Source organism: Spermophilus citellus (assembly GCF_964194105.1).
Source record: "Spermophilus citellus genome assembly, chromosome: 1".
In the NCBI taxonomy this organism is placed as follows: Eukaryota; Metazoa; Chordata; class Mammalia; order Rodentia; family Sciuridae; genus Spermophilus; species Spermophilus citellus.
In genome coordinates, this window is record NC_138182.1 from 116,396,401 (window position 1) to 116,468,489 (window position 72,089).

At 38.9% G+C, this 72,089-nt stretch overlaps 2 protein-coding genes and 1 pseudogene across 3 annotated transcripts; all 3 read left to right on the plus strand.

Annotated features, from left to right (window-relative positions):
• The first annotated feature begins 5,578 nt into the window (after nt 1-5,578).
• LOC308655878 (olfactory receptor 2L13-like) lies at nt 5,579-8,040 on the plus strand (annotated as a pseudogene). Its single transcript has 2 exons — nt 5,579-6,246; nt 7,771-8,040. The product of its transcript is annotated as an olfactory receptor 2L13-like (transcript).
• An 11,494-nt stretch (nt 8,041-19,534) lies between these two features.
• On the plus strand, nt 19,535-20,473 carry LOC308655770 (olfactory receptor 2L13-like; the record flags this gene model as incomplete). The annotated part of the gene is made up of 1 exon (XM_081306033.1): nt 19,535-20,473. One exon carries the CDS (start codon nt 19,535-19,537, stop codon nt 20,471-20,473), a length of 939 nt encoding a protein of 312 aa, XP_081162159.1.
• Nucleotides 20,474-36,036: 15,563 nt separating this feature from the next.
• LOC308655737 (olfactory receptor 2L13-like) lies at nt 36,037-36,975 on the plus strand (the record flags this gene model as incomplete). The annotated part of the gene is made up of 1 exon (XM_081305947.1): nt 36,037-36,975. One exon carries the CDS (start codon nt 36,037-36,039, stop codon nt 36,973-36,975), a length of 939 nt encoding a protein of 312 aa, XP_081162073.1.
• Nucleotides 36,976-72,089: the final 35,114 nt, after the last annotated feature.

The window sequence follows — 72,089 nt, forward strand, 5'->3', positions numbered from 1 at the left end:
CATTACTGATGTGGCCTCTGTTGTCCACATCTCAGGGACACCCTCATCAAGAGAAGCAAATCATTACCCTCAACACACAGGAGGCTGACCCCTGGCTGCTCCTTAGTCTCCACAGAGATCTCCATGGTGTGAAGAGGAGAGGAGTGATAAAAATATTCATTTCAAAAATATTCAAAGAATTCCCTCAGAAAAATGACTTTGTTGGTGGATGACTTCAGGACACACTGCTCAGCAAGGCAGTGAGTGAGTAAGTGTGCTGAGGCCATAAAAGGTATGAGACTATTTATTTGTTATTTTTATGTATTACCTGGGAGAACTTTGCTTCAGAAATGGACTTGAAGTTGACTTTGAGGTCAAGAGCTCTACTTTTAATAGTTCTGTGTAGTGGAAATCCTGGGCATTAAACGCAGAAAACAGTAAGTGATTTTGAGCTAATTGATAAATCCATTGTCAGGAAGGGAAGGGAGGTGAGGTAATGGAAGGGGCAGCCCATGACACCTGGGAGGAAGCTTCTGATAGCAAGTGAAGCTGGAGACTGACTAGGCCCCCAGAGCCCAAGTTCACAGTAAGGAGGTGATGTTCCATTTCTCACTTGGATTTTCCTTTACTTGGTTTTTGCTTTAAGTTTGTTTGCTTTAGCCATAGCTAAAGTTGATTACATAACACCATTTGTAATCTTTTTTAAAATATATATTAGTTGTAGTTGGACACAATACCTTTATTTATTCATTTTTTTATTGTTCCTGAGGATGGAACCCAGCTCCTAGCACATGCTAGGCGAGTTCTCTACTGTTGAGCCACAACTCAACAGTAATCTTAATGCTGTTTTCCTCTTGCTAAATTTCCTTCTATGGCTTCATGGTATTCCAATTAACTACCTTGAAACTACTATTGTTGATTTTATGTGAAAGGAGAAGAAAAGGGAGTGAGACTTACTCTGTGCTAAATTGCTCAAGACAGTATTCAGTTAATTGCGTCATCACAGATCTCAGGTGTGGTTGTTGGGAGTGAGTTAGCTGAGGCTCAGACAAACAATTGGCTTATTGGTCATGGGCTGATTTTCTGTAACTCTTTTTCAAGGACATTAAGTCTCATTGTATTAATTATTATTGCTTTCTTGTAACTTTTGCAAAATGAACTCAGCCACCTACACTACCTACACTTGCTGCAGTGATATTGTTGGATTCTGTCAAGTGAAGGATATTTCTTTCCACTCTAAGTATTTGAGCAGTATGCCCTGTAAAATGACAAAGGGAGACCATAATCCTGACACCCTTGTAGTCACAGAAGCAGTACTTCCCAGGTTTTAGTGTAACCAAGAGAGTGGGGTTTCAATAAATTCTGGCACATGAAATAAGGTCCAATACCCAATAAAGAAAGTTGCTGGTCATTCATAGAAATAGACCCTCATGTCTAACTCCCAGATCCTGGCACTTCAATTACCGATGAATGGGAAGTAAATAATCTCATCCATTATCTGAAGTATGAAAGTTTTTATTTAGTAAAAAATATCACTAATATATCTTTTCGATGGTACTCTGAACTCTCTTCTGATGAGAATCTAAGTGTGAATGTATGGCTCCTTATTAAATAACTGGACCACGGAAGACGTAAACTTACAGCCCGCTGTGTGATCAGGGCTTGGTACTGCCAGAGATGCTGGCACCTTTCTTCATCCGAAATGAAACCTGGACTAAACAAAGGAGTGGAGAAAGTACCACAGAAGGCCCTCGTGCCCTAATATTCAGTGTACATATACTATACAATGATGTAAAATAATATAAACTTACATATCATTAGTTTGAACATTCATACTAATTTATTTCAGAAAGTCATATTTAGTTCAGTTAATCAGTGGATCTGCTGAGAGCCTACTATGCAATAGCCCCTGAGCTAGGGGCCAGAGACAGATGATTCAATGGGTCCCACCCTGTCCCTTAGCAGCACCCAGCTGTGCTGATGTGCCCAGGCTTCAGGGGTCCTTGGCATGTTTGGGTTCCTTTGATAAACCCAGGGTAGCACCAGCTGTCCTCATTGCCCACTTCCCAATCTCTCCTATGGATTCCTCCTCTTAGGTTTCTGCTCAACCAGATCCTCCTGTGTGAGCTCCAGAAGGAGATCTGACCGACCCCATGTCACACCCACTAGCCTCTCATCTGGTCCAGAGCAGAGTCTGAGTCCTCATGCCTCCCTTCACAATTTTCCCGAAGTCTGAAACTTCCAGAGCCCTCTTGTCCCTGCTGCTGCCCTGATGACCCAGGCAGGCTCCCCCCAGGACTGGTCCTGCTCCTCAGTCTGTGCAGAGTGGTCCAGAGCCTGAGGACCCCATCAGCACCTCCTTGGAGTGGTGCTCAGTGCTGCTTCCCAGCTGTCTCTCTGTCCTTCCTTCCTGCTCTATGGTTCTTGCTGTCACTAATGTCCACACACCTCACACCATGTGTCTGAACTGCTGCTCTGTTGTCTATGACACTCACTAAATATGAGCTCCAGACTGTGGAATCTTGTGTATTTTAACCACTAGAGCCAGGAGCACTGCCAACAATCATTACATAATTCGAAGGACCATGTGTCACCTTGATGGGGATATTGTGTTCATCTTTTCTGTGAGGTCATGAAATTTTTTCCTAGTGTAGTTAGAAGCAGAGAAGCCCATAATCCTACCTCCCCAGTTGTCTTGTGATTCTGTGCTCCTTTTGGGTTCCTGACCATGCATTTTTAATTCTCAGTGTGTCTCAATTAGATAGGCATCAAAAAGCTCTTCCATTTTTATGATAAACTCTCTTCCACATTTTTATTCATTTTTACCAGAGTTATATGTTGTGACAATTGATTTAAAGTTACTAAATATAAATAATGACAACAAACTCTTAATAGCTTTTCTTTCCTTTGGAAAATTAATAATGCAAATTGATTATACAATTAATAGCTGGGACATAATGTGGCATTAGTATTTCTGTAAGATGGAAAGACACAAAGATATGAAGTCGATAATCTCATACAAAGTCTAGATAAATAAAGTAGTAAAAACATATAGAGTGTAAATATAAATCATAATTTCTCCATATTTTGGAGAATGAATGATAGAAAAACTAATTTCCTAGACTGGGATGACTCAAGATAAAAGAGAGGTTATTTAGAGTGAAATTACAGTTATAAATTCCCAAGTAAAGGCATGGGGAAAAAAATGAAGACAATATTATTTAGGAAGGGAATTTTTCTCATTTTTATCTAACTTTGATTTTCACTCTAAATGATTAACACCTTTTACTTTAATGATTAACTCTGAAGATGAGAATTACAAACACATTAGCTATAATTCCTAAGGAACCACTGCTCACATGCTTCCTACTTACACAGCTCAGCATAAGATCCACCCTCCTGCCTGTACTGGGTAAGAAATAACTATAGTACAGGGAGATAAAACCAACAGCCCAAGATCCATGTGCTCTTACCTCATCTCAAACATGTAATTAGGCATGATCTCTAAAGGAGATCAAGACTAATACAAATTGAATTGAACAAATTGTTCTGTACAGAGTAAGACATTTTCCAATGGATGACTAAATGCTTAAAAATACAATGTAGGCACACTGGCTTACTTAATTTGAAAATGTTATCATTCACATCAATGAAGTCTATTGTATATATGTGTCAAATGAAGACACTAATGCCTGAAATTATAGAATTTGAACTATGGATACATTATAATAAATTATGTAATATAAAGAATAATTAACAAAATTGGGGCATTTAAAGATTCCTATAAAAATAAGAATATCTGCAAGTGTGTTTCTCCTTTATCTATACCCATTCTACATGTCTATTACCATGATATTTTTAAATGCTGCTCTGAAAAACAGGGTGAGTTTTGACAGTAAATGGATGGAACTGGAGACTATCATGCTAAGTGAAATAAGGGCAATCCCCCAAAACCAAAAGTCGAATGTTGTCTCTGATACACTGGTGCTAACACACAACAAGGGTACAGAGGAAGGATAAAAGACCAGTGGTTACACAATGGTGAGCCAAGAGAAGGGAGGGTGTGAACGTCTAGAGCATTTGGGTCCCTGGGTAAGGGTCGCAAAATAACCAGGACACAGGGGATGCAGAGCAAAGGCAGCAGTTGCGACCGCATGCTGAGATTTATTTGCAAGTTCCTTTTATATTCTTCTTCTAACAAAGCAAGCAATTCTTCAAATAACACTTTACCCACATTGCCCAAATATCATGCCTCAGCGGGTACACAGAGCTAAATTCAGATCGTTCCTGTTTATTTGATAAGTACCCTCCCAAAATTCTTTGTAGACATTATCTAATCCTCTGAGGATGCATTTGTTTCTTTAGAATGTACTGTTCCCAGGACAAGTATGCAGGAAGCTTCTTCCTCCTGGCCAAACCATGCAGAACTTGTGACTTGCGATAAGGGGAAGAGAACTTTTCCTCCTCCTAACTTAGGTTTGCCTCAGCTGGCCTAAATCACAACCACAACTCTTGCAAAATATCAGGCCTGAGGGAGCTAAACTCTGCACACTCAAACCCCAACAGGAGGGGAAGGGAATGGGAAAGACGTGGAATGAATCTGACCTAAGGCTGCTATGTTCACATCAGAATACACCACAGTGAGACTTCACCTCATGTACAACCACAAGACTGTGATCCTGGATAGAAGAAGATACACTCCATGTTTGTATAAATGAGTCAAATTAAACTCTGCATGTATAACTAAAAGAGGAAATAAAAAAATCAGGGTGAAAACTACTTTGCACGTTATTTGATTTGTCACTATTGTCATTTGTTATTTGCTGATATGAAGAATAAAAACATGCATGATTTACTTTGTTTGTTTTAGAGTTTGTAGGGCTTCAACAAGTAGAATGTCCTCAGGGAAGAGCCATTATCCAGAACACATTTAAATTAGAGTGAATCTTACAGGACACACAACAAGTTTACCTTCAAGAACTTTTGGATGGTGGCCCACTTTGAGGGCCAGCAGAGCAGCTTCTGTTTAGGAGGTGAGAAGCACAGCTCTGGGAGAAGACCCTGGCTTACTCAGCTGCAGCAGTGCCAGTGGGGAGGGGAGAGCAGGCACTAAAGGTGTGGAGGAGGCGAGGTCACTGAGGATGCAGACTCAAGCACACAGGGCACTTCTGTGCCCCACAGGCCATGTCTGTGGTGAACCTGAGTGCTGAGTTGGGGAGCTGGGAAAGCATGATCCTGGCTTCCTCTGGGGCTGAGCCTGGTGCATAGTCCTAGGAATGCTCCTGCCAGGAGTCAGCAGGCAGGAAGGCTCCAGCTACCTCATTGGGTTTGACACAAGTGGTACTCGAGTTTATATCTTAAGACCTTACATTTGTCTATGACCTGCTGAGATGGTTACCAGAGAGAACTGGGTAGGAACATTGAGTATAGGTCTTAAATTCAACAAAAGCTACTGTTGGAGAAATACAATTCTTTCTAAAAAAAAAAAAAAGACTAACAAAGATGATTCTTTTTATTTTCCTCTTCTATTTTTTTTTTTCAGGTTAGTTCTTAGTTTTTATTTTGTTTACATCTCAAAGAATTAAAGAAGTGTGTGTTCATGGAGAAATGGAACCAAACTTCAAAGGATTTTATTTTGTTGGGGCTATTACCCCCAAACCAAACTGGCCTACTTCTCTTGCTCCTTATCATATTTGCATTTGTTCTTGCCTTGGTGGGGAACTCTGGAATAACTGTCCTCATCTTCTTGGACCCCCGGCTCCACACCCCCATATACTTTCTCCTCAGCCAGCTCTCCCTCATAGACCTGATGTACATCTCCACCACTGTCCCTAAGATGGCCATCACTTCCTATCTGGCCTCAATAGCATCTCCTTCCTGGGCTGTGGTGTGCAAATGTTCTTCTTTATAACCATTGCATGTTCTGAAGGCTTAATCCTGGCCTCCATGGCCTATGACTGCTTTGTGGCCATCTGCCACCCCCTCCACTATCCTGTCCACATGAGTAAAATAATGTGTTTGAAGATGATCATAGGAACCTGGATACTGGGCTCCATTCACTCTCTGGCATATACAACCTACGCCCTTCATCTTCCTTATTGCAAGTCTAGGGCCATCAATCATTTCTTATGTGAGTTCCCATCCATGATGCCTCTGGTCTGTATGGACACCTGGGACTATGAGTACATGCTCTTTGTGAGTGCAGTCCTGTTTCTCCTCCTTCCTTTTCTTGGCATCATGGCCTCCTATGGACGGGTCCTTTTTGCTGTCTTCCACATGCGCTCAAAAGAGGGAAGAAAAAAGGCCTTCACCACGTGCTCCACACATTTAACCGTGGTGATATTTTACTACACACCTTTTGTCTACACTTATCTCCAGCCCAAGAGTGTCCACTCACCCACAGAAGATAAGAACCTGGCTGTCTTCTACACCATCCTCACACCCATGCTCAATCCCATTGTCTACAGCCTGAGGAACAAGGAAGTCCTGGGGGCCATGGGAAGAGTGTGGGGGATGCTCTCCTCCAGGAGAAAATGATCATGGCTGTCCATGCTTCTCTGGATTGCCTCTTTTGACACAGACTGTAACTCTCTCAAGCACTGCTGACTTTATAGATGTATAATATGATCCACACATATAAGTAGATTTCTACTGAGATATTCATCAGTTAAAATTAATTAGATGATATATTGTTTATAATGTATAAATATAATAATTATTACATGTGTTAGAGAGAAAATGTTATTGTTAATGCTATGGCTAACAAATCAATCTTATATTGTACTATACAGTACACATTTCTTTTTTTCATATACTAATATTAATAAAATATTTGTTCTCATGTTGACAAGTATAATTTTTATATATTTGACATGAATTATTACTGTGCTTGAATACCTTATTTTCATTCTAAATTTGCACAGCCTTGTGGGAGTTTTAGAACCCATACCAACTTGCACTTAACGTATTTCAAATGTCCCAAGGTCATATTTCCCAGTGTCTACAGACAATAGGACCTCTGGTGACTTGCACTCTTCTTCTTTAGGAACTGATGTGCCTTATTGTTCTATGTTCCTTTATTTGGGATAAAGAATTGTACTCTGAACTCTTTTTAAAAAGCCACTTGTTTTCTTTTAATTTTAATTTAAATGCTTGTAGAAATAATGAACTTCAAGTGGCCCCTATGGTCCAACATTATTACATCTGTAATTATTCTCATTGCACATAATATGGAATAAACATTCTTTCTTTGATACTATACTTTTCTTTCATTGTCTTTTTAATTTTTTTTTTGATGCATTACTGGCATTGGTCCTTAACTTAAGTAGGAGATGTATCTTGGCTCTTATCACCAGTGGCTCCTCTGAGCAGCTCTTTGGGGTCTTCTTTCCTACCATCTGGGGAGTCAACACAGTGCACCTCTCTCAGGTGCATTGCTGTCCCCCCCCAGCCTCACAGGCAGCCTGTGTCTGCAGGTATCACTGTATCCCATCCTTTCTTATCTGTCTGCCTGTCAATTCCATAAGCCATCAGCCACATGCCCAGCTCTTTCCTAAAGGTAACTCTCCATCCCATGTCCTGTCCAATTTCCCCAAACCCGGGCTTATGAGCTGTCTTGAGGTCCCTTGACCTGGCAGTCCTAGAGTGAATCAGCACATCTAGCTGAGGTGTGACCAGGTGATAACTTTACTGACACCTGGTCTATGAGTATGTGATTTTTTTAGTGCAGTCCTGATTCTCCTCCTTCCTTTCCTTGGCTTCACTTTTTCCTATGGATGACTCATTTTTTCTGTCTTCCACATGCGCTCAAAAGAGGGGAGAAGAAAGGCCTTCACCACATGCTCCACACATTTAACTGTGGTGACATTTTACTATGCTCCTTTTGTCTACACTTATCTCCGTCCCAAGAAGGTCAGCTCACCAGAAGAAGATAAGAACCTGGCTGTCTTCTACACCATTCTCACGCCCATGATCAATCCCATCATCTATAGCCTGAGGAACGAGGAGGTGCTGGGGGCCATGAGGAGAGTGTGTGGGATGTTCTCCCCATGGAAGAAGTGAGCATGGCTGACCCTCTCCTAGGTATCGCTTATCTCCATGCCGACTGAGGCACCCGGGTGCAGCACTCACCAATAGAAATATAATGTGACTCTACATATGTAATTAGATTTCTAGTGACATGTTTAAAATCAAATTAAATATTGATTATTACATAGATTTATCTACATTAATAATTAATATTTATTTAGTTGAAAACAAAAATGTTAACATTAACAGGTTGATATTATATTATTTATATTATATAGAATACTCAATGTAATGTTAGTTCACATAATATTTTAATGTAGTAATATACTGATACTTAATATTATCATTAGTATGTTTGATATTATACTCTTGCTTTCCTTATATCGCTTGTTTTCATTCTACATTTTCCAACATTGTGTGACTTTTATGTTATATCCCATTAGAAGCTTGCACTGTGTACACTTCAAGTTTCCCAGAACCACACGGGGCCAGAGTCTCCTGATATCCAGCACTTCTGGGTACCTAGTAGTCCTCTCCTTCGTGATCACATGTGGGTTGTTATTCTCACTGTGATTCTTGGTCTTGGAACAAAGAATTATACTCTGAACACTTTAAAATAAATATTTCACTCAGTATGTTAGGGAGACCTTGTTAAGGACATTATGTAGTATTGGACAACCTAAGGCAGTCAAGGTCCCTAAGCCACATGCTTGTTGTTTAAACAGAGAGGGGGAGATGTTGAGAGCCACAGCCAAAGGGGCCCCAGCAAACTTCCAGCTGCCAGGAAACTTCCAGCTGCTGGCTGATGATTGGCTCACAGCGGCCCCAGCAACATCTAGCTGATTGGCTCCTCTGCGGTGATGTTCATTGGGCTGTTTCCCTACCTTTCAGACTGCCAGCTGATGATTGGCTCACAGCAGCCCCAGCAACATCTAGCTGATTGGCTCCTCAGTCATTCAGAAGGGTATATGAAGTTGAAGAATCATATTTTACAAAGGGCATAAAACTCCAGGACACCAGTGAATGTTTGTGTGTTCCAAAGTTACATAGCCCCATGATTTTCCAGAATGTTGAAGAACCATAAATAGATGAATAGTAAATATGTAGACAAGTATTTTCCTGGATAGATAAAAACTAATTTTGAGAACATATCCTTTGAATTTTCTTTTGGAATGAAGTTGGGCTTATTCTGCTTTATTTAACAACTTCACTAGAGAATGTGTTTAGCTTTAATTTAATCTAGTTCTAGCCCTTCATTTAAAAGGAATGTCCACATGTTTGGTGAATGTAATACTGGAGTGTGTACCTTGGAAGTGGAACACAGAGGAGCTGGATGACTTATACACTCTGTGTCTGTGAAAATATTTATGAATATCTTGCACATGTAGCTGTAACACTTAGAATTCCCATGACTGACTAGATCAGAGCATTGATGTAATTATCATCATGTATATCCCTATGCTGTCAACCACACAGCTTGTACAATAACATAGTTGCCAAATTGTTTCTGAAAAGTGTACCAATTTAATTCTGAAAAAGAAATTGTAATGATTTCTAGTATACATATTACTATTACTTCTTAATATATTCTGGTGTTGTACCAAAGGATAAAACAAGCAAGGTGCAAAAGTTGAAAGCACAAAGCATCACAATTGACACATATTGGCTTTACAGACCAAACCTTGATAACACTTAACCCAAGTGCAAATCACAAATTTACCTGTATCATTTTCATGTGCCCTTTACCTTAAAAAAGCTGGTCAATGTTCCATACATTGGTAATTCTAACTATTGTCAATTACCTCATACAACCGAGAACATATTAAATTTCACATAAAATCAACAATAGTAGTTTCAAGGTAGTTAATTGGAATACCATGAAGCCATAGAAGGAAATTTAGCAAGAGGAAAACATCATTAAGATTACTGTTGAGTTGTGGCTCAACAGTAGAGAACTCGCCTAGCATGTGCTAGGAGCTAGGTTCCATCCTCAGGAACAATAAAAAATAAATAAATAAAGGTATTGTGTCCAACTACAACTAATATATATTTTAAAAAAGATTACAAATGGTGTTATGTAATCAACTTTAGCTATGGCTAAAGCAAACAAACTTAAAGCAAAAACCAAGTAAAGGAAAATCCAAGTGAGAAATGGAACATCACCTCCTTACTGTGAACTTGGGCTCTGGGGGCCTAGTCAGTCTCCAGCTTCACTTGCTATCAGAAGCTTCCTCCCAGGTGTCATGGGCTGCCCCTTCCATTACCTCACCTCCCTTCCCTTCCTGACAATGGATTTATCAATTAGCTCAAAATCACTTACTGTTTTCTGCGTTTAATGCCCAGGATTTCCACTACACAGAACTATTAAAAGTAGAGCTCTTGACCTCAAAGTCAACTTCAAGTCCATTTCTGAAGCAAAGTTCTCCCAGGTAATACATAAAAATAACAAATAAATAGTCTCATACCTTTTATGGCCTCAGCACACTTACTCACTCACTGCCTTGCTGAGCAGTGTGTCCTGAAGTCATCCACCAACAAAGTCATTTTTCTGAGGGAATTCTTTGAATATTTTTGAAATGAATATTTTTATCACTCCTCTCCTCTTCACACCATGGAGATCTCTGTGGAGACTAAGGAGCAGCCAGGGGTCAGCCTCCTGTGTGTTGAGGGTAATGATTTGCTTCTCTTGATGAGGGTGTCCCTGAGATGTGGACAACAGAGGCCACATCAGTAATGACACAAGAGGGCCTCAGTCAAGGGCTGCTGAGGTGTGGCAAGGAAGAAAGGTCTTCATTCAGATCGCCACAATGTTGCTCAATGCCTGGTAGTTTCTGAAATCTGTATTTCATGTGTTGTTATTCAATATATGCACAGTAATGGCACATAGTAATGTCTCTGAATATAATTATTTCTTTTCCATTTGCTTTATAATAGCAAAATTACAATAAAATGAGCCTAATAAAACCATGAGTAAAAATTTGAGTATCTCATATGTTGTATTTATTACCTAATTTTAGGTATTATGTATGGTCAAATTGTTTCTTTATTGTGAACATTACCATTAAATACTGAAGTTTTTTCCACTATGTAGGAATTGAAAGCTTTTTTTATTACAGCTTTTTGTAAAATATTCTGTAATTAAGGTTATATTGCATATCAGGTTTTATATGCCCACAATTTTTTTAGTTGTTGTTTATTTCTTTTTTCACTGACACATTTTAATTATATGTAATACTGTATTTTCATTCATATAATATAACAACATATTTTGGTCAGTGTTGTTCCCAGGTACCTCCCCTTTGTCTCCCATCCTCTGTCCCCTGAACCCCTCATGAGATAATTTTAATCTTCTGAAAAACACTTCTATTCATTCTTACACCTGAAAAATCTGTTGTTGGAGAATGATATTCTAATAAATAATGACTATAATTGACATTAAATACAATTCAAGCTATTATGTAAGGATTCCAAGAGAAATGCTGAAGCTTATTAGTCAGAAAATCTCAGGTGGCAGGATACAGTGTGCAGGCATACATGTCCTCACTGCTGTGGCCAGCTCTTGGGTAGAATGACCCAGTTATGCAGTGATCCATGCTAGCAATTCCCCTTTTATACAGACAACAACACACATGGGTTATTCTTCAACTTGACCTTTTTTGTCTTCACAGTTAAGGCTTTTTAAAATTTTGTGGTTGTTTTTTGGTTGTTGTTTGTTTGTTTGTAAAACCACTATGCCAATCTAAGTCTTTGACTGGAATGTTTAGACCATTTACATTCAGTATTATTATAGAGAGATGATTTGTGGGTTTTGCCATTTTCATTTATTTCTAACAATTAATTCAGATTTGTTTCTTCTTACAATTGCTATTCTTCTATTAGGATTGGACCCTAGGATGGCTCTGATGTCTCTATTTCATTTATTTGGAATCAAATATTTCAATATATAATTTTTTAATGCAGCCTTAATCACTGTGAATTGTTTTTGTTTCTTCTTGTCATGGAAAAGATTGATTTCTCCTCCAAGACTGATGGGTAGTTTTCCTGGGCATGAAATTCTTGTTGGGTACCTCTTTTCGTTCAGAATTTCTCCAATTCCCCTTGGTTTTTATTGCCTGGCCTGGAAAATCAGTTGATTAGCTTGCCTGTAAATGTGACATGTGCTTTTCTTTTTTGGATTTTAAAAGTATATCTTTATACTATTGGTTAGGCATTTTTATTTTAAAGAGGATTTTTTTAATCTTTCCTATTCAGGGTTCTAAATATATCTTGTATTCGAATTTCAATTTCATTCCAAAAGTTTGGAATTTATTTTTTGCTATTATTTTATTGAAAAGTTTGTGCACTCCTGTAGTTGTCTTGTTTTTCATAAGGATTCTCAAAAATTTTGTTTGTGTGCATTCCTTTTAGTTATGCATGATGGTAGAGTTTATTTTGACATAATTATAAAAGAACAAAATATAATTTCTTCTAATTCAGTCACCAGTACTTCCCTTACTTGTCCCCCTGTCCCATCCACTTATCTTTCTGCTACATAATTAAGGTCTTTAAAAATTGATGTCTTGTGGATGTACATGGTGTTAAGATTCACTGTGGTATATTTATACATGCATATTTTAATGTAATAAAATTAAAATCAATGATAGATTAAAAATCAGAAACTATGCTAGGACTTGGAGATTAAATAATATGCTTTTGAATGATAAATGGCTTGCAGAAAAAATCAGGGGAGAAATTAGAAAATACTGAAAAGTAAATGAGAATGGTGATACAATTTATTAAAATTTCTGAGAAAGTAAAAATACAGTTCTAAGAGGAAAATTCATGGCATTGAGTGCATACCTTAAAAGAATAGAAAGACACCAAATAAATAATCTAACTTTACATCTCTGGGACATAAAAAAAAGACCAAACCAACACCAAAAATCAGTAGAAAACAGGAAATAATTGAAAGGATAGACAAAAATCTATGAAATTAAGATAAATAACAACAACAACACAAAAGGTTGATGAAAGAGTTGATTTTTGATAGGAGAAATAAAATTGTTAAACTTTTAGTCAACCTAACTAACAATAAGAAGGAATGGCGCAATTGCAAAATCTAACATAAAAAGGAAATATCACCACAGACACTACTGAAATCTAGAGGATCATCAGAAACGATTTTGAAAACTTAAACTCTAAGAATTTGGAAAAACGAAGACATGGAAACATTCCTAGACACATATGACCTTCTTAAATTGAGCCAGAAAGAAACAGAAAACCTAAATAGACTAATATCAAACAATGAGATTGAAGCAGAGAACAAAAGCCTTTTAAAACGCAAACTGCTGGACTGCATGGGTTCCCACAGTAGTTCTACCAGACCTTAAAGTTAAAATGATCTAATCCTCCTCAAACTATTCCATAAATAGAAGGAGAGTAAACACTACCAGTTCATTCTATGGAGCCAGTATCACCCTGGCACCAAAACCAGACAAAGACACATCAAGAAAAGAAAACTTCAGAAGAATGTACTTAGTAGAGATACATGCAAAATCCCCCAATAAAATAAAATATGACCAAATCACATGTAAAAACACATTAAGTCCACCATGAACAAGTTTTACCCCAGTTATGCAGGTTTGGTTCTACACACCAATCAATAAGTGTAATCCACCACAGAAGTGGAATTAAAGAAAATTATTACATAATCACCTCAATAAATGCAGAAAAAGCATTCAACAAATCCAGTATTCATTAATGTTGAATATGTGGAAAAAACTTACCACAACAGTGAAAGGAATACATGATACTTACTTACCTCCACAGTTTAAAGGAAATGAATGAAAAACCCAATGCAAACATTGTACTGAATGGAAAAAAATAAGGATTTTCTCTAAAATCAGGAACATGGCAAGAATGGACTCTCTTACATCTACTATTCCACATGTGTCTTGAATCTATTTCAGGGGACATGCCATAAGACACGGCAACTGAGACTATACAAATAGGTAAGAAATAATTCATATTATCTATTTGCTGATGACATGATCTAGAAGACCCTTCAAACTCCACCAGAAGACTTCTAACACTGATAAATACATTTAGCAGAGTTGTCAGACACAAGAACAAAACGCATAAAAAATTGCTTTCCTATAGTGTGATAACAAATCTGGTGAGAAAGAAATCAGGAACACTTTCCTATACACAATAACTTCAAAAACAAATATTTTAGAATGAATTCAATGAGGAGGCTGAAGGATCTCTGCAATGAAAACTACAAACCCTAAAGAAAGAAATTCAAGAAGACATTGACAATGGAAAGACTGCCCTTGTCGGATCGGTAGAATTAATATGGTCAAAATGGCCATACTTCCAAACGCAATATACAGATTCAATGGAACCCAAAACAAAATAACAATGACATTTTCAAAGAAGAAGAGAAAATAGCCCTAAAACTCTTTTAGAAGAATATAAATCTCAGAGTACACAAAGCCATCCTTCACAAAAGGAGTGGTGCAGGAAGTGTCACAATATCAAATCTTCAATTATACTACAGAACTATACAAAAAACACATAATATTGGTCTCAAAACAGACATGAAGAACAGTTGAATAAAATAGAAGACACAGAGACAACTGACATACACAAAGTCATCAGATACTTGACAAAGTTCCCAAAAGCATTGGAGAAAGGCAGACTGTTTAACAAAAAGGGGCTGGGAAACCTGGATGTCCATTTGCAGAAGAATGGAACTATATCCCTACTCTGTACAAAAACCAAGTCAAAGTGCAATAAATATCAAAGAAATACACCAGAAACTTTGCAAAGATAGAATAAAACATTGGGTGAACACTCCAAAGCATCAGCACAGGTATTAACTTTCTTAACAAGAATGTTAAAGCTCAAGTAATAAAAGCAACAGTCAATCAGTGGGACAGCATCAAGATAAAAAGTTCTACACCATCAAAAAAAGAAAAAAATTATAAAGAGACAGCCTGCAAAAAGAGAGAAAATATTCACCAGCCCTTCTTCTAAAATCCAAAATATTTACCACAAAAAGCAAATAACCAAATGGATTAATGGGTAAAGAACCAAACAGACATTTCTCAAAAGTAGATATAGAATGGCCAACAAATACATGAAAAAGAAAGTTTCACATCCATAAGAATCTAGGAAATTGAAATTAAAACCACATTGAAAATTCATGTCACTCCAGTCAGAAAGGACATTATCAAGAATATAAGTAATAATAAATGCTGGTGAAGATATGGGGAAAATACACTCATGCATTGTTAATGGGACTGCAAATTAATGAAACTACTTTAAAAGCTGTGTGGAAGATCACCAAAAGTCTATAGGGACATCAATGATTATAGCAGGAAAATTTATGATGCCCATATTGTGAGAAAGGTGCCTCTCAAGAGATGAATAAATTGGGCTGGGGATGTGGCTCAAGCGGTAGCGCGCTCGCCTGGCATGCGTGTGGCCCGGGTTCGACCCTCAGCACCACATACAAACAAAGATGTTGTGTCCACCGAAAACTAAAAAATAAATATTAAAATATTCTCTCTCTCTCTCTCTTTAAAAAAGAGATGAATATATAAAGGAAATGTGCTATACATATACAATGGAGTTTTATTCAGCCATAAAGAAAAATGAAGTTATGGCATTTGACAGTAAACTGATGGAACAAGAAAACATATACTCTGTGGAAAAGACCCACTCAGAAAGTCAAAGGGTGAATATTTTCTTCATATATGATGAGAGCCAGGTCACAGTTAAGACCCACAGATGACATGAAATATACCCTTCCCTGGTGTACCAATCTGTAGTTTGCCAGGAAAGGAAGAGATCCTCACATCTGTCACTGCTACCCGTGCAACAGAGAGCAAACATCTGCATGCATACTTCCATGCTGTTCCCAGAATGTCCCTCCAATCAGTCTTGTTTAAAGAGTTGACAACTGTCAGGGTTGGTGGCACATGCCTGTCATTCCAGCAGCTTAGGAGGCTGAGGGATCAGGATCACAAGTTTAAAGCCAGCCTCAGCAATTTAGCAAGGCCCTGAGCAACTTAGTGAGATCCTGTCTCAAAATAAAACATAGAAAAAGGGCCGAGGATGTGGCACATTGTTTAAGCACCACTGAGTTCAACCTCTTGTACCAAAAAGAAAAACAAACAAAACAAAAACCAAAAAAAACATTGACAAGAGAGAAAAATGTTAAGGGATTTTTCCAGTTTGTTCCCCTAGTCAGTGTTGGAGCTGCCTGGTAGAAACCACTATGCTTCCAAATCCTCATTTTATTACAAAACCCCAAAGTCAACCTTTACTTTAGGAGAATTGCTTTCCTCATTCACATTTTCACAAATCAATTAATATCTTTCCTCATATAGAAAAATATATTTTGTCATTTAATTCAGCCACCACAGCCAATAATTTGCTTAAGAATCTGACTAGACTATAGAAGGTAATTGCTCTCACTACTATTGCTGATATCACCCAGCCGAACACTGCTTCTTGTTGATCCTCAGGTTTTAACTTACAAAACAGGAGGATCTAGTAGACATTACCTAATACCCCTATAGCTCCTCATCCTGTTCTGGAATGACTGAGCTCATCCCTCTTGAGACTAATTCTGGGCAGCAGGAGAGAGTGGCAGCTGAGTGGGTTGGCTGATTTATTCCACATTTCAACCAAGTTCACCGTGAAATTAGCAAAGTCAAGTGAAATGACCAAGTTTTCTCTCCCATGGGCTTGGACCCTGGGGATCCATTACAGGAAGGACATTTAAGGCTTGAAGGAGGGATGTTCTGTGCATCAGAGGCAGCAGTTTATCCTTCTGTCCCACTCTCCAGAAGTAAGTGTGGCATGTTTGAGTCTGTTTTACTGGAACAAGGGAAGAGAAGAGGGAGATTACTGAGCAAAGCAATAAGGAAGCAGCTCCCAAGGTGAGGAGCTCTGAGAGTTCAGCATAAGAGAATACTAGAGGTGGGAGCCATGGGCACTGAGTGTGTTCTGAGAACTCCCTCCTGGTACCTTTGGCTCCTCACATCAGGAGAGCTTGGTGAGATCCAGGCCAGCTGCTCAGTGTCAGAACCTATTTGCTTATCCTGGTAGAGTGTGAGCACAGCTTTGGGTTTAAATATTTAAAAGTATTCAATGGACTTTTAGTAGGGTACATTGTAATTAAAATGGCTCATCTTCTCTCAAAACCCAGTCTGAAGAATTTCACAAAATGTAAATCAAAATTAATTAATTGTGCTAAATTAATTTGAGTTAGCTTTAACCAAGAAATATTTTAGAATCGATATTTTCTTATCATTAGGAATCATTTATTTTGCACACAGAATAGGCCATGGTATGTCAAAATGCAAAATATAAGAGGGAGTTTAAATGTAAAATTATTTGATGTGAAACCGTTAAAATTTTAGAATGTACTGCTATCCAGGAGTGTGAACTTAATTGAGAGATTAATATCTCTGGGTCTACCTCTTCTGAATTTAAAATATAAAAGGAAGAGAGGAGAGTGAAACTTATTCAGAGTTCTATAAGCTAAACCCAAATCTCACTTAATACCATCTTCAAAGCTTTTACATGAGGTTATTGGAACTGAGTTAGCCTAGGCTCAGGCAAACAATTCACTTTTTAGTCCAGGGCTGACTGTAACATTTTTTCAGGGACCATTAATTTTCATTGTATTAATTAGTTTTGCTTTTTTGTAAGTTTTGGAAAATGAACTTATCCTGCTACACTTGCTGTAGTTGTATGTATTAGGTTCTGTCAGATCAAGGTTATATTTTTAAACTCTCGATATTTTATAACATGCCTTATAAAATAATCAAGGGAAACACTAATCTTTGAGACAGCTGGTAATCACAGAGAAATATTCTCCATATTGTAATGTAACAAGAAGAGTGGTGTTTGAAGATATTCTAGGAAATAAAATAAGGTCCAATACCCCAAAAATATAGAAATTTTCTGGTCTTCAAAAGAATTATACCTTCATATCTAACTCCAAAGTTCCAGATTGCAAAATCTTCAATACAGATGAATGTGATCCTGAAGTCAATATACTCATGCATTGAATTGAAAATGCACGTGTTTTCAATTTAGGGAAAAAAAGATAATTAATACAGCAATTATCATCTATATTTTATGATACTCTGAACTCTCTGTAGCTGCTATTCTAAATGTAATCATAGGCCTCCTTATTAAATGACAAGATGAAAACTTGCAGTGCAGGACAGGGAGAACAAAAGAACTTCCTCTTTAAGGTCCATGTGCTCTGACCTAGTCGCAGATATGAAAATAGGCCTCATCTTATGGAGGACAGTGATAGTTATAGAAATTGTTTTGAATGTGTAGAAACAGTAAAGAGTTTACCAAATAGTTAAAAAATGATTGGAAATGTAAAGGAGTCACACAGGCTCAATTCCTACTCTGAGTACACATTGTAGCTTCAAAAATTTATCTTTTCATTGTTGAATTCTACTTTTCATACTTAGAAAATGAAGACATCAGTGTCTGTATTTACATAATTTGTCTGTATATGGATTAGGATAAATGAAGTAACATAAAAAAGTGTTCATACAAGCAATGACATCTCAAAGATTCCTATGTAAACAGAAAAAAAAGCCTCTGACTATGTGTTTCTGTTATCAAAACCCATGTTGGTATATCCATTACCACATAAAGTATGCTTGCTGCTGTGAAAAATAGAATAAAATCTTGCATATTACTATAACCTGTTATTTTTATCTTGTGTTTTTTTCCTTACTCAAGCACACATATAAAAAAGAAAAAATGAGTTTATAAGACTTCAGAAAATAGAAAACTCATTAGAGAGGAGACAATATCCAAAGGACATATTATAATAAGTATGGATATTATAGGTCACACTATATCTTCCCAGGACAAGAATAACGCTTTGGATGGTGACCCCCTTTTAGGGCCAGCAGAGCAGCTTCTGTTTAGGAGGTGAGCAGCACAGCTCTGGGAGAAGACCCTGGGTTACTCAGCTGCAGGAGTGCCAGTGGGGAGGGGAGAGCAGGCACTAAAGGTGTGGAGGAGGCGAGGTCACTGAGGATGCAGACTCAAGCACACAGGGCACTTCTGTGCCCCACAGGCCATGTCTGTGGTGAACCTGATGCTGAGTTGGGGAGCTGGGAAAGCAGGATCCTGGCTTCCTCCAGAGCTGAGGCTAGTGTATAGTCCTAGGAATGCTCCTACTGGGAGTCGTCAGGCAGGAAGGCTCCAGTGAATTCAACCGTCCTTGCTGTGCATCGTATTAAACTTTGTATTTCATGAGCATGTATGTGCCTATGACTTGCTGAAATGGTTATCAGAGAGAACTGGGGAAGGAAAATTCAATTCAGGTCTCAAAATAAATTTAAGAAAAGGTACAGGTTGAAATTAAAATAATTAATTTTAAATAAACACTAATAAAGGCAATTTATTCTTTTTTCCCTTTACTGTTTCATTTCATCTTAAATGCTCAATTTTCATTTTTTATTTCTTTTCAAGGAATTTGAGAAAATAGGTTTTTATGGATAATTGGAACCATACTTCAAATGACTTTATTTTGTTGGGGTTGTTTCTCCCGAATCAGAAAGGCCTATTTCTCTTGCTCCTGATCATCTCTGTGTTTGTTCTCGCCTGTTTGGGGAACTCAGGGATGACTGCCCTCATCTTCTTGGACCCACGGCTCCACACCCCCATGTACTTTCTCCTCAGCCAGCTTTCCCTCATGGACCTGATGTACATCTCCTCCACTGTCCCCAAGATGGCCATCAACTTCCTCTCTGGCCAGAGGAGCATCTCTTTCCTGGGCTGTGGTGTGCAAATGTTCTTCTTTGTCACCATGGCAAGTTCTGAAGGCTTACTCCTGGCCTCCATGGCCTATGACCGCTTTGTGGCCATCTGTCACCCCCTGCATTATCACATATATATGAGCAAAAGAATGTGTGTGAAAATGATCCTTGGGTGCTGGACACTAGGTTCCCTCAATGGCCTAGTACACACTGTGTATGCTCTTCATCTTCCATACTGCAGGTCCAGGACCATCAGTCACTTCTACTGTGACATCCCAGCCATGATGCCTCTGGTCTGTACGGACACCTGGATCTATGAGTACATGGTTATTTTTAGTGCACTCTTAGTTCTCTTCCTTCCTTTCCTTGGCACCACAGCATCGTATGGACGAGTCATTTTTGCTATCTTCCACATGAGGTCAAAGGAAGGAAGAAGAAAGGCCTTCACCACGTGCTCAACACATTTAACTGTGGTGATATTTTACTATGCTCCTTTTGCCTACACTTATCTTCGGCCCAAGAGTCTTCGCTCACCTGAAGAGGATAAGAATCTAGCTGTCTTCTACACCATCCTAACCCCCATGCTCAATCCCATTGTCTACAGTCTGAGAAACAAGGAGGTGCTGGGAGCCATAAGAAGAGTGTGTGGGATGTTCTCCTCTAAGAAGAAATGAGCATGGCCATCCCTGCTCCTCTGTATGGCTTCTCTCCATTCAGACTGGAACTCTCTGGAGCACTGCTGACGTATAGATGTATGTTATTCCACAATTCCACATATGTAATTAGATTTCTAGTAACATGTTTAAATGTGATACTAAATTATATATTATTATATATAATTAATAATTAATAAATTTAATTGAAAACTCAATGATAACATTGACAATGTTGATATTATCCTATTATATGTAATATACAATATGCTATTTGTTCCCATAATATTTTAAAGTAATAATAAACTGATATTGAAATATTATTTCTGTTTGACATTATACCCTTGCTGTGTTTGTATCCTGTGTTTTTATTTTATGTTTTCCAGCAGTGCATGTTATATCCTGTTAGCAGCTTGCACTGTGTACATTTCAAGTTTCCCACAACAACATGGGGCCTGGGTCTCCAAATATCCAGCACTTCTGGGTGGCTAGTAGTCCTCTCCTTCAGGATCACCTATGGCTTATTATTCTCTCTAAAGTTTCTGGTCTTGGGACAAGGAATTATACTCTTAAAACAACTATTTCACCTGGATGTGGTGCCGAAAATCACAACTTCGGAGGTTGAGGCAGGAGGATTGCACATTGAAAGGCAGCCTAATCAACTTAGCATGGCTTTGAGAATCTTATGCAGACATGTCTCAAAATAGAAATTAAAAAATAAATTAAATGGTCTGGGATGTAGCTTAATGGTTTAGTACCCTGGGTTTAATCCCCTGTACCAATGTGGAAAAAAGTCAAAAACAATAACAACAACAAGTTGTATTCTTCTAACATTTAGTTTTAACTTTTGTAGAGATATTGAAATCCAAATGGCTCCTAGGAAGCATAATTATTCACATCTGTAATCTTTCTCCAGGCACATAATACATAAAGAAGCTCTTTCTGCTACAGGTACTAAGGCCACAGTTTTTCTCTCTTTGCCTTTTTCATACTCTGTGATTGTGTACTTGCCATGTTCCTTGCTATTACTAAAAATTTATCCTTGACATTTGTTATCAGTGGCTCATCTGAGCTGGACATGGGGTCTCTGATTCCCTAAAATCTAAGTAATTCCTGGGCCTCCAACAGGGCACACTAGTGTCAACATCAAACATCTCCTTTGCAGCCTTGTATCACTGTATCCCATTCTTCCTGTTTGCCTGGTCAGTTCCATGAGCCATCAACCATATGCCCAACTCCTTCCTGGAGTAACTCTCCATCCCATATGCTGTCCACATCCCCCAAACCTGTGCTTATGGGTTGTGTTGAGGTGCCTTGACCTGAAAGTCCTGGAGTGAGGTTTGACCAGGTGACATCTTATAATAATGCTGCCTCATGCCTGTTCTGGCACTGTTCTTGGTGTGTACACATCCAACCTGCTTCTTTTGTGTCTGAAGATTTAATGGGCAACCAGACATCTTTCAGAATGTTCTTTTTTTGTCTCAATGGAGATTAATTTATTTCTTTCCCCTTGAATTAAGAACCCCATGTGCTACAATTAGATTGTAAATATCAGTTTAACTGTGGCTAGGAAGTTCTTTAGAAACTAATGGGAGTAACTACAGGGCTTGAGGAGAATTAAAACAGTATTTTAATATTTGGCTGAAAAGTGAGATTGTTTCATGATTGTTTAGGGTTCTGAAAAAGGAATAGAAGAACTCAGGCTAAGGCACAAATATCACACCGGTATCCAACTTATGAGACATTTATACATCTTTGTCCACTAAAATAACTTAAGTACTCAATATTCAGATACTTATCATCTACTCTTTAACATAAGTTTTTTTTCTCCTGTAGATTTAAAGGCAAGAAAAAATGCTCATTAGCATTTAGGTGGATAAAAAAAAGTTAATTGTTGCTACATTCCATTTTATCTTTTTTTAATAAAATTGGAAATTTTATAATAATAAAGAGATCAATTCACCATGAAGACATACAGTTGTAAAGTTAAAAACATCTAATGACAGTATCAGATACAAAAGCAAAATTGGACAAAACAAAAGGAAGAAATACACAATTCAATAATAGTGGGAGACCTAATAACTCACATTCAATAATGTGCAAGGCAACTATTCAGAAGATCAATAAGGAAATTTAGTACTTCAATAACTTTTCCAAAATGCCCTGGTCCCAGTGTATGAGAACTAGTCCCAAGTTACTATGAGACCAAATGCTTAACTACATATGTGATGAAAAAGATAAGAAAATACTCATTTCTTTCTCCTCATATCAAACTTTCCTAATTAATATATTAAAGACCAGTACATACAGTAAGCATTAAAAATAACTTGAATAGATACAATGTGCTATAAATTTTTCATCTAACAGTTGCAAGGGGAAAATGAATGAAAGGAAATACAAAATAATGGCTGCAGGTTAGCAATTGGGTTAAAAATGTGGCCACAATTATGCATGTAGAGTAGAGAACCAGGATGCTGAGAGGAAGATGATTTGATAAGTATCCCTGAGATGCATCATTGCACAACAATGACTATATGGAGTAGATGCTAATAAAGAACCTAGCAGATTGCAGAAATCTGAGTAATGCCACAGGTTTCTACATTTCTTCTCTGAATGTCGGGGACTTGAGGGGAAGGAGAGCTTCTGGGTTTAGTTGCATGTCAGTGGGCTCTACTTTATAATTCACCTGATCCAGAGGACTTACTAGAAAAATATTTCAGAACTTCATTTCTGATGGCCTTGACATGTGCATGTTTACTGATAGCAAAAAGTTACTGTAATGAAAATTACATCATCTCTGCCCATCTTTGGAATGTCAGTGTGAAAACCAATAAAACACCAAAAAACTAGATATAGACAGATGAATCTCCAACAAAGGAATTTTATCTGGTAATAAAAACTAGGATTGACTTGCAGAATCTTGGTGAAAAGACAGTAAATTCTAGTATGTGGAGGAGCCATATACTAAAACTCTGTTTTAGTCAGTTTTGTTTTGCCATGACCAAAAGACCTGATGTCAAAACCACAGAAGAGGAAATTTTATTTGCAACCCATGGTTTCTGAGATCTGAGCCTATGTAGTCAACTTGATTGTTCTGACTCCAAGGTCAGGAAGCACATCATGGAGGAAGGGCATGGTAGAGGAAAGCTGCTGCCCTCATGGTGGGGTCAAGAAGGAGGGCAGGGGAGAAAGAGAGTGGGGGAGAGGGAGAGGGAGAGGAAGAGGGAAAGAGAGAGAGAGAGAGAGAGAGAGAGAGAGAGAGAGAGAGAGAGAGAGAGAGAGAGAATGAACACACTGCATTCATCAGGGCAATATATAAACTCAAAAGGCACACACAGAGAAACCTACCTGCTTCAGTAATGCTCTACTGCCTATAGTTACCACCTAGATAGTGGCCTAATACACTGATAAGGTCACACTTTTCCTAATCTAATCATTTCTGAAAATGATTAGATTTCACTCTGAAAATTCTTGCATTGTTTCAAATGTGATCTTTTCAGATATACTTCATATCAAAATCTTAAGAAGTTTGAAGTGGAATCTGCACAAGTCATTAAGAAAACTGGAAATCACTTAAAGATGGGTTCACCAGCTACTGTATAAATCCAATCTTATGGTCATGGTTGGCAGTTCCATAAAAAGGTGCTAAGAAAAAAAATAGTGCTGTAAAGACAGCAGGCAGTTTGCATGACCTACTGGGGCAATTCCTGAAGCAGTGACTTTATTGTTTTTCATCTGGCATCTCAGGTCAACCTTAAATGGGTGTTACAAGAGTTCAATTTGCTAGCTCAGTTTCAATGATGGCATTACTGATATTACAGGGAACAATGCTGACATTTTGCTTTCCAACAAATAAAGTTCAGAGAGATGCATGAGTTTCCCAAGGCCATAGAGTGTCAGAGAACAGTGGACCAGGCTCCTCTTCCCTCCAACATTCACTGCATGGAATGAGAACAGGGCCTGTACACAGAACCTCTGCTGAATTCAGTATCTTTTTGTGCTTTTTATCTTCAGTTGCCTGATAAGTACAGAGGTCTGTGATAGCCTCATGCCTGTGTCATGCTTGGTGGCACCTGACAAGAACAGCAGAGATTGTACCTTAGTGCATCTAAGTTGTGATTGTACCTTAGTGCATTCAAGGTAGGAAACATGTAAGCAATGTGAATCTATTCTTGCAGATGCAGTGCCTGGTGAGGGCTGCATCCTGATTAAACATGGTGCCTTTGTTCTATGTCCTCACGTGGTGGAGGGTGAGAAAGCTCACTAGGAGCTAATTTTCAATGGCCCTGATTCCATTTGTGAGTCCCTATGCTCATGACCTTATACTCACCTCACACAGGTTCTACTTTTTAGAATCATCAATGCAGGGTGAGGATCTTGGTATATGCATTGGGAGGGGAGAGATATTCCCACCATAGCACATTCTCATCAATCTCCATATCTTGGCACTGCCCTTTCCTTCCTACTCCCTAGTTCTTTCTTTCTCAGTGCTGCATTGGCACACAAGACATGTTCACAAACACAGTGTCCCACACCCAGAAAAGCCCTGTGAGAGCTGTGCTGTGCTATGTGGGCTTTTCATCATATTATCTCTGAGCATGCATGAAAGCTGAGGGGCTGAGCTGGTGACAGGATTAGCACAGAGTTCAGCTCAGCAGCAGGACTCACACATGTGCTCTATGTACAGGCCTGTACACAGTAATATTAGCTTGTTCTTCCCACATTTGCAAACAGTCTTCTTGGAGCAGCTCATGGTTTCTCTGTAGCCAAGGGAGCCACAGGTGTAAGGAAAATAAAAGGAGAAAGAAGCACAGTACACAGGCAAAAGCAAAGCTGCTCACCTGAGCTGGTAGCTTTATTTATAACAATAGGTTATATTGGTATCATTAATACATATTGTTCCTTGTATTACTAGACATGTTACAGACTTAGCAACATTATGCAGCTTATTCCTCAGTTACAATATGCAATGTTAGGAGCTTTGTGTAGCTCTCAGGAAATTCCATTGTATAAAGTTACTGTTATGTGCAAGTTTAGGCTCAGTGAAACATTGCAGCTGTCTAACAAGTGTTCATTTATTCCCAAGAGTTGTGAGCCTGAGATCAAGGAAGAGGCTGATAAGACTCTAACATAGAGCATCCTCATGAAGGCCATTGCCATAGCAGTCAGGTATCCTGTATCTTTGCATAGAAGTTTCCCCTCAAAGGCACTCTGTGTCTTTGCACAGAAACTCCCTAGCCACCAAGCATGCCACAGGAATGAAGCTATCACAGACCTCTATACTCATCAAGCAACTGAAGATCAAAACCACAAAGAGAAGCAATTTCACATTCACTAAGGAAAGTTTCATCCAAAAATAAAAGAAAATATGTTTGGATAAGAAGGTATAAAACTTGAAGCTTTGCAGGGTTTTGTGGCAATTTGAAATGGTGATGCCACTGTGGAAAACAATAGAGTGACTCCTCAAAAAATAAATAGCCTTGAATTAATAAATGATCCAGCATTTCCACCTTTGGGTATTCACACAAAGAAACCAAAGGAAATGCTAAAACAACTCTCTGTGTGCCCTGCCCATCTGGAGGTGAATGATAAACAAAACGTGGTACATATACACAATGTAAAACTCACTAGGATTACAACAAAGTAAATATAGACATAGACCACAATAAGAATAAACACTGAAAACATTATTCTTAGTGAAAGAAACTAGTCATGAAAAAGAGTAGTTAAATTAAGAGAGACAGGAATTGGAGTGGTAGATACCTGGGGCTAAGGGAAGGGGAGATAAATTTTTCCTGAGTTTTAGTTTGAACTGATTAAAAAGTCTGAAGATGCATGGCAGTGCTGGTTGTACATCAGTGTGAATGCTCTTAAAGCACAAAATTATACACTTAAAAATATTAAAATGATTTACATTATCTTATTTATTATTACCCTAATATAAAAGCCAAGACTTTTAAATAAACTTAAATTATTCCAAATTCGGATTCTAAAATGTATTTTAAGATTATTAAAGTAGAATTCTGAGTCTTTATGAAGCAGTTGATATTTAATTATGGTATGAACTTTCATAATTTGCAAAAGAAAAAAATTGAGGAGAGTAAATTATTTCTTTAAATGTCATCTCTAATCAACTCAATACAATCATGTTAAACTGATAACATCATATATCATGATGCATAATTTAGTTATTATCAAGTAAAAAGTATACTACTTGAAATTTCTTTTAAGAGAGAGTGAGAGAGGAGAGAGAGAGAGAGAGCGAGAGAGAGAGAATTTTTAATATTTATTTTTTAGTTCTCGGCGGACACAACATCTTTGTTGGTATGTGGTGCTGAGGATCGAACCCGGTTCGCACGCATGCCAGGCGAGCGAGCTACAGCTTGAGCCAAATCCCCAGCCCTACTATTTGAAATTAACTAACACTACAACAATTTCTGTATTTTATATTGTATTAATTTAATTATATACTATCAATTACTCACCTACCATGAGATGGCCAAAATTATCCTGATTTAAAATTTTGAAAAAAGAGGAGATAATGAATGACACATAAATATGATATTTTTATTGTGTGTCATAACATCTAACACAGTATCTATTTTATTACCCATGTTTTAATGTGCTAACTTTAACAACACCTATCATAAAATATTGTTAATAAAATAGACCTCACATGGAAGCAGCCTTAACCATTGTGATTTTGTTTCAATAATGTTAGGACATTTATTTTTCATCACATAAAAATGAATCAAATTGAGGTAATTTATCCATTTTAATTTTTATCCATTGAAGTAACTTGCTTGAATTCCATGTTACAATAGTTTCACTTCCTTTGATTTTCACTCCCTTTGATTCCTGAGGCCATCACAGAGGAAGAAGTAGCTGGTGTAGAAGAGGCATCATCTGTTGCCTCTGGGGATGAATGGGATGAGGGGGCAGCCTGTTTGTTGTCTCATAGGTCTTGGTAAGGTTGGGTGGAGTGGGTTGTTTTTATCTTTGGGAAATTTTCATCTTTGTTGAGGTCCGACTCTGAGTCTGTGTCAGGGAACTGGGCTTGGGCATAGACTTGGATATTGCCTTCTGCATGTGGAATATGTCCCTCCAGCCATTTAAAGCAGCTTGGGTCACCCACATGAGCTCTTCTATATTGAATAGAGGTGTAAGGTGGTGTGTTCTTTTCTCCCTCACTGGGGAAAAACTGGTTCCTTTTCTGTATTTTCTTTGTCAGTTTTTTTTTTTTCTGTTTAGCTGCCTTTTCAGGGGGTCTTAGAGGCTGCTATGGTTTGATCCAACATCAGCTTGGACTGTCCATCTAGACAGGCTCTGAACCAAGAGGGATGTTTCTGTAGTACCTCTTGCCAGCAATCAATATAAGGGAACTGTTTTGGGTGTCCAGGTGTTCCAACAACTATTAAAAAGACCTCAGCAATGACTCTCTCATTTAAAGATTCTTCTGATGTCCAGATCACATCTAAGTTGGGTCATTCCAGTTCACAGAGAGTATGCAACCTTTGTGGAGTGAGTTTCACCCCATAGTCTCCCTTAAAACTCTTAGGTAAGTTTCTAAACATACATTTCAAGGTGTTCAAGGAACGAAGTTTACTTTGTGTCCCTCCCATGTTACACCCTTCATCTGTGTCACACACTTATGAAAATACTTGCTTTGTCTGTCTTCGCCCATTCCCATCATGGAAATTTAGGGTCCTTTTATCTTTGCAGTTCGGTATGAACCCCTGGCCCTAATACCCACTTCATCCACTTTAATACCCATCATACCCATATTACCCACCTTAATATGGAGCAGCTACCATCTCTACCAACTGAAAAATATCCTGAACTTTACCTCAGGTTGTTTGATTTTTACTTTGGTTTGAAGAGTATGATTAAATTTCCTACCACCACATTTTTCTTTAACAAATTGTTTACATGCTTATAAGGCTAATCCAGCTTAGAGAAAAATGGAAAGGGAAGATTCAGAAGAGATGATCTACTTGCAGAAAATGATGGTGCACCTAGGATGGGGCAGGGCCACTTCTTGCACTGTCAGTGGTGAAAAGGCTTAGCATGTGGGTCCAGAGAGAAGGAGGCTGATACAGTTAATTTCAGGAGATTTGAACACTGACTGTATTTTCTCACTAAATCCATTTATTTCAAAGTTAAGTCAAGGAAACATGGAAGAGTATTGGATTTTGCAAAAGACATGTTTGACTAGATTTTAGAGAATAAGAATGTTTTGTGACATGCCAAATAACCAATATGATATTTGTGTTCTTAAATTCAAACTAAGATTTGTCATTATGGCTTGCACACTTCTGCAGCCATGTTTCATTGCTCTAGGTCAACTGTGAAGCCTGGGAACAGGCTGAGGATAGGCTGGGCTGGAGTTCTGCAGGAAGATGCAGTAGGCACCCCTCTGCACAAGGAGGAGGCAGGAGGTATTTGTAAAAGATTAGTAATAATAATAATAATAATAATAGATTTATTTATTTATTTAGAACATATGCACTCCTAAAATTTGAAATAATGAAACTCACTTGTTAAAGTTTTGTAATTCATTATATTTCCATAATATGATTTACTAGTATTTATTGAATACAATCTCATTAAATAATTCGGTCATCTCATTATATAATAAAATACTCCAGATCAAAGTTAAGCACCAAAAACAACATGAATGCACAACTCACAGTTTTACCAGTCTCTGGATTCAATCAGATAGTAAGAGATCCTCACATCTAGTAAGACACTCAATAAGATAGTAAGAGATTACCATCCCTGCAAAAAAAATACTCTGCAAACATTGGGCATGCATACTTCAAATTAGTTCTCATAATGTTCTTCCAATTAGACTTATTTTAATGATTTTTTCCAATGAACTAATATTTTAAGTGTTTAATCCCAAGTCAGTGGTCTAGTCAGTGGTGGACTTGGTAGGATAGATTGATTTAATCTGAATTTAAATGTTATTTTTTCACATTTTGTCTAAATCAAATTTTTATGTTAGTAAAATTTTTGACTGGTTTATCACAAAACCATCATCTACCTCTGCTCCAAAAGAAGAATGTATGTGTCAGAGCATAATTTATCTTAGTCACATTAGATCCAATAATTTCCTCTGGAAACTGACCAGATTGGAGAGGGTAATTGCTCCTGCAACTAATGTAGCTATTCTCCAGCAGAAGACTCATATGTGATTCCTACATCTGGTTGATCCTTAGGTCTCTAAATAAGAAAAACAAGGAGATTCAATAACCATTACCTAACACCCTTTACAGCTCTCCATCCTGTTCTGGAATAGCTTGTTCCTCCCTCTTGAGACTAACCTTGGGCAGTCTCAAAGCTGAAGAGCTGAGTGGATTGGTGGATTTGCTCGAAGTTTGAACTGAGTTCATTTCCAAGTCAGCAAAGTCAGGTGAAATGGCCAGGCTCCTCTCCCTGTGGACTTGGACACTGGGGATCAATTAGAGGCAAAAGGAGAACATGTGAGGCTTCCTGGAGGAAGGTCCTGCACACCAGCTGCAGCAGCTCATCCTTCTGTCCTCCTTGTAGAACCTGAGTAAGTAAGGAATGTTTTACTGTTTCCACTTGAACAAGGTAACAGCAAAGGAAGATGTATGGACAAAGCTATAACATAGGGGACCATGCACAAGGTCAAGAGCTTTGTGATTTCAGTATAAAGATGACAGCTAAAGGGGGGAGCAGTGAACATAAATATGTTCTGAGAATTCCTTTCTGCTCAGTGGCAGGCCCTAGTTGCTTAGCCTGGAAGACTGAGGACGCACTGGTGTATAAACCTTTTTGAAAAACTCAATAAATGTAAGCAGGGCATCCTTTAATTATAAACTTACTTCTCTCCAAATACAAACTCATGAGTTTCAAATGAGATGAGACAAAATGATATTATTTAGCTGAGCTGTTGAACTGTGGTAGCTTTAACTAATGGAGACCTTGTGGAGATGTGGTTTTCCTTTCAAAAGAAAACACTTTCTACTGTACAAAGAGTAAGTCATTACATGACAGACTGGGAAAGTTAAGGGTAAACATAAAAGTAAAACGAGGTGCTGGGTATGGTGGTGCATGCCTTAATTCCAGTGGCTCTGGAGACTGATGCAAGAGGATCACAAGTTTAAAGCAAGCCTCAGCAATTTAGCAAGGCCCTAAGCAATTCAGCCAGAAATTGTCTCAAAATAAAAATGAAAAGGGATGGGGATGAAATTAGTGGTTAAGCACTGTGTTCAATGCCAGGCACCAAATAAAGAAAAAAAAGTAAAATGAGGTGATATGAACTTTCAAAATTCCACATTGTGCTTTTCTCCAGGGTTGTGACCTTAATTGAGATAATGCATTTCTCTGGGTCTGAGTCTCCTCCAAATTTGAGGTATGGAAGGAAGAGGGGAGTTGCATACAGCCTTCATGACCCGCTATATGCTGGACACACAAAACTCTCTTACTCCTTTCTCCACAGCTCTCACCTGAGGTTGCTGGGATTGAGTTAGCAGAGGCTCAACTCTTTGCTCATTGGTCTTGGGATGAGTGTCCGTAATACTTTTAAAAATGTGCAGTACTTGTAAACTTTGCAACATAAATTTGGGTTTCTACAGTTGCTTCACTTACCTCTGTTAGGACCTGTCAAATGCAGGGTTTTTTAACTACAGAATTGAACAACATGCCTGGAAGGATGATTAAGAGAGACACTGATCTGTAGCCACAGAAACAATATTCTTCAAGTTATAAAGTTACTAAAAGGTGGTGTTTTATGTAAAGCTGGAGCATAAAAATAAATCCCATCTTTGATGAAGACTTGTTGGTCACCAATGAAAAAAGACCCTCAGGACAAACTCCATTGTCCCAGATTATAACACCTTCAAATACAAGATGTAGGACACTGAAAGTAAATATTCTTATCAATTACCTGACAACAGAAAAGTTTTCAACTTTGGAAAAAAAATAATTATTGCAGTAATTATCATTAAACAATTTTATGACACTGAATTACATAGCAGAGAATCTAATTGTTAACAAAGGTCTCCCTTCAAAATGAATGGCCCATTGAGATAAAAATTTACAGCAGACTGTGTGTTCAGAGCTTGACATTGCAAGGGCTGCTGGGTCCTTTCTTCCTCTGCAATTATATCTGGACTAAACAAAGAAGAAAGTACCTTCATTTCTAAGGGTGTGCATGGTAAGCACTAATTTATAAAATGATCTGGTGAGATTTTGGTAATTTGGTCTATATCACTAATTTACTCCTAAGATTATTATTTGGTTCTGTCAATTAGCAGACATACTGAAAGGACAATAAGCAATAGCCCCTGAGCCAGGGGACACACAGAGGAGTCAATAGGTCCCCACCCTCTCCCTAAGCAGTACACAGCTATGCTGATATGCTCAGGCCTCAGAGTTCCCTTGCTTGCTTGACTACCTTTTCTAAACCCAGGTTAGCCCCAGGTGTCCTCATTGCCCTCCACCAGTCTCTGTCACAGGCTCCTCCTCTCACCTCTCTTATCATTCAGAGCCTGCTGAGTAAGCTCCAGAAGGGCCCTGCCCCCAGGCCACATCCACTGGCCTCTCACCAGTCTAGAGCAGAGTCTGAGTCCTCACTCCTCCCTAAACCCTTGCCTAGGGCCTGAACTTCCAGAGCCTTCTTATCTTTGCTGCTGCCCTGATGACTCAGGAAGGCTCTCTCCAGGGCTGGTCCTGCTCCTCAGTCTGTGCAGAGTGGTCTAGGAACTGAGGGCTCTAATAGCACCTCTTTGGAGTGGCTTCCTCAATGCTATTGCCCAGCTGTCCCTCTGTCCTTATTCCCTGATTGATTTCTTTTACCCTTAGGAATGGTTGTGTGATCAGAGAGCATGTGTGAGCTGCTGCTCTATTGTCTGTCACCCACTAAATATTAAATCCAGACAGTGGAATCTTCTGTATTTTATCTATTAGGGCAAGTCAATACCCAGCAGCACTGGCACAAAATGGAAGGAGTGAACACGTTTAAGGAATGAGTTTCTCATGAAGATCATTGTCTGGTGTTTTCTCATTTTCACTGAAGTTGAGTGTTTTGTTTCCAAAAGTTTTTAGAAGAAGAGCTGTCTGTGATCCCATCTCTCCCACATGCCCAACACATCCATTTATCTGTCCAGTTCCCCAAACATGTTTTTACTCCTAATATTTGTCAATTAGAAAGCTCTAAAATCCTTTTCATTTTTTATTAGATGTCCTTTTCCAAAATGTTACTTGTGTTTAGTGGTTACATGAAGCCCAAAATTTTGTTACTAAGTGTAAATTGTGACAACAAGCTATTAATTACTGTTGTTTTCTGTTGAAAAGATGATATCCAAAATGATAAAACTTTATATCTGAGACAGGATGCAACCTTTCAGATGGATGTGTACAAAACTGTAAAGCAGCATATCTCATACCAAGGCTACCTGTGGTAGGTATTATAAACTATCATAATCAAGTTCATACAAATGTGGGAAAATAAATGAAAGGCGAAATTCATTACAAGAAATGAGAAGACCTAAAGAGAAAAAGAGGGGGTATTAAAGTTGAGTTACAAATATAAACATTATATTTGAGTTGTACTATAAATTTAAATGAATAAAGACTTGAAATTTTATCAGTTTGAGAATGGTGTACCAAAATATTAACAATGGCAATCAACTTTAAAATATTTGAGTTAACTAATATTTCAGAAACATTAGAGAAATTAGGGTATAGTGGAATTTAGACTACCTGACCCTAACTACTTGGTTAGCATCTGGGATCTGACGATTACTAGTGATCTGAACTTTTGTAAATTAATCTTTCTGTGCCTCTGTTGTTTCACCTATAAAATAGTGATATTTTAACACTTCTTAGGGTTGTTGTCAGAATTAAATAAGTCAATAAGTAAAAAGTACTTGCATAAAAACATAAATACTAATAAGAATTGCATAAAAAGTATAAAACATTTATCTAGGAGGGGAAAGTTACTCATTTTTCCCTCTTATTGGTTTCTTTACCTTTTCTCTCTTTTTAATGATGAACATCTAATTTTTGTTGCTTTACTTATGTAATTAAATCTGAAGAGAATAATTGAAAATACATATAAGCTATAAATATTGAATGTGCCACATTTAAAATTCTTTCCTATTTGATCCACATAGCAACAGATTCCCCCTTTGCCTGCCCCTTATGGAAACCAAACTTCAGAACTGGAAGAGGAAATAAGCATTCTGTCTAAGGTCCATGTGCTTTTACCTGTCTGAATTATAGAATTAAGCATGATCATATAGAGACGTACTAGGTGGATCATATAGGACACACAAAACCTTCACAGTTTAAAAACAATGCTCTGGATGGTGATCTACAGCATCTGAAAGAGCAGCACAGCACCTAGAATAAGACCCTGGTTTACTTAGCTGCAATAATGGCAGTGGGGAGGAAAGAGCAGGAACTGAAGATTTGAAAAGGCAAGGTCACTGAGTACATAGTGTCAAGCACACAGAAAATTTCTGAGTCACACACTCCATGAGTTTGGTAAACAGTCAGTGTTAAGCTGAGGTGGTAACAATGCAGGGATCCTGGCTTCCTCAGGGGTCCTACTGAGTAGTTGTTCCGTGTGCCTGAATGCTGGAGTGTTGACCCCATGTTTTCTTCTGGTGGTGCATAGTCCTGAGGAATGTTCCTGCCCAGAAGTGTCTAGGAAGGACTTTCTTGGTTGTTTAATTTGTATTGGTTCACATACAAGAAACCTTGGATTTCAAGTTGAGATGGTTACCATAGAGAACTGGGGCAGGAACTATAAATATTCAATTAGCATATCAAAATCAATTGAATAGTTTTTAATATATTTGTTGGCCATTTCTATTTCTGTTTTTGAGAAGGTCTGTTTAATTCATTTGCCCACTTATTAATTGAGCTGTTTGACGTTGTCTAAAACATTTTCTTCATTCTTTATATATTCTAGACACTAATCCTTTGGCAGAAGAGTACATCACAAAGGTTTTCTCCCATCTCCTAGATTCTCTCGTCACATTCCTTGTTGATTTTTTTGCTCTGAAGAAAGGTTTTAATTTGATGGCATGCCTTTATGAAATCTGGACATTATTTGTTGAGCTTTAAGGGTCCTATTGAGTAGTTATTGCCTGTGTCTGTTTGCTGGTGTGTTGACCCCATGTTTTCTTCTAGGAGTTTAAGTTTCTGGTCTTATTCTTATGCTTAGGTCTCTTTTGTGTTGAACTTTAGGCTGTGTGAAGGGTAAAGTTCTTGTTTCATTTTTCTACATATGTATAATCAGTTTTCCTATTGCAAATTTTTGAAAAAAAAAAACCCTATCCTTTCTCCACTGTGTTTTTGGAATCTTTGTCAGGGATCAGATGAGAATAGGTGTCTGTCTTTGTCTCTGTGTTTTCTAATGTGTATCAGTAACAATAGAAAAATGCAAATCAAAACTACACTGAGATTTATCTTATACCACTCTGAATGACAGTCATCAAGAACACAAATAATAATAAACCCTAGAGAAGATGTGGAGAAAAAGAAACACTTTTACACTGTTGACATTATAAATTAGTTAACCATAATGAAAATCAGTATCAATGTTTCTCAAAAGACTAGGCATGGAACCAACCCATATGACTCAGCCCTGCCACTCTTCAGTATTTCAATGGAAGAATTAAATTCATCATATGGTAGTGACACATGCATACCCATGTTTATGGCAGGATGAATCACAATATGCAAACTAAGGAACCAATGATGGTGTCCTTCTATGGATGAATGGATAAAAAAAAATATGGTGCGGCTAGTGATGTGGCTCAAGCAGTAGCACGCTCACCTGGCATGCACGGGGTGCTGGGTTCAATCCACAGCACACATAAAAATAAAATAAAGATGTTGTGTCCACTGAAAACTAAAAAATTAGAATTAAAAATCTCTCTCTCTCTCTCTCTCTCTCTCTCTCTCTCTCTCTCTCTCTCTCTCAAAAAAAGAAAAATAAAATATGGTACACACAAGATGTATTTTTATTTAGCTAGGAAGAATAAATAACTTTTGCCAATTGAAGGAAAATAGATGAAACAGGAATCCACTATGTTAAGTGAAAGAAGGAAAACTGAGAAGTTAAAAATCATGTTTTCTCTCCTGTGTGGAAGCCAGAGAAGAAAAAGAAAAAGAAAGCCAGGGGAATGGGAATTTCATGAAAACCACAGGGAGATCAGTAGAGGAAAGGGATGGAGGGGTAAAGGCAGAGAGGAAAGAGGGAAATACTAGGGAGTGATGTCAGCCATATTATATGGCTATATTATGTGCATATATAATATGTTACTAAAAATACAATCATTATTTACAAGTATAATGTACCAATTAAAAATGGGAAAAGATATAAAAAAATATGAGCTACTACTACACATTAGTTATCTGAATTACACAGATACTTGTATTTAAAAATCCAATGAGCAAAGCTGTGATGTTTTAGGATTACCAATTCATTCTAAATAAACAGTAGTAAATATAATTTCTTTTATTCTCCTGTTATTTTGTCATGTTCATTGCTTAATTTTGTTTTTATTTTCATTTTTAAAAAGTTAAAGCAGTGCATTTTCATGGAGAAATGGAACCAAACTTCAAATGATTTTACTTTGCTGGGGTTGTTTCCTCAAAACCAAACTGGCCTACTTCTCTTGCTCCTGATCCTCTCTGTGTTTGTTCTCGCCTGTTTGGGGAACTCAGGGATGACTGCCCTCATCTTTTTGGACCCACGGCTCCACACCCCCATGTACTTTCTCCTTAGCCAGCTCTCCCTCATGGACCTGATGTACATCTCCTCTACGGTCCCCAAGATGGCCATCAACTTCCTCTCTGGCCAGAAGAGCATCTCCTTCCTGGGCTGCGGTGTGCAAAGCTTCTTCTTCCTGACCATGGCGGGCTCAGAAGGTTTAATACTGGCCTCCATGGCCTATGACTGCTTTGTGGCCATCTGCAACCCCCTCCACTACCCCATCCGTATGAGTAAAAGGTTGTGTGGGAAAATGATCCTGGGGTCCTGGACACTGGGCTCCATCAACTCCATGGCACACACTGTCTATGCCCTTCATCTTCCTTACTGCAGGTCCAGGGCCATCAATCATTTCTTCTGTGATGTTCCTGCCATGTTGCCACTGGCCTGTGTAGATACCTGGGTCTATGAGTACATGGTGTTTGTGAGCACAAGCCTGTTTCTCCTTGTTCCTTTCCTTGGCATCAATGCCTCCTATGGACGGGTCCTTTTTGCTGTCTTCCACATGCGCTCAAAAGAGGGAAGAAAAAAGGCCTTCACCACATGCTCAGCACATTTAACTGTGGTGACATTTTACTACACACCTTTTGTCTACACTTACCTCCGTCCCAGGAGTCTCCGCTCCCCAGCAGAGGATAAGATCCTTGCAGTCTTCTATACCATCCTCACCCCCATGCTCAATCCCATCATCTACAGCCTAAGAAAGAAAGAGGTCCTGGGGGCCATGAGAAGAGTGTGTGGGATGTTCTCCCCCAGGAAGAAGTGAGCACGGTTGTCCCTGCTTCTCTGCATGGCTTCTCTCCATGCAGACTGAAAAAATCTAGAGCACTGCTGACCTATAGATGTATAATGTAATCTACATCTGTAATTTGATTTCTAGTGACACTTTTGTCAGTAAAATTAATTTAACTAATATATTGATCACTATAAACAAACATAATAATAATTAATGCCTTTAATGGAAAACATTAAATTCCATATTAACAATGGAATTTAATTCCATATTAACAATGGATATTAATCACATTTTATTTTGTGCCATTATAAGTTATCATATACCTTATATGTTCTTCTATACTAAAGTAATAATGTTCATACAGATGTTGATATGTTATCACATATAAATGCTTTGAATGAAATTACTATTGTCTGTATACTTTGTTTTTCTTCCATTTTGTCAATGTGTCTAATTCTTACTTATAGCCCCCAAGCCCTAGCAACTTGGACTATAAACCCTTCAAGTGTCCCACAAACACATGGGGCCAGTGTCTCCAAAATTACAGGACTTCTGGGAGACTCAAAATCCTCTCCTTCAGAGAACTGGATGGGATCAGATGTATTAACACCTCACCAGCCATAAGCACATCCCTGAGACAAACTAGTTTTTTCAAGATCAGGCCATTCCCTGCCAGATGGCCTGGATCCTCCCTTATCACAGAAGCTATCCCAACTCAGTTACCCTGGCAACCAAACACAAAGACCACCAAAAAGATAATTTGCTGATGTCTTCAAAGGGTGCTAAAACAAGTAAGGTGGCAGAAAACTGAGGCACATTCAGGGACCCAATGTCCTCTGTGAGCACCACCCCATCTCTGGAGGAGGTCCATGCACACTTCCTATGCTGTCAGTAAAATGTCAGAAGGTGGACTTGGGCAGGACTCTGGAAATTTCCCTGGTACTAAGTAAAACTGGAAGGCAGAAAGGCAGGTTGTCCCACTCCTGTCTGAGAGAACCCTCTCTCTTCCTTGAGACTGTCCCTTTTCTCTTTCCTATCCCTTATAATACAATCATGACTGCTACTTTGAGCACCCTGTCTAAAATCTTTTGGACTTGATGGCAAAAATTGGGGCTTGAAGGGGGCTTCCTAGGGCCCCAGTTTTCCTGATGATCCCTGCTCTGAAACACTTAAGAGTTAGGCAAACCACGATTGTTACCTGCCTGGTCCTGGCCAGCCTTGGTGGTCTCACTGAATTTCTGCCCCAACCTAATCTTGTCTAGAGGGCAGGCTGATGGAGGCCAGAGTCCCTCTTCAGGGGCTGATGAACTTGTTGACAGAGTGACCACCAGACCATCTCAGAAATCATCAATATAACCCACATGAATATTTTCACTTTTAGAGGTCTGCCCACTCATGTCTTTTACCCTACTTTGATTAGGCAAAGGGGAAAGAGGGCACATAGGGAAGGAAAAATGGTGGATGGACATTAATACCCTAGGTACATGTATGACTGTACATATGGTGTGACGCTACATTGTGCATAATCAGAGAAATGAGAAGTTGTGCTGCACTTGTGTACAATGAATCAAATGCATTCTGCTGTCATATGCCTCATTTAAAAAAAAAAATTTAAAAAATCACCACCCTATTTCAGGTGGGGGGGTTAACTTGGGAGTTTATCTCTGCTTATCCTCTTGGCAAAAGTAAAAATCTCCTTGGCTGCTCATTTGGCACTTGGTCTTGTTTTGGCTTCCAAAATTGCAAGAAGGGAAAATGACCTTTGAGGACAAAAACTGGTGATGCTTTGTTCTTTCAGGAGCATATTTAGAAGCAGTAAGTTTGGACATCCCCAGCTGCCTGGGGACAAAAAGCATGGAGTCTACTCAGAGCACCACTGAGCTCTTTCTAAACTAAGGAGGGTTCCCAGGAGTCCAGGGAGCTCTGCCCCATTCCCAGGAACCTCACCCTGGACTGGCTCAGCTCTAGCAGGTCTCCTGGGTTTCATTTTGGGGAGAGTCTCACAGGAAGCCCCCTGTACCTCACTTACTCTCAGCCTAGCCACACCCTTAATCTTTTACACCTGTGTTCCCTGAAGCCCAGGAAGCCCATCCAAGGAGCTCTGATTTGCTTCCACTTAAACCCACAATGGGGCTGGTACTTTGTGGTGTGAAGAGGAGGAAATGAGAAGAGGGCTGGGGACAGGAATAGACCAAGGAGGTCTGGGAAGGCACAGGGCTGGGAAGGGCTGTGGTGGCAGAGGAGCCTGTGCCATCTTCTCACACCTCATTTCCCTGGTCTTTTGATGTTGTCTTGGCTCTTCCATAGAGGTGTCTGCCCTCAGGGCAAAGGTGACCTGCTCCTAGGTCCTCAAACTGTGACCTGATTTCCAGGAGTGAATGTCACCTGGGGGATGAGGGAAGTGCAGACCCTCAGCCCTCCCAGGATCCCTGAATCAGAGTGTGCCTCCCAGCTCTCAGGGGATCTGTGTGCTCCGTAAGTGGAGGAGTCCTGGGGAGAGTCTCCACCTGTCAAAGGCTAAAGGACTTTTTCACTTTGAAAGTTTGCTGTGCAGTAGGAACCTCAGGGATTGGAGTCAGAGAGGCCCTGAGTAAATCCTGCTTCTCTTCTCCTGAACAAATCTCCTGATGCAACCTCCACATCTCAAGCATCAAGTGGGTACAGTGGGAAGGATGCCAGTCACACTGGCCTCTCACAGGCACAGAGGTGAGATGAACTGGGAGCACCAGGTGGGAACCTGGCAAACACCAGGTGCTTCTCACAAGCACAATTAAAACACAACCGCAAAATCATCATGCTTCAAGATGTAAATGATTCAAAATCAATGTCACATGTGAAAATCTTGGTGAATACAGAATCAAACCAGATATCAGGGACAATGACCATGTTTGAGGAAGGAGGTGTTACAGGCATGGAGTCTTCAGAGAGACTGAAACACAGCAGAAATTCCCTTCAAACCCTTATTCTTGATCAAGTCAGAAAGGTTTCAGACATGTTACAGTAACAGGCATGCCTCTACTGAAGGGATAGGAAAAAGGGGAAGGGGACACTTTCAAGGGAGAGAGTAAGTCCACTCAGAGAGGTGATGAACAGTGTACCACTCCTGCACTCCAGTTTTATTGAGGTCCTACAGCGAAGTTTTCAGTAAGACCAGCTCATGTCTGCCTCTTGATTTTTGACTGACAATAGGGTGACATCAGAACACTGTCATTGCAACCCTATGTTACCTTTGCCCCTGCTGACCCATTCTAGTTGGACTCTTAACTATATATTCTTACAGGTTTACTATTAGGAGGAATTAACCTTATCTTTCAGAATCTGGTCTGGAAAAAGAGGGTCATGAACGTTACTCCCATTAATGTTCATTACTACTTGAATATCTATGCAGATAGCAGGTAGTTTGCTGAGGAATGTGATGTATCCTGTCATCTTAGGCCAGGCACAGCTGCAGGAAAATTGATTTATGAAAAAGAAAGCATGTGGGGTCAGCAGTGGGCCCATTTTATAGTTATTCTCTTAACCTTGTGTTCCTACAATCCTTATCCATCTGTCTGGTGACAAAGGTCATAAAAAGACATGATTTTATGTAAGCCTGTTGGAGAATATGAGAAGAGAAAATGCCAAACCCCACTGAACTTAGCATTTGATACCATCCAGAAAGAGACCGTGGTTCACACCTAGAGCCCTGATACATCTGAGATTCTAGATAAAATGCTGAGAGCACTATTGCGAATTAAAAACACACAACAGAAGCAGGACTCATAGTGGAGCTGCTTCCAGCGTGGCCCTGGTATGAGTTGGTGGGGTCAGGTCTGGGCATCTAGGGTACTGATGACAGACCCTGAGCTGTTCTCTCATAGAACTCAAAATGCTGACCTTAAACAGACTTCCAGAAGGCCAGCAATGCAAGGGTGCTGAGACCTGCAGGCTGAAACCTCCTCTGCTCCACAGCTCAAAGACCAGTAGTAGTCCCACTGCAGCTGCTTCAGGCTGGATACATTACATTCCTCAGGCCCTCACTCTTTGCCCCCATCTCGGTTTCCCAGCAGCAGCCTTCTCAGTGCCCCCTTCACCTCCTTGTTTCTGAGGGTGTAGATCAGGGGATTCAGGAAGGGGGTGACGATGTTGGAGAAGAGGGTGAGGAACTAGCCCTGGTCCTGGGAGGACCTGCTTCCTGGCTGCACGTACATGTAGATGATGTTCCCGTAGAACAGGGAGACCATGTTGAGGTGGGAGCCACAGATGTTGAAGATTCTGTGTCTTCCTGAGGACGACTGGATTCTGAATACAGCCCTGACGATGTGACCATAGGACATCAAGATGAAGACCAGGGGAGACAGCATGATGCCCATGGCCAGGACAAAAATAGTACCTTTGATAGCCACCTTGCTTATTCAGGGCATGAAGACCAGAGAGGGCATCTTACACAGGAAGTGGTCCAACTTGTTGTGCCAGCAGCGAGGTAATCATAGGGCAACTGGAGACATGACCAAGAAATTGGCCACCCCACAGCCCCAGGCTCCGGTCACCAAGCCCAGGCAGAGTCTGGAATTCATGATCACCATGTAGTGCAGAGACTTGCAGATGGCCACAGACCTTTCATAGGCCATGATCGCTTGCAATAAACAGGCCACCCAGGCCCAGGAACAGGAAGAGCTGGACAACACAGCCCACCTAGCTGATGGTCTTATCACAGCCACTCAGATTTTTGAGCAGCTGGGGGATGGAGCTGGTGGTGAATCTGAGGTCTAGGAAGGACAGGTGGGTGAGAAAGAAGTACATGGGCATGTGAAGCTAAGGGTCCAGCTGAGACACCAGAATGATGCTGTTGTTGCCCACCAGGGTCAGCAGGTAGGCTACCAGAAAGACCATAAAGAGGATCCTCTCCAGGGGAGAGTGTCAGAAAATCCCAAGAGAATGAAGGAGCCCTGGCTGCTTCTGTTTTCCAGTCTATCTCTACTGCACCTGAGGAGAGGTGTCAACTCCAGTAGTGGCAATGGCTGATGCTGGGGAGTATGGACTCCTTGTCAGGCATAAATGAGCACAGTGCAGATTTATTTACTCACTTACCCCCTAAACAGTGGTGTGGAGGTTCTGCTATGATGATGATGATGATGATGATTATTATTATTATTATCCTCATCTTACAGAAAAGGAAACTGACACACCTATGTATTAAGTAAATGTCACATGTAGATTGTCAGAGCTGGTCTGCACTCAGGGAATATGGCTGATATCTTAATCTTTATCCACCCTGGTGCTCTGTCATTCCAGAGAGGCAAGACACACAACTGCCAAGCTCCAACCTTTGCTTCTTCCAGAACCACAAGTTCCTGAGCTCCTGTCCAAACTTCAGAGGAACAAAAGATCATCTCAAAGAACCACCTGGTAGGATTTAGGAAATACCATATGCAGCTGATTCTTGAACATCATGGGTACATGGGTACATTCATACAAAAATATTTTGTACTAAATGTATTGTTAACATGTTTGGATACTTGAAAGATTTTGATAAACTCGAAGACCAAACAATGAATATTTAAATATTTGAGTGTCACAGGTTTCATTCAGTATTACTGTGTTTTTGAACACAGCAGGTGGATTGCAAGTTCCAAGCCAGTCTCAGCAATTTAGCAAGGCCCTCAGCATCTTAAAGAGACCTATTTCAAAATTAAAAGAAAAAAGAAGGGCTGGGGATGTGGCTCAAGTGGTTAAGTACCCCAGGGATCAATCCCCAGTACCAATAAAAATGTCAGGAACAACAGAAACAAACAATGGGTCTCTGATTCCCTAAAATCTAAGTACTTAGTGTGCCTCTAACAGGGCACATTAGTTTTAAAATCCAATGTCTCACAAGCAGCCCTGTGCATACTGTCACTATGATCTATCCTTTGTAATCTATCTGCTTGGCCAATTCCATGAGCCACCAGCCACATGCCAAGCTCCTTCCTGGAGGTGACTCACCATCCAATTTAATGTTCACATTCCACAAACCCATGCAATGGGCTGTCTTGAGGTCCCTTGTCCTGAAAGTCCTGGAGTTCTTCAGCACATCTAGCTGAGGTTTGACCAAGTGACAATTTCTATTAATTCTGCCTCATGGCTGTTAGGCACTATTAATGTATACACATTCACCCTGCTTCTTCTGTGTCTGAAGATTTTATGGGCCACCAGTGTTCTTTGTTTTTGTATCAGGGGGGATTGATTACTTGTTTTTCTTTCAATTAAGAACCCTGGGTGTTGCAATCATATTGTAAATGTCAGTTTAACTGTGTCTAGGAAGTACTTCAGAAAGTAAGGATAGTGACCCTAGAGCTGGCTGAAAAGTAAAATTGTTTTATGATTGTTCAGAGTTTTGAAAAAGGAAGAGAATGACTCAGTTTAAGGCCCAAATATCAAACTAGCCTTCAACTTATGGGAACTTGCATATCTGTGTTCACAAAAATGTCTTAAATTATCAGTATTCAGAGACTGATACAATATATGCTTGTAAAAGTAATTGCTGTTTTACCCACTAGATTTAAAACCAAGAAAAAAATACTGAATAACTTTGATGTAGATTTTTTAAGTCAATTGTTGCTACATTCCATGTTATCACAATGCTGAAGCACAATTGTGAATGAGAAAGAAAGAAAATATTCATTTCTTTTTCCTCATATCAAACTTTGCTATCTTAAGATGTAAAAGACTATAGTGCACGTGGTGAGCATTAAAAATAATCTGAATAGATAACATGTGCTGTGAAGTTTGCATCTAACATTGGGAGGGGAAAAATGAATGAGAGGCAGTGTAAACTATTGACTGCAGGTTAACAACTGGGATAAAAAATGACCACAATGATGCATGTTGAATACGGGACCAGGATAGTGATGTGTTGATGATTTGATCAGTCTCCCTGAGCTGCATCATCATACAACATTCAAGACCATATGGAGTAGATCCTGGGAAAAAACATAACAGATTGCAGGTGTCTCCTCTTTCTATACTCATTCTCCAAATGTCAGGGATTTGAGGGGGAAAAGAGCCTTTTGGGTGCATTTGCATGGTTGTGGATACAACTTTCTTATTCTTCTGATCCCAAGGACCTACTAGGTGAAGGATTTCGGAAAATCATTTCTGATGGCCTTGATCTTCTTCATATTACTGATAGAAAAAGAGATACTGGCATGAAAATTACATCATCTCTGACTTTCATTGGAAAGTCAGTATGGAAACCATTAAAACTAAAACAAAAAACTAATATGGACAGATGAGTCTCCAACAAAAATTTTTATATGGGAATAAAGAATAGGGTTGCAGGATGGGGTTATAGCTCAGTGGAAGAGCACTTGCCAAGCATGTGTGAGGCACTCACTGGGTTTGACTCGCAGCACCACATATAAATAAACACAGTCCATCAACAACTACAAAATATTTTTTAAAAGAAAGAAAGAAAGAAAGAAAGAAAGAAAGAAAGAAAGAAAGAAAGAAAGAAAGAAAGAAAGAAAGAAAGAATAGAGTTGTTGTGCAGAATCCTGGTGAAAAGACTAAGTTGATGCTAGTATATGGAGCACACAGCAAAGGTTAAGAGGTTTATTTTTGTTTTAGTCTGTTTTGTGTTGCCATGACCAAAAGAACTACTATCAACAACACAGAGCAGGGAAAGTTTATTTGGAACTCATGGTTGTATAGACCTGAGTCTATACACAGTCAACTTGATTCTTCTGACTCCAGGGTCAGGAAGAACATCATGGGGGAAAGGCTTGGTGGAAGAAAGCTGCTGCCCTCATGCTAGGGCCAAGAAGCAAAGAGAGGGACCTCCACTCATCAGAGAAAAACACAAACACAAAAGGCAACAGCAGGAACATACTTTCTTCAGTCACATTCTACCATCTTTCATTACCAACTAGTTAATCCAAATCAGTGCATTAATCCATTGATCAGGTCACACGTTTCATAATTTGATCATTTCACCTCTGAAAATTCTTGCGTTGTTTCACACATGAACTTTTGGTAGATACCAAAAGCATCTTCACTCAGTTTTGGAGCCAAAGAGATTCTGGTTTGGCACTACAAGCTATTTTGTGGCTCCTCCCACTTAATGGATTGCCCAGTGCACATGACTTTTATCTTCACTTGGCTAGGAGACTGATCTTGGAGCTCCAGAGTTGGGCGTGACCCATTTGGAACTGGACAGCTCATCTCCTACCTTAATTGCTAAGAACATTCTGTAGAAAGCTTTTGAAGTTCCCCCATAGAAATAAAGCAATCACAAGCTCTTGTTCTCTTTCCAGTGTGGAAGCTGGACCCCTAACGTCAAAGAGGTGTCCTGCCTTCGCCTTCTAAAATTACTTTCTGTGTCGTGTGTGTGTGTGTGTGTGTGTGTGTGTTTAATTATTATTATTTTTTTTTTTTTGCTGCCTTCTTTTCTTAGCTTTATGTAGCAGCCAGCCTGTTTCATACAGAGGAAACTGGATTGCTATCGTCTGTACTGGACTTAGGAGACAACACCCCATATCAAACCTTAAGAATTTTGAAGGAGAATCTGCACAAGTCACTAAGGAACCTGGAAAGCACTTCAAGATGGGTCCAGCAGCTACTGCGCAAAGGTAATCTTAATGTCATGGCTGGCAGTTCCATCAAAGATGCTAAGAACAAAACATACAGTCAGGACAAGATAGCAGGCTGATTCTGTGACCTACTAGGGCAATTCCTGAAACAGTTGTGTGTGACCTTACTGTTTTCCTTCTGGCATCTCAGATCTACCTTAAATGGGTAATTACAAGAGTTCAATTTGCATGCTCAGTTTTAGTGATATCACTATTGATATTACAGGGCACAGTGCTGACATTTGCTTTCAAACAAACTAAGTTCAGAGAAATGCACAAGTTCCCCCAAGGAAATGGTGTGTCAAAGAGTGGACCAGGCTCCTGTTTGCCTCCATCATTCACAGCCTGAAATGAAGACAGGGCCTGCATTCAGCACCACTGCTTAATTCCGTATTCTCCAGGTCCTTTCCAGGGACAGTAACTAACAAGAAAAGCAGAGATTGGACCTTAGTGCATTCACACTGTGATGCCAAGATACCTTAAGGTGGGAAGCATATAAGAATGTAAATCTATTTGTACAGATTCAATGCCTGCATCCTGGTTAATCATGGTGTCCTCACATGGTGAAGGGTGAACAAGCTCACTAGGAGGTCTTTTGCAAAGGTACCAGTTCTATTCATGAGTCCCTACATTCATGACCTGATAGGCACCTCCCACAGGTCCTGCCTCTTAGTGCCATCAACACAGGGTTAGGATCTTGATATAGAAGTTTTAGAGGGGACAGACATTCCCACCATAGCACATTCCCATCAATTTCCATATCTGAGTGCTGTCCTTCCTAGGGCTGTCTTAGGACATAAGACCTGTGTATATACACAGTGTCCCCCATTCAGAAAGGGTCTGTGAGAGCATCAGTGCTGTGCTGTGCCACATCGGATTGTTCATCATTTCATCTCTGAGCATGTATGAAAGCTGAGGGGCTGAGCTGGTGACAGCATTAGCACAGAGTTCAGTTCAGCAGCAGGGCTCACACATTTTCTCTATGTGCAGAGATATTAGTTTGTCCTCTGATATTGTACAAACACACTTCTTGGACAAGATCATGGTTCCTCTGTAACCAAGGGAGCCAAAGGGCTGTACTGGGTTCAGATAAAGTAGTTATGGTGGCAGCAGCAGATTTAACAGAGGAACACGGCCCAGGAGAAAAGAGAAGCTCTGTTGGCAGTGGCACTAGCCATGGTGAGAGGCTGGTTTTCTCTTCTGTTCCAGAACCCTGCCCTGAGGGATCTACAACACACTTACTGTCTGATTTGAAAGACAGGCAGGAAGTTCTTGGGAACTTAGGTATTATGCTTCACTAGGAAACTATAACTAAATAGAAGTGTACACCTGATCATTGCAAGAACACCGAGCAGAAACACCTAGCAGGAACGTATTAGAGTTCAGCAAGTTTGAATTCTAAGGATTGGAGTACTCTTACTACGAAATGAATACCCATTAATTGAGATACAAAAACGAAATTTAAATTTTATGAAAAGATTATAGGAATGAAAAGTAAAAAATCTTGGGGATCAAAATGCTATTTTATTATAAAGAGCCAGATAAACCAATTATTAAGAGTAAGGAAAAAATTAAGTGTACTTTGTACTACAAGATGTACAATACATAACTAGGCTGAGCATGCACACATTGTATTTTTGCATAATTTCCACAACTTTGAAAAATGTTAGAATCTTTTTTTAAATATTTTTTTTTAGTTGTCAATGGACCTTTATTTAATTTATTTATATGTGGTGCTGAGGATCAAACCCAGTGCCTCATACATCTAAGCAAGTGCTCTACCACTGAGCCACAACCCCAGCCCAGTGAGAATCTTTTGAATGCTGTTGATGAAGTTTTAATTTAGGTCAAAGAGCATACCTTAGTGGTAGAGAGATTGCTTCATAGGTGCATGTCTCAGGTTTGGATACTGGACACTGCCAAAAATCAATTTTTGTGGTGTGTGTGAGTGTGTGTGTGTGTTTCTTATTTTTGAAGCCTAAACCCTTAATGATATGAATTTCACTTTTAGCAAGAGTTAAATATTTTATTAGAACATAAATTACTTCTTAAGATTTGTGAAATTTAGCATAATAAAAGTTTTTTGCACTTATTCATCAGAAATTTATACCAAACCTTTTACAACTGTAAATATTCAGCAAAACTTTAGTTAAATGAGCTGAAAATTATTAAGATCATCTTCAAAGATCTGCTAAGAATGACTGAAATTCTTGGTGCATAAATGCTGACTTTCTCTAACTCATTTCAATAAATGTATGAGATGTGGCAAGTAGAAAGTAAAGAAAGCCTCATTTGACAGGCATTAGGGGATGCATGAGTAGTAGTGGCCATGTGGGATATAAGTGGATTGTGTGTCAAGCTAGGGGGGATGGTGGGAGGGCCTCTGTATTTTTACCTCCAGTCATCAGACTAAACCCTGGCCTGTACATCTTCTGGTTCACCTCCCCTCCACTCTTTGCCTCTATTGGTACCTCTCAGTCCTCACTGATATTCACACTCTTAGGATTCAGCCCCCACAAGGAAGCATTAATTTGACACGTGATACCTAAAGACTTAAAAATTCCTAATGAGTTCTTTGATGAATCCTGTAATAATTTCCCTAACTTAAAAAAAAGTGCTAATGATTAAATTTATACAATGAGGGGAAGAAAATACAAAGCTTACATTTTTTGATTAGCTTCATTATTTAGCAGAATTACTTTTTCTGTTTTGGATGGGCATAAATAATAAATTGAAAAATAATAAAATTGTTATGTTGAATGCCAATCCAGATAGTCAATCTCCAATTGTATTTCAACAAGACCAAGAAAAAAAATCTCATTGATAGTAAATTAGCAGAAAATAAACACATTCATAATTAGTGGAAAATACATCATTACAAAGTCTTATTTCAAATTACACATATTTATAACACAATTTGTACAGATGATCAGTTCATTTATATTCTAGATTTTTTTAGTCTCTACACTCTAGGTATAAAATAATATTTTCAGTTACTACACATTGCTGAGTGGACTTTCAGACAAGTCCTGGGGAACAAGGCAGAAGGTTTATCTACATAACACAGAACAGATCCTCTGAGTCCATCTGCTCAGGGCCCCACCACCTCCTTGTTTCTCAGGCTGTAGAAGATGGAGTTGAGCACTGGGGTGAGGGTGGTGTTGAAGATAGCCAGAACCTTGTCCTCTGGTGGAGACCAGAGGGATCTTGGCTGTGGGTAAGTGTAAGCAAAGCATATATAGTAGAAAGTCACCACAGTGAGGTGGGTGCTACAGGGGGAGTAAGCCTTCTATTTCCCTACCCTGAGTGCATAAAGCAGAGAGCAAGGAGAACTTGACCACAGAAGGAAGTAACTCCAATTAATGCAATCATGAGGAAAGGGTAGTGCTCACAAACACTGTGTACTCATGGACCCAAATTTTCATTTAAGCCAGAGCCAAAATGGTGGGGATATCGCAGAAGCAATGATTGATGGCCTTGGATTAACAGTAAAATATATGGAGTGCATATGTGATATAAGCACAGAAGTTGATGAAGCCCTTTATAAATACCCAGTATTGCTAGGCATAGTGGCAAACACCTGTAATCGCAGCAGCTAAGGAGGCTGAGAAAGGAGGATCACAAGTTAAAAGCCAGCCTAAGCATAAGCAAGGTGCTAAGCAACTCAGTGAGACCCTACCTTTAAATAAAATTCATAATAGGGCTAGGGATGTGGTTCAGTGGCTAAGTGCACCTAAGTTCAATATCGGGTACAAAACAAAACAAAACATTATCACCAGTACAGGTAATAGGTATTTTGTTGTTGTTATGCAGATGGGCTAGAGAGGAAAACAAATTCCACTTATATATCACAGGCCACAGATATCAGAAATAGTGTTTCTCCACCTATTAAAGTAAGAAAGGAGAAACAATGAATTCCACATTCCATGAAATAGGAAAGCAGAAGTCATCTTAGGGACACTTGTGGAGATGTAACTTAGATTAATGAGAAACAGCCAACTAAGCAGGAAATAGATATCGAGAAGGATGAGAAGGATCATGGATAGGTTGTCAATTAGAACAATCAAGATGATGAGAACAATGAAAATATACAGAAAAGACCAAATTTTTTTGGGGGGGGGTGTTACAGAATATTGAACCCAGGGGTACTCAACCAGTGAGGAGCATCCCCAGACCTTTTAATTTTTATTTTTGTCAAGGTCTCACTCAGTTGCTTAGAGCTTCACTAAGTTGATGAGGTTGTCTGAATTTGCCATCCTTCTGCCTCATCCTCTTGGGTCAGTGGAATTATAGGCATGTGACAATGTTTCTGCAAGACCTACTCTTGACAATGGAAACAACCCCAACAAGATGAAATCAGTTGACACTTGCTCATAATTTGCCACAGAGCTTTAATATTGCTCATTCTGCAGTGACACACAAGAATCAGTATGTTGAGTAGTGACTATTAGATCAATTTGGAAAATTCCTTTTTGAATCAGGCTGTGTGTTATTCATTAAATTTGTACATTAAATTTGTACATCTTAAATGAAGAACCAGTTTTATGTATTTACCAAAAAGAAGTTTCATATTCTTCCTTAGAAATTAATATTTTCTGAGAAATATTATGACAAAAATGTTTTGTAAGAAACTTGAAGATGTACAGAAAATAACATTTGTTAAAATATCAGTAGGATACAAATTTCTTATATCAATAAACCCACTCACAAGTTATTATATTTGTGTTTTTCCCAGAAATATAGGCATAGAAAATTCATGTAATGCATCCAGTAGAGGTCCATATTACAAAATATTTTAAAATCCTCAGAGCATGATTTATTTCTTCCATATTTATATTTGTAAGACTTATTTCCAAACTTCCAGTATTCTAATATTTGCTGTAAGGAAATATGATTTTACCTTCTTGAGTGGTCCTTGCACAACACTTCCAGGTCCAGCATTTGTTCAGTCAGGGATCATCAACTTTTTTCCTCTGTTCTGAAATCTATCCTGAAATCTTATTGCCAAATACCTCACATACAAAGTCACAGTAATTCATCATACTCTGGATTTTCAGTGTTCACCTCCAGCAAGTCTCCTTTGGGTGTTCATTTAATCTCAAGAGTGCTACAGAATGTCAGTCCCTAACCTTATGCCAATGTTCTCTGCAGCTTCCCAGCTGTACCCAAACTCTTACCAAAAAGCATTTGTGTTATGTCTCTGTGCTTCTGTGACACTTATGTACCACATACATGGCTTTATGGGCCCTTCAACAAAAAGAAATTAGATAGAAGACCTGCCAGTTACCTAAGTGGATGGAGGAACTGTGTCCTGAGAATATTCAGATCAGAGGAGTATAGGGGATTCTGGTCTTGATGAAGTTGATCACTGAACAATTTTGAGAAGTATTCCCAAAAGGTATGCGATTTCTAGGTTAAATATTATTTTAGACCCAAAGGTCAACAGACTTGAGGAAAGTTCACATCATGAAACATTAAGATTCATACAAGTGTTATTGTGTGTATACATCTGCGCACACACACACACACAGGATGCTCTTGACAACACACAGTGTATACACTAGAATACATGCAAGTGTATTCCCTAGATTGGAAGTGATTGGGATAAGGATCCTTTTACAGAAAATTTCACAACTTTGGAGAAGAATCTGATGTCATTAAATCCACAAAACATGTCTCTTTAATTTTACAAGATGAGGGAACAGTAAAGGACTACTGGAAAACAAATCACAATGATTGTTAAAAATATGAAGAGAAGTTTTAAAGGACAAACTGGGTAATATGAGACAGAAGAAACAGCATGAGATAGTTGACAATATAAAAAAGTATAAAAGAGAAATAATAATGGAGAACTAATGGATGCTTATGTGCATTCATAGAAACATATAATAAAATAATAGATTTCATATGGCAAAAGGAAAGAAAATTCTCAGAAATCAAATATTTTTGCTATTGTATGAAAACAGCATGAAAACATCACAAAACAAATCAGAAGGGTTTTATTGAAAGTATTTTCTCCTTGGGAACAAGATCCTAAAACATCTGAGAAAACACTAGCATTGATAACCACAAGGATGGAGTCAACTCTCCCCTGAGCCATCAGGAGGGATACAGCCCTTGAGAGACTTGGAAGAGGGCGTGCACCCTGCAGGGGGTGATGTGGCCAGGAGTCACTTCATCAGCACAGGGTGCTAAGTGCTGAGCCATGGAAGGGTGTGCAGGGTGGGGGAGTCAAGGTAGAAGAGAGGCATATCAATGAAAGAGTACAGAGGAAATCTTTCTAGTAATGTATTTGGCAGTGCATTAGGCAGTGATTTCTTGAATATGACACCAAAAGTACAAATAACATGCAAAAAATCAGTTTGACTTTATAAAAATTAAAACTTTTTTGTATCATCAGACACTACAAAGAAAGTGCAAAGGCAGCACAGGATGGAAGGATTCTCACAATCACACATCTGATTAGAAATAATATCCAGAGCATTAAGAGACCCACAGCTCAATGAAGAAGGGCAACTCAAAATGAGCAAACAACTTGAAGACTGAATTTCTCCAAAGAGGATATCCAAATGAATAATAAACACATTATTCATGCCCAGTATCTGTACTTATCAAAGAAATGAAGATCAAAACTGCAATGAGAATCCATTTCACATCAACTAGGAAAAGTTTCATCCAAAAATAAAAGACAAATGTGTTTGGACAAGTATGTGTAGAACTTGAAGCTTTTCTAGGTTTTGTGGCAATTTTGAAATGGTGATGCTACTGTGGAAAGCAATACAGTGATTCCTCAAAAAAAATTATCCCTGAATTAATAAATGGGACAGCATTTCGCCTCTAGGGTGCACACACATGAAAAAAAAAAGGAAGTGCTAAAACAGGTATCTGTGTGCCATGTCCATCTTCAGGTTAATGAGAAACAAATGTGAAACACTAACACAATGATAAAATAACTGGGGTTACAAAAAAGTAAATATAGTCATAGACTACAGTAATGATGGACACTGAAGAGATTATACTTTGGGAAAGAAGCCAGTCATGAAAAAGCAGGGGAGTCAAATTATCAGAAATAAGAATTGGAGTGGTGGTTGTCTGGGAATAACAGAAGGGGAGAGAGCATTTAATTAACAAGTTTTAGTTTAGATTGATTAAAAACCTCTGAAAATGCATGGCAGTGATGGTTGTACATTAATGTGAATGCTTTCACTGTATTTTATATATTTTTATCCTAATATAAAAGCCAAAACTTTTAAAGGAGCTTCATTCATTCCAATTTGGATGGCCAAATGAATTTTAAGATCATTTAGGTAGAATTCTGAGTCTTTATGGAGTAACTGATATTTAATTAAGGTATGAATTTTGATAATTTGTAAAAGAAAAAATTGAGGAGAGCAAATTATTCTTTAAATGTCATTTCAAGTCAACATGAAACAAGCAGTTTAGACTGATAACATCATGTATCATGGTGTTTAAATAACTTAGTTATTAGCAAGTAAAAACATACTATTCAAAGTCAACTACCACTACAATAATTTCTGTCATTTCTGATTTACATAGGATTGTCAATGACTCATCTACCATGAGATGGCCAAAATTATCATGATTCAAAATTTTGGAAAAAGATAAGGGAAGAGATAAAAATGAATGACACATAAATCTTATATACTTTACGTGTGTCATAAAAACCAACACAGCATCTATTTCATTACCCATGTTCCAATCTGCTAACATTATAATACCTATAACATAATAAAATAGAGCCTTCACATCACATGGAAGCAGCCTTAACCAATATGCATTTGTTTCAATAATGTGAGGACATTTTTTTCTCATGTAAAAATAAATCAAATTGAGATAATAGGTCCACTTTAATTTTTATCCATTAAAACAGCTGTAAGTACCTTGCCTGAAATCCATGAACTTCTCTAGATTCTAGATATTCCACTGTATACACACATACATGAAACCATATAAAATTTTACATGTATATATACACGTAACACATATACATACACATGAGTATGTTTTGCATTCTGAAATTAAATATAAATATACAAGCTTTAAATAAATGCATGGTCTAAGTAACTAACACCTAAAATATATTTAGGTAATGAATCTAAAATAAGGATAGATTCATATTTAATTGACCAAAATAAAAAATAAAAAATATACAAATAGAAAACTGTAGCTATCAAATTATTGAGAAAGCATATGTAAAACTTCTTTAAGCACAAATTGAAATGTCCTAGTGTTTAAAACTTTCTAATTTCTGCATCTTCTCAGTTTTATAAGTTATCAAGTAAAGGCAAATCTAAACTGCAGTTATGCTACCCAATTTAGAAAGGCTGTTTATTACAAAAGGGAAAAAATAATTCACAAAACTAACAAGGCTGTTGAGGAAGAGGAACTCTTACACATTGTTGGATGGAATGTAAAATAGTATAGTCATTATGAAAAAAAAAATGGAGAGTTCCTTAGAAACTAAAAGTAGAACTTTCAGAGGACTCAGCAATAGTACTATTGGGTGTATATACAAAGGAAATGATTTATTTCAAAGAGATGCCTGCACTCCTTTGCTTGCAGTAGCATTTTAACATAAGCCAAGGCCATTTCATACTGGTTACGGGAATCATCCAACAAAATATAATCATTGTATATATTTATACCCCAAACATTCATGCAACTACCCACATGAACAAACCCTTCTCAATATAAAGATTCAAAGAAACCAGAACACTGGGAGATTCCAACACATATTTCTTCCCAGTAGATTGATCATCCAGAAATATACTAATTTAAGACCCTTCAGAACTAAAAATCATTATTAATCAAAAGGATCCAGAAGGCATCCATCAAATATTTCATTCATTGACAACCAAATTCAGTTCATTCTCAGTGGCACAAGGAATTTTCCCTAAAATACATCATATTTTAGGGCTCAAAGCAGGTCTATCAAATATAAAAATTAGAGATAATTCCTTGCATTTGATGAGATCATAATGGATTAAAATTTTTTAAAAAAGATAAAAAGCAGAAACCATTATAACACCTGAAGATTACATAATACAATTTTGAAAGAAGAACCTATCATAAAAGAAATCCAGGGAGAAATAATTTTTTGAAACAAATGAAAGAAGATACAATATGCCAAATCTTGAAGAGAATATGAAGGCAATTCTAAAAGAAAAAATATATAACTTTGATTTTCTACATTAATAACAGAAAGATTTGGCTAATGTTTTCTGTTGCCTTTATTTCAATAGCAATTCTACTGAAAATTGTACTTACTTCTAAAAGGACCAAGTACTTGTTTTAGAGTACTCAACAGTACTTAGACTTACAGCACCCCCTTTCTCCAGGAGAACAGGGTTGACCTTACATTGCTGACATCCTCTCCAAGGATCCCTGACACACTCTTTAAAAACAAGCAAATCTGACACTTTTTAGGCTGCAGGGGACCTAGTGGTAATGTGTTCCTCACTTGTAACTCTCACGCAGTCTCTATGATCATGCCATCTACAAATCAGGCAGGCCCATATGGGATTCTTCCACCAAAATGCTCTGAACAGACAGGCACTCTTAACAGCTTCAGAGACTCCTGCACTGCAGAGGCTTTCACAACTCTTTTAGTAATAAAGAAATCATGGTCACCAGTAATGACCATCAATTACTGAGGATTCCCAGAACAGGAGCCTCTTAGAATAGTCATTATGAAAACAATATTGTATTTCTTACTCCTCCCTACTGGTTCAGCTACTCAACCAAATATATCAGAAGGCAGCCATCCACCTGCCACCTCACATACCAGTCAATTGCCCAGAAGTGGTAGGCAGCTAGTGCCAGGAGATACTGTGGCCCTCCTAGAACTAGTTTCTAATGGGTTTATGTACATTTATGTCCTCTAAAAAGTTAATTTTAAGTATGAAACCAGAGGTTTAAAATATGATAACTCTGGCTATCTCATTACTTTAAAAAACCATATGCTTGTGGGGGTTTTTTATTGAATTTGTTCATTTTACAGAATTCCTGCACTGCCAGACCAGGCCTGACAAATCAAAGGAAAAAAATGGTATAATGGAAAGGTCCATCCTCCCATAATACAGTATATTAAAACTTGATTCATATGCATTTTGGGGGAAATTATAGGGGATTAAACTCAGGGGCACTCAAATACTGAGCCACATCCCCAGCCCTCTTTTGTATTTTATTTAGAGACAAGGTCTCACTGTGTTAGTTAGTACCTCGTTTTTGTAGAGACTAGCTTTGAAATCACAATCCTCCTACCTCACCCCAAGCCACTGGGATTCCAGCTGGGTGCCCCTGCACCTGATGAGTCATAGCATTTTGAGAATTTTCCAATCTTCCATAAAGTTGTAACAAGAGTTGGAATTTAAATCTGCTGCAGGTCTTCAAAATTTCCAGAACACTATGCCATTAAATAAAACCTCTTCATATCCATCTCAGTTCACTCCACAAAAGGATCAAGCTACAAAAGTTTGTGGGGGAAAGCATACTTGAAGGAAAATATGTGGCTCAAGATCCAAGACGTTAAGGTTTTTGGCTCTCAAAACATGTCTTTACAGAGGAGGACATACAAACAATCAACAAGTACATGAAAAAATGCTCACCATCTCTAGCAGTCAAGGAAATGCAAATCAAAACCACCCTAAGATACCACCTCACCCCAGTAAGATTGGCAGCCATGATGAAGTCAAACAACAACAAGTGCTGGCGAGGATGTGGGGAAAAGGGTACTCTTGTACACTGCTGGTGGGACTGCAAACGGGTGCGGCCAATTTGGAAAGCAGTATGGAGATTCCTGGGAAAGCTGGGAATGGAACCACCATTTGACCCAGCTATTGCCCTACTCGGACTATTTCCTGAAGACCTTAAAAGAGCACACTACAGGGATACTGCCACATCGATGTTCATAGCAGCACAATTCACAATTGCTAGACTGTGGAATCAACCCAGATGCCCTTCAATAGATGAATGGATAAAAAAAAATGTGGTATTTATATACCATGGAGTATTACGCAGCACTAAAAAATGACAAAATCACAGAATTTGCAGGGAAATGGATGGCACTAGAGCAAATTATGCTTAGTGAAGCTAGCCAATCCCTAAAAAACAAATACCAAATGTCTTCTTTGATATAATGAGAGCAACTAAGAGCAGAACAGTGAGGCTGAGCAGGAAGAAAAGATTAGCATTAAACAGAGACATGAGGTGGGAGGGAAAGGGAGAAAAAAAAAGGGAAATCACATGGAAATGGAGGGAGAGCCTTATTGTTATACAAAATTATATATAAGAGTTTACGAGGGGAATGGGATAACAAACATGGAGGGAAATGAATTTCAATAGATGGGGTAGAGAGAGAAGATGGGAGGGAAGGGGAGGGGGGATATTAGAGGATAGTAAAGGTAGCAGAATACAACAGTCACTAATATGGCAGTATGTAAAAATGTGATGTGTAGCAGATGTGATTCTGCAATCTGTATTTGGGGTAAAAATGGGAGTTCATAACCCAATTGATTCTAATCTATGAAATATGATTTGTCATGAGCTTTGTAATGTTGTGAACAACCAATAAAAAAAAATTAAAAAACTTAAAAGCTCTAAAAAAAAAATGTCTTTAGTACAATGAAGAATCTTATATTTCTTATTCCTCCCTACTGGTTCAGCTACTCAACCAAATACATCAGAAGGCAGTCGTCTACCTGCCACCTCACATACCAGCCAATTGCCCAGAAGTCATAGGCAGCTCCTGCCAGGAGATACTGTGACCCTCCTAGGAGTCTGATTCCTGCACCCATGTACTCACCAAGACTGAACGCCTACAGAGCATGCCCCCACCCCAGGACACTTGCAATCACTCATGTGCTTCACACTGGCCACTAGCAAACCTGTAACTTCTGCCTTCGGCAAATGGATTTATTATAGAGAAACCCAGACTCTGCATCAACTGATCAAGACCAGTATGCAATATTTCTACTGAATCAAATATATAAAACTAGGAAATTGCCAGATTGTCTTTTTAGGTTGAAAGAAACTTTTCAGTAGTCCTGGGGAGCTTTCAAAATTCTCTTTTAAAAGTGATACTGAATAGCCAAGCTATATTAAAAACAGAAGCACAGAATCTTCCAGCTTGAAGAACATAAATGTACATAAACCCATTAGAAACTAATTCTTGCTTTTGAATCGGTCAACACCTGGAAACTACACACAAACAAAGCATGTTTTGATTTACATCAGGGTTTCAAGAAACATCGAGGAACCAGGCATGATAGCATATGCCTGTATTCTTAGTGGCATAAGAGATTACAGCATGAGCATCACAAGTTCAAAACCAGCCTCAGGAACTTAGTGAGGCCCTTGGGAAGAATTTAGAAAGATCCTGTAAGCACTGCAGATATGATAATGATGATAATTTTATTTTTCTGTTCCCCCTTCTTTCTCTGACCTTGGTAATCATACTTAAAACCTCTCACATTTTTATTCTGTCACAACATATATAAAATTGTAAGATATTTGAGGAGACAGAAAATATTAGAATTACACATGAGCCTTTAAAATGTTAATTTTAAGTATGAAACCAGAGGTTTAAAATATGATTTATTTGCTAAGGCCGTTAGTGGAAAAAAATAGATAATATGAAAGAAAATGTTCTTAAGGAAGTAGATAGATGGAAACTTAAAAAATAATTAAAAAGCTGCAAATAAATGTTTATAAATTTAAACTAGAAATTTTGTCAACTATTCTATATAATATATACTTCTATATATAAAATTATACTACATACTAGATTTACACACATATTTATGCATAGTATGTATAAGATCATGTCATAATATATGAGTTGACTACAGATGCAAAAAAACTTAAAATACAGGAAAATTGAATCTAATAATAAGAGAGATTTAACCCAGAAAATAATGCTGTTTTCACATCTTCACACTGATGCAACACTTAGTTCCACCCCAAGGTGCCATTCCATTACTTCTGAATAAAAAAGAGAAGAAATCAAGGCAAACATTCTTTTCACACACCTACAGTGCTTTTCTCAGGAAATAGGTCATTTGCTCAAAACAGTACATGACTGTAATTCCAAAGGCCCAGCAGATTAATGCAGGAGGATCACAAGTTCAAAGCCAGAGTCAGCAACTTAATGAGGACCTAAGCAATTCAGTGAGACCATGGCTCAAAATTGAAAAAAAAAAAAAAAGAATTAAGAAGGGCTAGGATATCACTCAGTGGTTAAACATCTCTGGGTTCAATCCCTAATACCAAAATAGATAAATAGGTAGGTAGGTTGATAGATAGATAGATAGATAGATAGATAGACAGACAGACAAAATAAAATTCCCTTAAGTCTGAACAAATCTGAATGGATCTGAAACAAATGGAAGCCTCACCACATTTCTACATTCAAGGCTTTTCTTCAGAATGAGCTCTTTCATGCCTTTTAAAGACAACTGGAAAGCTGAAAGTGTTACCACACTTTTTAAAGGGCAGAACGGTTTTCCCTGATGTGAATCTGTTGATATCTTTGAAGGAAACTGTGAAAGTTGAATACTGCCCCACATTGCTTATTTACAGGATTTTCTACAGTATGAGTCCTTTCATACAACTGAACAAAACTAGAACATCTGAAGACTTTACATTTCTTACTTGCATAGGATTTATTTATTTGGCATAAATCTTTCAATGAGAATCTGCTGCAGTCTGGCTGGGCAAAATAAATGGGGGGTGACAAGCAACTTGTGAGGTTGAAACAGTGGGAGCCGCTTTATTGTAGGACAGTAGAGGTATTTATACCCAACTCATTATACACAGTTTGTTTCAATTAACATCATCTAGATACAGCAGTAAGTCATTAAGGAATCCTCATCATCTTAATGGCTCGATGGCGTTGGCTCAGAAACCACTCCTCCTAGCATACTGCCAGGTGCCATCTTAACTTGGTTGTGGCCCTCATCATCTCCCCCTTTTGTTTAATTTAAACAACAAGTATGTGGCTTAGGGACCGTGCCTGTTTTAGGTTATCCAATACTACATATGGTCCTTACCCATCATTGGATGGTCTGACTTCAAATCGTCAGCCTCCTGTCTTAGGTTGGTACCATTGTAATTGGATCTTACCCGTCTTTGACTACCAGCCCAACACACTCAGCCATACTTGTGGATAACCTGCTACAAGCAGAAGGGGGAGGATACAAAATGCCACAATACCAAGCCAATCAACAGCTCCTTATGGAAAAATTGTACCACCGATGACACCATCAGCAAAGTTACCTTGGTACTAATTACAATTTGTTGTATCAGTTCATAATGCATATAAATGATACATAGTCCAGGTAAGTTTCGCAAGCAGCTTAAAGCAGAGGAATCCATTAATATGTCTATTTCTTCTTGAAGTAAATATTAATGCAACAATTTGTACAGTTTGTGTGACAGCCATTGCAGAAGCTGTAGTAGCAGCAGCAGAAACAGCAACAGTTGTAATGATGGCAGCTGTAATTCCAAAGTCTCATTTGGTTTTTCAGTAATACTGGAAATTATTTACATTATCCTGAACAGAATTATCAAATATAATGAAACGGAAAGGTGAAAGTAAATAAACAGATCTGTTAACCTCCTTATTTGTTCACTTTTAAAAACAATACCCAATTTAAACTGTTTAAATCACGTGAATAAAAATATTTGGATCCATTTTTTCATGAGTGCTCCTAATATATGGACATACGCACATACAGACATATAACACATAACACAAGTGTGCACACATACTACAACAGTAAAGGCCTTGTAGCTTTTCACAGGTGAAATATCCATTGCAATGTTTAAAAACTGCACAGTTTATTAAAAAAAAATAAAGCTGATCAGAAAAACATTAACCTAGGTCTGTATGAGCTCAAAAAATAAAATAGAAAAATTCTTTTTGTAACTTGCATATGGGTTTGAAGGTATTCCCTCAAGTAAGCCTCAAGGTTTTTCACATTTGAAATAAGCCTTAATGGTGCTCATTAGCCTCAAGGTGTAGGAAAACCATTATCACCGACTTAAGAATAGCTAAACTGAGGTTCTGAATATCAAGTGTTATGGATTTTGAGCTGGATCATCTTCTTTTTGGTCTGTAGTTAGTCTCTCTGGAATCCAAATCCGCTGCTGTTCTCCCTGTGGAAACACACAAACAGACCCCCCACTCCAGACAATCACTGGGTCAGGACCTTTCCATTGTCCAGTTAGAATATCCTTCCAAAGTACTTTTGGCTTACGTACATTTTTTTGGACACATGTGCCTTTCTGCAGCACTAAGACCTGATGAATCCAAATTTAAAAAGTTTAACGTAAAAAGGGTTATGTTAAGATTATCTTTGGGGGATTTATATCCCTTCCCAGGAATCTTCCTAGTCCATAGAATAAGTGGGGAAAACTGGAACGTTTCCCACATTTCTCACATTCACAGGGCTTCTGTCCATGAGTATTTTCATATAAGAGCAGGAAAATGTAACAGCAAACATTTAGGGGGTTTGTTTTCAAGTGTGAGTGAAATAGTTTGAAGACAACTAGGGAAGTGGAATGAATTGCCATATTTTTCATATTATTTAAAAAGTTATTCAGTCAGACATGGTTGTGTACACCTCTAATCCCAGAGACTCGGGAGGCTGAGGCTGAAGGATCATAAGTTTGAGGCCTCCCTCAGTTCCTTAGTAAAACCTAAGGAACTCAGCAAGTCCGTGTATCCAAATAAAAAAGAAAAAAGAACTGGGAATGTAGCTCAGGGGTAGAGCACCACCAGACTAACTCCCAGGGACTATATATATATATATATATATATATATATATATATATATATTTTCAGCAGTTGAGCCCTTTCTTGTCTTTTAAAGTTGACAAGGAATATTAATGTACCACATTTTAAATTCAAAGAATTTTTTCCCAGAAAATTTTCTACATGTTTATAAGTGAAAAAGTAATAACAGAAGACTTTGCCAATTGTTTCTATTAGTATGATTTCTCTGCAGTATGAGTTCATTCATGTGAGTGAAGTTCACTGGATGAAACAAAGGCTTTTCCACATTGTTTACCAACATAGGGCTTCTCTCCAGTATGAGATTGTTCATGTAAGTGAAGGGTAGAGGAACGAGTGAAGGCTTTGCCACATTGCTTACATTTATAGGGCTTCTCTCCAGTATGAATTTGTTCATATATTTGAAGAGGAAGTGTTATAGGCTTTACCACATTGTTTACATTCATAGGGCTTCTCTCCAGTATGCATTCTTCCATGTACTCCAAGGTGACTGGAACTAGTGATGGATTTCCCACATTGTTTACATTCATAGGGCTCCTTTCCAGTCTGAGTTCTCTGATGTATTCTAAACAAACTGGTGTAACCAAAGCCTTTCCCACATAACTTACATTTAAAACTTCCATTCTCAGTGTGCTTAATCATGTGATTTGAAGACTTTTGAGTAAAAAAAAGGGGGGGGGGGTTGACTACCTTGTTTACATTCATAAGGTTTCTCTCCAGAATGAGGTCTTCTAAATAAAGAATGAAAATGAAAACCTTCCCACATACCTTACACTGAAAAGGTTTATCTCCACCATGTGTAATCACGTGTCTTTGAACATTTGTGAGAGAAGAAAAGGCTTTACCACATTGTGTATGAACACTTTTGAAAGAAACCAGAGATTTCCTATACTGTTTAAAATCATGTGGGTTCTCTTTACATTCCTCATGCTTATAGCTTTTCTGCTCAGAGTGAGATGTAATTTGCCTATGAAGGAGTGAAGGACATATGAAGTCTTTTGCATACATAATTCAGTCACATGGATTTATGCTAATAAATTTATCTTTGTCAGGTTAAGAATCTCACTGAAAGTTTTCCCACATTATCTTCTTTACCTTTGAAGTTTACCATGAGACTTCTTGGAATAATGACTGGCACATTATCAATATTTGATTCATTCATGGTTTTGTATTTATTCATGGGTCTTCAGCTTACATTACTACCAACATCAGGTAAAGGTGAGATTTTCTGACTTGTTCAAATTGCCTGAAAATAGAGATTCAAAGGAAACAATCCTTTGCAACACAGCTTCCCTATGGCTATTATCCAAATAGTGATATTCACCCAAGCAGTTTCATATACTTTCTGCATGTCAAGTACTTGAGAAGACTGAATATCTGTCACAGTTAAGTATATATTTCCAGTTAAAAAAATCTTATAAGAATAAATTTATTTCAAGTTGTGCATATTCCTTAAGTTGGTTTGTTTTAAAAATATGACATTCTTAGATTCCCTTAAGGACATTGCTTCCTTTTCTGAGTACGATTACTTTAGATTGCTCCCAGAATTTTCAATCTGATCTTCAATGTTCTTGTCTTCTCCTTTTTTTTTTTTTATTCTGCTAGAACGACAATCCAGAACAATCATTATGACTTCTTAGGAACTAGAAATGCTTTCACAAATTCTAGGTGTCTTTTATGCTGCAATAATTCACCAAATGATTTCCTTTTCGTGTTCCACATAAATGACCAAAATAAACACTAGTTCTTTATTTGATTAAATAAAGAAACATCATTATTCCCTATAGAAGCCAGGTTTCTAAGGAATTCCTGCATCACATCTCTGTAAAGTTTCTTCTGGGATAGATCCATCAAAGCCCACTCCTCCTGGGTGAAGTTCACAGCCACATCTTCAAGGGTCACTGAGATCTAAAATAGCCCACAAATGTATGGTGGAGGCCAGGAGAGATTGACAGCATGAGGAATCAATATTCAAGAAGCATGATGTTTAATGATTCTCTGGACTCGAGATCAACTCCATGATTTGGTCCACCAAATCTTTACTGCACTCAAGTCCTCAGTTATTCCAACTCTGGAATTGGGTCACTCAAAAGGAAAACAGTAGAGTGTTTTACAGTCTTCCTTTGATGAATTCACAGTAAGAAAGGCAAGCTCCCGCATCACTCCTAACTTCTTTGTTGGTTGCACCTCCAACACACATTCTAACAATTAGCAGATATTAGCACCCTTGATATTACTTATACTTAGAAAGAAAGTTGACTGAGTAGGAAATTGCTACAATCAGGAAACTCAGCATTTGGGACAGATCCTGCCAACCACAGTGGTTCAATGTGCCTACACAGTTAATGTAAGCAACATGGTATTTACTGATCTACTGTTTCCATCTTAAAGTCTATTGTTTCTTCCTTTAAAAAGTGCCTATATTCAGCCCCCATGCAAAAATTCTTGGTGTGGGGTCACTAAGGAGCTTCTCTCAGAAAACATTTAGAAAATCTTTCACACAGGTGGTCACAATGTGTTAACTGGGGACTGAGTTCATCCTGTGTGATTATACCAAGAGAATAACTACAATTTGCAGGCACTTTACTCCAGAACCACTTTAGCCAACTAGTAAAGAAGAACAATGATTAATAAACACAACAATTTAATAATTTATTGTGGTTACTGTCAAAGCAGAATGGGGTAAGTGGAAAGATAGCACGTGTCTTAGAAATAACTCAATCACCCCAAGACATCACCTTGTCCAAATAACACCCTTACAAAGTTTTATAAAAGTCTCAAAAACAATCTTCTTAATAAACAGCAGAAACTAATTTTCTAATTTTCATAGCAATAATGAATGACAAATGATTGTCAATCTCTTCTGAACAGTAGCCAGTTCACTAGCACAAGGTACAGTCACGTGCCACACAGCCATGTTCTGCTCAAGGGCACTTTGAACAAAGATAGGCCACATGTGCAATGGTTGTCTTTGTGAAAGAGATTCCTCATGCCTGTAATGATGCTGGTATAAATAAACCAAACATGGGAGCACTTCCAGGGTGAGGTAAATCAGCAGGTTTGCAGCCCCAAATCCTCACCTATCCAACACAGTTTGGGTGTGAAACAGGCCACCACAAGTACAACGTAAGCACACTATGGTGTCTGCACAGTGATGGAACAGCCTAAAATATCACCTACCAGAAGGTGCCCCTACCACTGACATACATCCATACTCAAGGACTTAAAACATGTGATTTTCTCAGCACCACAGTATCAGCAGAGATTAGAAAGGGACCATGAGGGGCTGGAGATGTGGCTCAAGCGGTAGCGTGCTTGCCTGGCATGCGTGCGGCCCGGGTTCGATCCTCAGCACCACATACAAACAAAAATGTTGTGTCCGCCAAAAACTAGTAAATAAATATTAAAATTCTCTCTCTCTCTCTCTCTCTCTCTCTCTCTCTCTCTCTCTCTCTCTCTCCCCCCTTACACTCTCTCTCAAAAAAAAAAAAAAAAAAAGGGGACCATGAGAAAGCCATCGTGAGCTGGCCTTCACAGAATGGAAAGATGAGTGACAGCAGATGTCATGGAGAGAAATCACAATGATGCTGTAGGCAAACTGGAATCTAGGTGGCAAAAGGCATTCCATCCCTCTATTCTGTAGACAAAAGTCCATTTATTATACATTCAAATGTGAAAGACTAACACTTTTGAAAAGCTTAAAAGAAATTTAGTTTTATTTATTTATTTATTTATTTATTTATTTATTTATTTATTTATTTATTATGGGGCAAATAAAAAAAAAGGTGGGATTGAACCAAGGGCACTTACCCACTGAGCCACATTCCCGGCACATTTGTTGGTCTGAGACAGTACTCACTAAGTTGCTCAGGGTCTCGTAAGTGGCTGAGGCTAGCATTTAAACTTGTGATCCTCTTGCATCAGTGTCCCCAGCTTCTGGGACTACATGCATGCACCACTGCACCCAGTGGAAATTTAGTTTTATAGAATAAGCTAAACAATTCTACAAAAATGATGAGCAGTAAGGAAAAAGATAAACACACCAAAATGACACAACAGGGATTCTGGAACCATCAAAGTACTGCCATAAGCTATACAATTCTATAAAAATCATAAGCACTAAAAAAAAAAAAAAAAAGATCAACATACACCAAAATGACAGAATAGAGTCTGGAACCATCAGACTGCAATGAAATAGAACAGAACTGAAAGCCTGGAACCATCCTGGTACTGTCATAAAATACAACAGAATAGAGCCCCCAAAATACACTCACACAAATACATCAACTGATCTTTGAAGAAGAAAAGTCATTTACATCCAAGATGACGATGGCTCCAGGGAGTGGGAGTGCTCCTCAAGCTTGCCCTCCAGAGAAAAGTGGAAACACAAGCAGAACCATCAGAACAAGAACAACATCATGACCAAAAGCCCTGAAATGTTCACCACAGCCACATGAAGCAGTCATGAAGAACAGTGGAGAATAGCAAGCATGGTGTGACCTTCACTCCCCTTTCAGACGGTCCCTCTCTTATGTAGGACAGCAGCCTCACATCCCAGTGTGAGACCCTGGTCACTGGCTACACAATGCACAAAGCAGATCTCATCCAAGTTTCTGTGTTTTGTACTAAAATCATCACAGGATTATCTTAATGTTCAAAACAACCTTCACTCTTCTAAGTTAGAAACAATCACTGTGAAAAATTAGCAGACAGTCCATAAAAGGATTTAAGTAAACAAACAGACTGCAACTGGAAAAACAGCAGATTATTGTTTATTCAGTCAACCATCACCTAAAATCTGATAAAGAATACTGCAGGAAAAGTGTCTTTTAGAAACGAGTTTTCAAAAACACCCAGATTCAGAAGGCTGAGGCACAAGGCTTTCAAGTTCAATGCCAGCTTCAGCAACTTAGTGAGACCCCAAGCAAGCTGGCAATACCCTGAATCAAAATTTAAAAAAAAAAAAAGAATTATAGAGGGGATTGGGGATATATATATATATATATATATATATATATATATATATAAATAAATGAATCTCTTCCAGGGTGGGACACATACATCATTCAGGATGAGATGAATTCATGTGTTTCACTATCATCATTAATATTTTAACCAAAATAAACTATTTTCCTCAGGTGGGGTGGCCAATTCCTTTAATCCCAACAGCTTGAGAAGCTGATGCAGGAGGATCACAAGTTCCAGGCTAGGCTGGGCAACATACCCAGATCCTGTCTAAAAATAAAGTTTAAAAGGGCTGGGGATGAAGGACAGTAGAATGAACTAGATATTATTATCCTATGTGCATATATGACTACACAACCAGTGTGAATTTACATCATGTACAACCAGAAAAAGGAAAGTTACACTCTATTTATGTATGATGTGTCAAAAATGCATTCTCCTATCATGTGTAACTAATAAAAACAAAGTAAAATAAATAATTTATGACAAAAAAAAAAACAAAACAAAAAAGGAACAAACAAAAAGGGCTGGTGATGTACCCCAAGATTCAATATTCCTAGTACCAATACAATCTCCCTTATTTCATTTAAAACACTTACTTTACCCAAACACAGTTTGTGTCAGGTGATTATTCTTTCCCCTCAAGTATAATATTCTATAACAGAAAACAAATGCTTTCAAAGTGTTATTCTTGCCAGGAATAGTGGCACAGGCTGTAATCCCAGGGACTCTGAAGGCTGAAGCAGGAGGATCACATTTTGGGGGCTAGCATCCAAAATACCTGGGAGAAGATCTCTAAATAAAAAAAAAAAAATTAAAAAAACAACGGGGAGGGGAGGCTGGGATGTCACTGACAAAGCTTCCCTAGTTTTGCTCCCAATATAGATAGATAGATAGATAGATAGATAGATAGATAGATAGATAGATAGATAGATAGATGTTTGCAATATTTCACGAGGGGAAAAATGAAAATTTCTAGATAGATGTGTCCGTTGGAAACACAGTAGGAAGAACGGCTATTTGACAAAGCTGTAGAGCAGATGGCGCTTCGGAACGCAGAGGGCAAGTGCAGTTTCAACACCCACAGCCGACTTCAGAGGCGCCTAAGTGGGGGAAGGAAAGCGATCTGAGGTCCTACTTGGGACACATGTGGAAGAGTAGGAGCAGACAGCGGGCAGGGAGGGGAGGGCAAGCAGCGACCCCAGCCGCCCTCTCAACACTCGGAGCCACGGCCCAGGGCCCAGGGCCACCAGAGGGAACTGCACGTCCGCAGTTGACCTCAGGGACTAGCCACAGAGCCCGGCCCTCAGGCCCAGGGGACCGCGGCTAGGGCTACCTGCCAGAGGGGAGAAGGCTGCACGCCTGCTTCTGACTTCAAGAACCTGCCCCTCAGCCTAACTCGCGGGACCAGGGGACAGAGACCGGGGCCACCAGCAAGGACCAACTCTGCCACGCTCCGCAGCTCACCGGCACTCCGGGCCTCAAGGCAGGCGCTGACCGGTGCCGTCAGCCCTGGTCGCTAACTTGCCATTTCTGCTTTCCGTAGGAACACGATGTCCTCTCGAGGGACCTTCGGGCACACAAACTAGCGCGGTACACAGGCTGCGTAGTCACCTGAGTCTTGCGAGCCGAGGACTACGGGCTCTGAAAAGCAGGAGCGGAATTGCTGAGGAAGAAAAGGCTATCGGACCGCGGAAGCCCGCCAAGCCGCGGAAGCCCGCCCTCCCCCGCCCTCGGAGCATCTGATTGGACAGTTCCACCCGGCCTCCCTGATGGGCCGCCTCCAGGCGCGGCTTCGCATCGTGAGTGACAGATAACATCACCCAATCACTGGCAAACATAGGCTAGAGGGACAGATCCTTGGCCCCCGCCCTGTTTCAGGCGGGGCCTTTTTGCTGTTCTGGGAACCAATTCCTGAAAGAAGCCTTTACTGGGAACCCGGCACAGAAGGTGACCTCTGGGCCTGGGCTGTGGCTCTAGGGAGAGGCTTTCCTAGCACGGGTGAGGCCCTAGGTTGTAACCTCACCAGGGAAAGGAACAGCAATGACAACAACAGTTCCTGGGGAATCTGAGGCAGGAGGAGCCCAAGTTCACATCAGCTTCGGCAAACAGTGAGACCCTGTCTTGAAATAAAGTAAAAACGGTTGGGGACCGGGCTCAGAGGTCGACCCCACTGGGATTATTCCGCAGTACCTAAAAAAAAAAAAAAAAAAAAATATATATATATATATATATATATATATATATATATATATATATATACACACATACATACACATACATACACATACATATATATATAAAATCTTATAAGCTGGTGCGACCTCAGGCAACTTAACAAGACACAGTCAAAACAAAATTGAAACTTTTGTCACACATATATGATATCTAAAAATGCAAATAGTTTGGCAATTACTTTAGTAATTCTCATCACCTCCTGCCACTGCTCTTTAGAGCCTGAGCTATGAAAGGAAGCAATTGGTGTTGGTGCCTTGGCTCAGTGTCCCATTCCCAGCAGAAGGTGGGTGGGGGAAGGAGGCTCTCCTGTAAGGCAGCAATGTGCAGTGGAAATAAATTGGGTGTCTGTGCTTAGTGTACATGTTCTACATTCTACTGTTAGAGGAGTCCTAGGCAGTGGCCTGTCTCTGGCGATCCCACAGGTCAGGTCAGCTGTTTACCCCAAAACCAAATAGAAAAGGTCATGATGAAAAGCAAGAAAGTAACTTTAACTAGTGCAGCTACACCAAGAAGACAAAGGAACCCTGTCCTTAGCCCTGTCTTCAGGGGCTGACAAGGACTCTGAGGTTTTATAGAAAGAGTGATCATAAGAAGGTATGTATAGGAAATACTCTATGTAAGGTTTGCTGTTATCTGTGGCTTTGGGGATCCATGGATCTATGGATCCTAAACATGTCTGTGAGCTTATGCTCATTTTTCCCCTTGACACCCAGCACTCCATTGCACAGACTGACCTCACTTTGTGTCTCAGGAGGAGTCCCCCTCTCATGTGTTCTTCCCATGTCAATCATTCAGAGACACCTACATTTTTAAAAAAACTCCACAAGCCCACCTGCTCCTGCTTGGAAAGCAACATACCCCCAGATGCTGACCCAGTGTTCTCAGCTTCCTGGGTTTCAACTGATAGTCAAACCAGAAAGAAACAAAAACCCTGCTCAGCTCTGCTCATAGAGCCTGCATATAAAAACACAATTGGGGCAGATAAGGCCTGTGGTATCTACCCCTTCCTGGAAAGTAAATAAAGTTTTCTTCTTTACTGTAAACTTGGACTTTGTGAAGTCTTCCACATCCTGCACTCTGGCCCTAATTCATGCTACCTAACAAAATCGCCCATGAACAAGGGGGGGGGGGGGGGGGCTAATGTATAAAGATTGTATCTCCCCAAGTGTGGAAAAGCAGCCACGCACCTGTCCAAGGCTGAAAGCTGAACTCCAGGTGGTTTTTGTTGTTGTTGTTGTAGGTTTGTTTTGTCTTTTTCTCTCTTCTATTCTAGGGATTGAATCCATGGCAGGGGCCACATCCCCAGTCCCCTTTTTATTGTAGTACAAAGAAGGTGGGAGGGTGCATAAATGTAATGGGTTTTAGAATATAACTCCAGATGGTGACTTCAATCTATTATTTATTAAATAAAGAAAATGACAAAAAAAGATTAGGCTGGGCATGATGACACACTCCTGTAATCCCAGTGGCTCCAGAGGCTGAGGCAGGAGGATTGCTAGTTCAAAGCCAGCATCAGCAAAAGAAAGGCACTAAACAACTTAGTGAGAACCAATGTCTTAATAAAATACAAAATAGCATTGAGGATGTGGCTCCATGGTCAGTAAGCCTGAGTTCAATCCCCCATATCAAAAAAAAAAAAAAAAAAAGAAAAGAAAAGAAAAAAATTCTAATTATATCATTTCTCTCCCTTTAATGTCCTCAAAAGACATAGTTTTACATAATGCTAAAACTATTCCAGCCAATTGCTGTTTAATCTATAATTTTATAGGTATGATATATAAAATAATAATATGCAAAAACGGAATGTAGAAAAGGGATATACAGCTATATGTGTAGGAGGATATAGAGCTATGTAGGATAATGTTTCTCTTTATCTGGAATTGTTAGTATGAATGTGTGGATGATTCTGATGAGATATACATGGTGTGAGAAATAAAAAGTCCAAGGATCAATTTCCAGAATATAGTATTTAGCCTTAAATGTAAAATTGGGATGTAGGAAAGGCAGCCTGATGGGAAACAGAGCATAATTGGAGGTTACCAAACAGCACCACAGCCTCTGTATGTGGCAGATACAGAGTTCATGCACCTGAACTACACTTGACCCACAGGAGGTAGGGGAAGGGATCAACCTGACCAACAGAGACAGAAATATCTTTTAGTTTAGGAGAAGTAAAAACTCTGTACATGCCAAGATGCACTCAATATACAAAGACTTTCCTGCTGCAAGATAACAAAGGAAAGTGGGGACAACTAACGTATATTTCTTTAAATACATAAATGTAATTTTTTTTTTGATACCAGGGATTTAACTGAAGGGGGTTTAACCACTGAGCCAAATTTTCAGTTCTTTCTAGTTTTATTTTATTTTGAGACAGGGTCTTGCTAAGTTGCTTAGGACATTACTAAGTTGCAGAGACTTGAAATTGCAATCCTCCTGCTTCAGCCTCCCAAGACACTATGGTTGCAAGTATGTGTGACTGTGCCTGGCAACACATTCCTTTAAATGACCCAATGGGAGACAGTAGAACCCAGGTGATGATCCGGAAAATGAACACCCAATATTACTTAGCCAATGAGAAACTGGGTTAGGTAGAGGGGACCTTGTGCACCTGAGGATAAAATGCTGATCATAATGGCTCTGGATGTGCCTGCTTCCCCAGGCATTCCATCTTGTGAGACCATCAGTAAAGCTGTGCTTTCTCTGTACCTTTGTCTCTTAGTCTTTTAGGGTAAAGATTGAAGTCAATAGTGGGAACACAATGTAAAGAGAATAATTCTATAAAATGGGCCCACTGTGCTGATCCCCACATGCTTTCTTTGCCAAAAAGCAATTTACCTGCAACCCTGCCCAGCCTACATGGACAGGTGATGTCACATTCCTCAGCAAACAACCTATTATCTGCAGAAGAAATACAGTCAGGAAACACCCTTAGAGGAACCCAAATTACTTTTCAGGGAGAGACTTTTGTGACCCTTTTCAAAGGCAAGATTTTGGAAGATAAGGATAATTTTTTTTTTTTTAAGAAATCCAATTAAAACCACTCGGCATGGGCAAGGTGACATAGAGTTGCCATGACAGTGGCGACTTCAAAATCTGATGTCACCCTACGGTCAGCCAAAAGTCAAGTGGATGAACCTGCACAGGCCTCTCTGGAAACTTCTCTGGGATACAAATTGTTGTGGGGTCAGTCACTCAGAAAACACACCAGTTTTGTACAAATTGAGGAGTTTTTATTTAGCTGGCTGGACAGCAACTGCTCCCCACAGGACCCATAACTGTCTCTGCAAAGAACAGCCCTGAGCCTGAGCATTTTAGGATATTTAAAGGCAAAAATCACATCTGGGTTGACATAGCTGCAAGCAGGGGTACAGAAACTGGATTGGGCAGTTAGCGAGATGATGCAATGGGTACTTTGGCATTTCCCCCTGGACTTTCCAGGTTGGCATAGCAGCAAGCAAGCAGAAGGAAGTGGGTCAAAATGACCCTAGTACAGTACACATTAGAAAATGTTTACTGATGTCCAGACAATCAATCTG